Raw genomic sequence first — 50,647 nt, 5'->3', positions numbered from 1 at the left:
AATACCGTGTATTCATTCTGCATGTAGCAGCCTGTGAGGCCGCCTTGCGCTTGTATACATCAGAATCTACTTAATAACAGCTTATCTGTTACGGCTTCACGGACGGAGCCAAGAGAGGAATATGTTTGCTTCATGTGTGAGCAAGAAACCATCTCTCTAATTGTTATAAGGAACATTAGCTTCATTAATGATTGATAAATCAATAATAAACAAATCACTATTTGACATTTTGACCCCTTTTTCTTAAACAATTATTGATGCTGACATTAAGCTGGAAACCTAATGCATAAACTATTTATTTCTGAATGCCTTCATAAACACTATAATAAAGATACCACCAGCACCATTTCCCAAAAACCTGGCAATTTCTTGTTAAATTCTTGATACGGTCTTATCTATACAGCATGACTATTTTATCTCATAACTATAAATCCTTAATCACACCACTAGTTACATCTTATCAGCACTTTATTAGACAATATGCTGTTGTGTGATGATTTTATATCCTGTTGTGTCTGGTGTATCTATCCCCAACACGGCTTGTTGTAGTCACATCGTTACCAATACACTATACAATCTAGGCTGTAAATTTTGTACAAGTGTCAAAATGCTCAGCAGTCATTTTAACCTCAGACAATGAATGTAAAAAGTCTGAGTTTGGATTTGTGTCACACTTTCCTCTGTCAATGACATACTGCCATAAATTCTTTTAACTCGAGGCTCCTGCTCTTATTGTTGCACCTTCTCTGTCACACTGTCATCCTCAGCATTGTGAGATTTAGAAGCACAGTGTAGAGTGGGACATTTTCTGCAGACATCAGATCAGATAATAGTTTTCAAAGCACAAGTTCTGAAAATGGAAAACCTTGAAAAGTAAAGAAATAAAGAAATGGATCCTTGAGCAGCACAGACACTGTCCACAAAAGCTGGATTCTTCTTGTCACACTCAAACTGATTTGTTCAATATGAATATGAGTATACTGTCAGTGTAGCTTTGATTCTGGCCTTGAGGTGTCACCTGTTAATGAGCTGGGATGTGGAACACAGTGAAGCATGTACTTCAGTGACTAACTCCCTGGTTGTAGTTAAGACCACAGACTTTTCCACTGGCACAAGATCCTGCCAAAATAATTGTATGCAGCTGTATATGAACATAATTTACACTTATGTCTATCAACGTACCCACAATGGCTGCATCAGAACGTCAGCTCTGCAGTTGCTCAGAGTCAGTTTTCTTCTACATTTTCTAAGCTCTATATGAGCTCCAGTTAAACAGTGCTCTCCCAGCAGGATCCCACAGGGAAGACACAAGCCCATTGTTTCTAGTAAGTTCCTTCTGTCGGTTATTTGTAGAGGAAAACAGTTTCCCAGTCGTCTGTTGGAGAGCATGTGGGAAAATAGAATAAACAAAGTGCAGGTGTAAAGAACAAAGCTGGATTAGACATATAAATGCATCAGTTCTGATACTGAGCTGAGGGATCGGATTTATTGCTTCAACATTTCCATTGCATAAGACACATTTAAAAAAATATATACGAGACAAATATTCAAACCTTGTTCCGCATTTCTGCAACATGAATTGTTCCCGTAAGATTTCCAAAAATAACCCGTGTGAAGATGTAAACCTGAGGAGGATTGTTTTTGCGTAACTCTCACTTAATTCTTCTTGTGTTCACATGTTTTGCAGAGGATTTCGCTGCTGAGAGCGTAAAAAAGACCCCAGAGTGGCTTCAGGGTCCCGAATGTGTTCGCCGTTTCAAAATAGACAAAGAATTTCATGTTGATTCCATGCATTCCTTCATGCTATTTATGGCAGCCATGTGTCTATTATAATTGTACAATACATCCCAGCTCAGAGTGTTTCATAAACCACTAATTACAGTATTTTGACAGGTCTGTTTTGAAACCATGTTACCGGTGTCTCAGTGTTTAACTGGAGCATTATGGTTTTGCACAAACATGTGCGTGTTCTTACTCATCATCAGACAGCTTACAGTAGAGGCTGTTGCTTCATGTACGTGTGGCCCCACCCTGTGAGTGCACAGCTGCAACTGCCCAGTAATTCATCAGAGTTTCTGTTTATGTGACTTTTCCCAAAGCATAGTGATTTCCTGGACCCTTTAAATATAAGAAATCTGCTAGATGCACACTGATGAAGATACGAAGGGGAAGATAAACAAAGTTAGAGTTCTGTCATTTCTGCTGACAGGAAAAGCAGCAGCGAAGGAAGGAGTGAAAGCAAAGGGAAGTTTCTATTTTGGTCTTGAGAAGTGACGGTGCTGCTAAACAAATGGGGTGAAAATATATGTACTGAAGAGCTTTGTCACATTGATGATTTTGAATTCATCAAATAATCTATTTGTGTAATCTTTGGTGTCAGCATATTTCCTGCTCTCTCAAACATTTCACATTTTCTCAATTGTTTGATTCTAGTGTTTATTGTAAATCCAGCCTATATAAATATATTTACAATGATTTTACATATGGTCGTGTTCTCCCCCATTAACCCAGCTTCACCTTTCTCAAATAACCTTGTTTTTCTTTGTGTATCACATGTGCTTTTAGTGAATGAAAGTCATCAACTACAAACCGTGGGGGTAGAGTTCACAGGCAGACCTTGACGGGCAGGTTATACATGAAACTTATCAAAGTCAAGTTTGAAAACATACTGATGCAGCTCCTGTTTTGTTTTCATACTTGCATTCTAAGCTGTTTCAGTTATAACCGTTTGGTACGGGCATGGAAGCCGTTTTGTGCGCTCTCCAGAAAAACCATCTGTGCTTGTCCAAAATTGAACTCCTCTCTCGTGTTTAGACAAAAACGGGGAGGATGGAATAAACATTGACTGCAGCATCGGGGGTGGGGTTGAGTAGCAAGAACTTCCACAAAGAATGGAGGTAAAATATCCCAACAGTGTGAGCGATGACAGCGAAAGCATTTCGATTATTAAGGGGTTGATCCTTTCGTGATTTACTCGCTTTGTGGTTCTGGGTATGGCGAGGTTTGTGTTGAGAGGTGGAGAGCATCTCATAAGCTGTTCCTGACAAGCAGCAGTGCCAAAAAACTGTTAATGTCATCACAAAGCAGCAGTGAGAAAAGCCAGATAAACATCTCTATCTGAGTGTGTGCAGCAGGTGTTGGGACGCGGCTCCGCTTTTTACTGTGGTATTCATTTTAACTCCTCTTCTAAAAGGTCAGAAATGGTTTTCATACCAACCCTCATTCATCCATTTGAGTTCAAAATTGACCCTCTGCACCAGCTCCCAGACTTTGAAGTGTCAGAGCCATTTAGCAATAAATTCACTTTATGACTTAACAACAAAATATGTTGCTAATAAAGATAAAAAGAAGGGAGATAATTGCAATCATTGGATGAAATAAATATTATATTGCTTGATATTTGAATGCGTTTGCACATTTAATCCAGTAAATATTGAAGAATATTATGAACAAGAAAACTCACTCAAAAAGAAAAAAAAAATCCTCCGATAAAAACAACAATGTAGAACATCTGTAAAACAGACACTGTAGATATTATGACATTCCTTCAATATATAGAAATGACCCTATTCTGTACCTTTTCTATTCAATTGACATTTTGAGAATGTGTGGTCACTCTAGGATCCCTATGTTACTACTTAAGTTTTGTATGTCCTGAGTCTTCTTGTAGAATTTCAAAGTATGCATCAAAGTGCAGTACATAGAACTGCATAAATATCCCAAGGAAGATATAATATATGCTTGTGAAAGTAGCTTTGATAATGTGACGCAAAACATTCCGACACAAACTGTAATAATTTGTACTCATTAGATTCAAATTGATCTTATAAATAGGATCGAATGTATCTGAGAGGTAAGTGTGATGCTTCTGAGTAAATCCATCAAACCTCAGCTCCAGATAACACATTCTTTTCTTTGTCCACAGGCCCTGAATGTTAGCAGAACAATGCCACATTTCAATCATGAATAAAAACAATTAAAAGTGTATTTCATTACTGACAGTGGATTTAACACTGGTTAGACAAAGTGTGGTGCTGTTTTTGTTCTCGTCACAAACAAGTCTGTCTGCCAGTATGACTGCTGACCAGTAATCTGCAGCACTTATCTCCAAGAACAACAGTTGCGTGAGGCCATGCTCTGCTGCCCTGTGCCTAAACATTTATGGCTGTTTTCTGACATCGACATGTGGGATCTTGATGCGAGTTCTGATGCTATCACATTTAAAGTATGCTGTATTTGAAATCTCTGACATTTTTCAAGCTTCACCCATTGACTACTTTAGTGATTGTAGTGCAACATCATCTCAAGGCTTGATTAAAATCATGTTAAAAGACAGAAAAATCAGATTTACAGAGCCTGCAATATCATTTACCTGCTCTTCATTTGATGTGTACAAGCCAAAAGCTCCTGACACTTCATGTATTAACTGAGCACAATAACTATTTACAGCAACCTGTTAAAAAAAGAATCTAGAAGCTGTTAGCAGGGCTTAGCCTGTCCCAACCGTGCTCAACTTGTTTGGCCTGCCTCCGGGCCTCCAGGCCTCATTCGTGCTGGCAAGAGAAAAATATCTGTGTGATGGGATCCCCTTCAGGTGAAGTATGCTTAGATAATATCACTGTTACTGCGTCTCCAGGACCTGTTTGGGTTATTTTCAAATGAGAGAAAAGAAAGAAAAAAAAGGCTCACACTATAGACAACAAAGGCACCTGCGTGCAAATGGGAGGAGGAACTCCCTTTAGGTGAGTGCCTGTAAAACGTCGGCTTTGCACGAAACCAACACAGGTTTACCAGCACACACCTTAGTAACACTGATTCAGACGGGAGTCAATCAGAGGGCAAATACCATCTTGTCAAGAAGATTTAATGCACCGTGGATCCAGGATAAACATCATCTTTATTATCTTGTATCGTTTTTTTAATGTTTAATTGCCACATTATATATTTGTTGCTTTTGTTACTAGGGTGTCTCTTCCTAATTTAATTACCCCCATCTCTGTAAAACACCACAGGGCAAAGTAGCTGTAAAAAACATTTACTCTCAAGTATTTAACTACAGACCAGTAAACCCCCCCAACCCCAACCCCACCACCAACCACCCTACCCCCCACTACCCGATGTGTGTTTGTTCTTGTTTACAACAGCAGGCTTTTGTCTGTGATCACAGCAGAACTTTGTAATCCCCCTTCCCCAACGTCAAAACTCGGTTCTGGATATAAATGAACGAGGCTATTTAGATGTTTTGTGCTTAAAGTGAAATAAAAGCGGCGTCTGTTTCTCGTGGTCTCTGCAGGATACCATAAACACATCTCCCAGGTGGTCCGCGAGTGTGTGCGGATCTGTGCGTGCGCGTGTTTGGGTCTGTTTCTCTGTGAGTGGTGGTTTTTTAGCATGTTAGAATGCATGTGTGCGCGTGTGTTTATGAGGGAAGGAAGAGAAAAAGCCAGCACTCGTGTGGACGGTGGCCAAGCTCTTATGGACGGCGGTGCTCTCAGCGGAGCCAAATGAAATCTGACAGCTGAGTTTGATGATATTTATTTCCAAGCCACACACTTCCAGACCTGCTCTGCATCCGTTCCCTGGGCTGGACCCAAGCTGAGCACAAGGCCTCAAACCTGGTGCGAGTTTACTCCCAACGTCTGTTAATGAAGAATGTTTACAGCGGTTCTGACGAGTGTGCGGATGAAGTGAGCAAGGGTGCACATTCCTCGTACTGTCTCTATAAAGATGTGATTGCACACATGCTGACAGCCGTAATGGATCTTTTATGACAGTTTGGATAGACTCATCTCTCCTGAAGGTGAATTAACCTGCTCCTACCTGCCATCCTGAGAAGATTAACTTTTCTCATAGTTGCAGTTTACACATCTGTGTTTTTTTCCGAGCTCTGTTCAGTGTTGGCTCAAGCTTTCTCGCAGACAGCACCACAACAGGCCCTATAGCTCATATACCGAAGCTGCAACAGCCACCATTTTACTGCCATGAGCGCGATTCAAGGGATTTCAATGCTGTCAGTCGGCCCACGGCAAAATGAATGTTAATCCCATCAGCAATATACATTAGCTGCTGAGCATTATGTTACTTTGAGAATGTTAAGAGTGTTGACAGTAGCATTTAGCTCAAATCACTTCTTTGTCTATGAGTATGAGCGCTCACAGCGTGGCAGTACTCTTTGTAACGTTCACTTACTTTGGATTCAGACTCGGAGTTAGTATTTAATTCCATGAAATTACAAATGTGAAAATACTGGAAAAGTGGTTGTCATTAAATAAACATGAACAAAAAGCAAAGCTGTATTTGATAAGAATATTATTTTTCATTACTTTGGGAGTATAACCATAGTTCCTCAAACAATTCAAAGTTTTTTAGCAAATGCAATTTTATATAACAGAATTTGTTTCGGTTTGAGTAGAAACAGGATTGTAGCATCTCGATTTCCTGTTGGGTTTGAATTAGTAATGTATGTGTGTGTGCGTGTCTGTGTGTGTGTGTGTGTGTGTGTGTGTGTGTGTGTGTGTGTGTGTGTGTGTGTGTGTGTGTGTGTGTGTGTGTGTGTGTGTGTGTGTGTGTGTGTGTGTGTGTGTGTGTGTGTGTGTGTGTGCGTGTCTGTGTGTGTGTGTGTGTGTGTCTGTGTGTGTGTGTGTGTGTGTGTGTGTGTGTGTGTGTGTGTGTGTGTGTGTGTGTGTGTGTGGCTGTGTGTGTGTGTGTGTGTGTGTCTGTGTGTGTGTGTGTGTGTGTGTGTGTGTGTGTGTGTGTGTGTGTGTGTGTGTGTGTGTGCGTGTCTGTGTGTGTGTCATTAGCAGACTTTTATGAGATGACTGACACATGTCTAAATAAACTGGCACAATAACATGTTAACGTCATGATTTTAGAGCCTTTTATGATCTTCATTTCTAAGTACAAGTTAAAACAAACACCCTAGTAAAATATAAATAGAAAAAATTCAATTGTCAAAACAATAATCCTTGGGCGTGTGTGTGTTTTTAAGCAACCTTGTGTTGACGTCAAATGCATTTTATGGCTGTTCTCCTCTGTCTTTTATTCTCACGCTGTCATGTCAATTACAATTTATGCAACGTGGTGTTTTTAAACCTTCAACTGTCGCCGTGTTACATCTGAGACACCCAGAAAAATGTCATGTATATGCTCAGAAATGTCAATAAAATTGAATTTGGTCTAAATCCTGAGTTGTTTACACACACTTACGTTTGTTGAAGAGTCAAGATGAGTTTGATGAGAGCCATCATTTAAATATGAGTATAACAGGAAGAGGGAAGGAGAGAAGTGATCAGTTAATTTGTCTTTTTAGACTTAAGGATTTATTACACTATTTATCAGCTTTTAAAAACAACTGCTCCTTGTTGTTAAGGGAAAAACACCTTCTGCATTTCCTCAAAAATCACGTTAGTCTGTCAGACAGCATCATCATCGCCGATTGAAAGAATGTCACTGGTCCAGACTTCTCACCCATTATGAGTATGAATATCTGTCATTGAATCTGATGGACAGGTTGAGCTCACAAGATATTTTAGAAATGTGTTAGTGCAGCACTTTCACACAGAGAGAGAGAGAGAGAGAGAGAAAGTAGCTTGAGCCAAATGAAAAAATCGAGTGTACGCCTGTCATTCGTTTTCAAAATAAATTCTTTCCGAGCTGTGCACATATTCCCTCCTCAGCCAAGCAAGTATGTGTCTCGGTGTGTGATATGTGTACAATGAGGGGAATGTAAACTGTGCTTGAAATGTGATCCTCTTGTAATCTTCCCAGGTTCCGAGATCAGAGAGAGATTAAGGCGGCATGCATCATGTTTGAAGTCATCAGCAGCGACGGCTCACCTTCTCCTCTAGTAAACCATTCCCCTGATTTGAATTAATACCTGTGGTCATCGTAATGGCCCCTTTTTTGTTTTTCTGCAGTTGTCTACCTGCTGCACTCACAGAATATCTTAGGTCAGGGCACAGTTTGTCTGGAAAGTACGACTCTTAAAGAATTTTGCAGGGACAAGCAATCATCCAATCAGCCCATGCCAGTAAAGTGCGTGAGAGACTGCGCTCCACCCCGTTTCATGAATCATTCCTCATCTATCAAATCTGTATCATCAGATAAAGACACATAAATCAGTTGTCTATATAAACATTCCACACAATGACTTGTGAACATGTGTGATTGAAAAGCAGCCAAGTGTATGAAAAGTATGATTCATGTGGGTAAGGTTCAAACCAGACAGCTAAAACTCGCGCCCAAGATCTGGGCAGTTGGAATCCAACTAGTGTAAACAAAAAGTCAATTGTCTTGTGATCTTGTGCAATCTCCTATGTGCTGGTAGAAGGTTCATATCAACCATCGTCTTAAATTCTGCAATTATCGGGGTTTTTTCTTGACACATTCCCCTAAAATAAGTGTTTTTTCATCTCTTAGAGAGTTTCTTGGTATCAGACATGCAACACTTTTCTTAAAATAACTTGTCTTAAAATAACAATAACTTGGTCATGCTAAACTTACAAGGAAAGTAGAGTCACCAAAGAATCCATAACACGTAACATCATTTTTATTAATCTCTCCAGGGAGGAAGTGCTTTACAAATACGGTTATGAGGCTGCAGTTCAGGGGCGTATAAACAAAGCATATACTCTGCATACTCACGAATAATTGAAAATAAGTAAAGAAAGTGCAAACCCCCATCACAATCCCAGGCTGATCATAAACACACGTTTAGACGATCTTGTCCTTAACCAAATGTCTTTTGGCAGAAATCTACTGTCATGGGGTCAATGCCGTCTCAGGTCAGAATAGAATTTAAGAAAGGTTCTCACAAAATTGTTGTTGTTGTGGATTAAAGAAATCAGCTGTTCTCAGGGGCCCCAGCTTTGCCTTCTCTGTTGCAATGCCCCTGGATACAAAAGACTGTTAGCAAGCTAGCTAGCTCGAATAGCTATTATTGAGTGGCAGGTGTGTTCCCAGTTTACTGTAATGTACCACATTAGCTGCAGTGTCTCCAGTTATCACTATATCACCGTCTATTTTGAAAGGATATGCTGATGAACGTGGTGGTGCCACTTTCTGCTGTAACCATGCCATCAAAAGACATTTAGGACACAAATAAAGGTTTGGAAAGCAACTGCACATTCAAACAAACAGTCACCTCGAGGCAGACTAAACAATAGAGTTGAGGGAAAGTAAATTTGTTTTGTAGAGGCAACCTTACGCTATAAAAAGCAGAGAAACAATATTGTTTGGTCTGTTCCGTAGACCGAGCCTGTTCCCGGTGTGTAATCTTCGGTGCCCACTACGATGACTCACCAGCTGTTGTTGTTAAACAGGGAGGGTCAGGTTCTCGGTAGCAGACTGGGTATATACCTTTCTCAGGAAACTGGCTGTCGGACAACTGGGGAAAGGATGTTTTCTTTACAACACCCCAGTGTTTGTCAGGCCCGAGGAGGGAAGGTGGGTTAGGATGAGGTCGACGAAGAGCTTGGGTGCGATGTGATATCTATTTCGATCTCATTGAAAGACGAGGACGTCCATCCTTTCGGGGGTCTGTGGTCTGTCTCTTACCTTTAACCCAGGCTGTGGCATTAGAGGAGAAGAGCCAACAGGCCTGACAGAGAAGAGAGGAAATCACAAGTTTGTGACGCATGAGTTCATCGTAATAGTTTTGTCTCTGCCCAGTTGAGTAAAATTCATAGTGCTTGAATGTTTTTCTTCTTTAAAGGTATTGCAATTTAAAGGTATTGTTTGTCTGATACTTAGCAGGATCATGCAAAAACTTCTGAACGGATTACCACATCACTTGGTGGATGGATGCAGTTTGCGTCAGATAAGAATCTTGGTGCGGATCAGGGGGCAGAACCAAGACTTTTTGTGGGCCGTTTTTCAACAGTTTCCTTGATTACTAAAAATCTGAAATGTGTCTTGAACTGATATATATATGGGTTCTTGCAATTTGGTGCAGATCCAAATAAAAATTTAGATTTAGTGAATTTCAATGGAGTATTGTATGCAGATTGTTGGGCCTTGGGGGAGGCCTACGCTCAGCCCACAGCAGAGATGTCTCTCAAAGTGACACAGTGCTCGGTACCTGATCTGGGAATGAGCAGCGTGAATGTTGCCCATAAACACAATGGAGGGCCAGAGTCAAAGAGTCAGGCACGATGAAAGCGTTTCCCGTCCATTGACCTCTCGTCATTCCAAGCCCGCTGTGTTGTGGACAGAGATCAAAACAGAGCCTTTGTAATCTGATCCTCGTTCAGCATCAAACAAGCACCACCAACAAAACAACAAACAGTGAGTTAAAAGGCCAGAAAAATAGTGGAGGAAACGGCCACAACACATGACATTAACAGACAATGAGACTGGGGTTCTGTCTGAATGCACTTTTCTGTTTACAGGTTGTGAATTGATGATATATTATCACTCTACTTATGTTTCCAACTAGCTGAACTGCAAATTCCAAAAATGATTCAGAAAAAATTATAAAATGTACAGTTGCCCTGTGACTGCGACTAAAGACAACACATGTGAATCGAGAAATCAATTTGATGTTGTTTGTGACTCATGAAGACGCTCGTTCAAGTTGTTGGAAAATGAGTTAAAGGCTTATTTTATGTATTTTATATTTTGTGGGATTCAGATATTTTTGCAGATAAATGCTGTTAACCTAGCATTTGCCATGTGCTTATAGTTAGTTTGTACACATTACATAAAGTGTGTTCATCCCTTCTTAGTGTCCCCTAGAAACACTTGCTTGTGTTGTAAGAATTTACAGTGAATTTTCTATTTGCCGTACAAGGGCCACCGTACAAATGTCCTCAACAGTAGAAACTTAGATCTCTCAAACACTCGAGGGAACAATTAACACAGTCTATCAGGTTACAAAAGAGCTGCAAAGCGTAAGACTTTTGGAATAGTTGGAATTCCTCGCAGCACAGGTGCAGACTGTGTGACCAGTGCTACAGTGAGGGAAAGCCCAGAGAATGTCGAATGTAATACAAGGGCTGTGATAAACAAGTCAGGTGTGTTTTCTTGGATTTTTGAAGTTCAATTCAGTCCAAAGTAAAGTAGGTGTGATTATATGTGATGAAAGACTAAAATTAGAAAACCCGGTGAGCACCACCTGACTGCAGGAGGCTGCAATGTCCTTTCAGAAGACCATAAAAACGCATGAGTCACCGTGACGCATAAGGTCAGCTTTAGAAAAACATTTTTCTAAATCCTGTGTGGCTTCCCTTTCGTAAGCAAACCATTCAGATATGGGTGTTGTTTTGAGATTCAAGACGAGAGGAACTAAACAAAGGAGAGTGAATAAGAGCTGAATGGAAGTTGTTGTTTGCGATCACATTGCAACAGGTGATATTGTCTGCCTGCACTTTGTGACCTCTGTTGCACCTTAACATTTACTGTCTGTGTCACCACACTGCCAGTACGTCTGGTAAAATAAGCATCAAACATCTGAACATACCAGGGTGTAGCCATCTCCCTTTATTATAGCAGTTGTCTTAAGTTACACTCTGCTGCTTAATCCTGATATTTTCATTACATTATAGCTGTGTGGATATATTTTGCTGCTTAGAAAAACATGTTCAGGTCACATATCAGTTAAACTAAAAAGCTAAGATAAACAAAGCCTCCACTCAATTTTATCTTGGTTCCAATTTTCATAATATAGCTGGTTTTGTGAATAAAAATAACCTATATGCCATAGATTGCATATAAAGATGGACGACTCAACTTTCTCCTACTGTGCAGAAATGAAGCTAAAATATCCCAGATGTCACCATCTTTGCATATTTGGAGCCAGAGTCTGCCCAGCAGCGATCGAGGGGTGGAGCCACAGTACCATTAAGCTGTCAATCACAACGTTTTGCCCTGTTTTAATTGAAACGAGACTGAATGGAAAATTTTGCGCTTGAACAAAAATGTGTGTGATAACAATTACGTAAAATGACACAAACCATCTTTGAGAAAAATCTATTTGATGTGTAATTAGATTTTTTAGTTTGTTCGATGTCCTAACAATTAACACAGAGTAGGCTGAGTTTATAATCTATAGAATGGACTGCACGAATGGTCCAGCAGTCCAATGTGACAGAGTGACACAAGTAGAAAATATCTTTAAAAAGAACGGGGCCGGAAAAGTAAGCAGTTAGATGATAAACCATTTATTAAAGAGACCTCTAGGTTAGTCAGAAGAAAAGAAAAGAAATTAAGGTGAAATTAAACGATGGATGCTGAGATAAAGTAGCTGAAGTTTGACATTTACACTGTTTTCTTCTGCACGAGGGGAACATGCTGACCTTCTGAGCGTGCTCCTTCTCAATTTTGTTTTATTCTACCAAATTAAGTGGCTCAGATCTGATCTTGTTCAATGCCCTTCTGGATTTCACTGCAGTAAAGGCGCTGCATGTGTTCACAGATTGAAATGTGGGCCACAATCATGAAAATGAGTCTCTAATTATAATAAATTGGATTTATTCTTTAAAATACCACAGACACGCTATGGTTCAGTGCTACAGTAAAAATAACTCTATCAACAACTGGTGTTAAATGATAGTTAGAGATTTTCACAAAGGTGACGCCAGACTTTGAATCGTCGCCAAAACATTTACAGTATACAGCAGGTCGGAATTTTTTCCTCCCATAAATATGATGCATATAATTGTACAGCAACGCTGTCAATGTAATAACGGCTCTTAAGAAACTTTAATCACTGCTGAGCATGAGGAGTGAAGGATGTTTTATTACTCTTTTCAACCTGTGTTGTGTAGATACAAAGTTAAACACATGCTGCTAAGCAACCGCTCTTAGATGAACCGAAAAGATATTAAGGTAGTTATGAACACCTCCTTTTTATGATTTTGGCAAAGGATATTGGCATTGAAGGCACCCTTGTAGAATGAATAACTATATTTGTCATTGATACTAGTTTTATCTTCATGTAGCTATGGAAAAGTTAAATAGTTTATTAACATGTTATGTGTATAGATATTTTAACTAAGAAAATGAAGCCTGCAAAGCAGCTGAACACAGACATGTTTTCAGTGGAGCAATTCCACAATAACAGACACATTACTTGAATGAGAGCTGTCAGTTGGGGTGAGGCCCATATCTAAACAACCTGAGGAGAAGAGTGAGACACCCGAACACAAACAGCCATGAAATGCCTCTGTATTATTCTGCAGGGGATTTTAAAGCTTATTTAATAAGCCAACTGATGAGTAAGACACAAAGTAATGACACAAACATGGCCCATAGTAAACAGTAATGACTAATGTTTCTATGGAAGGGAACTCTCTGCCTCAGGGTTGGTGTTGACATGGGTGACTCCCGTCTGGCACGCGATGTGGGCTTAAGGACGTAAACAAACCTGCGTCTGTTTTTTTTCGACGCTCATATGCCAAGTTTTCCAGATACAGGATTGTCCTGTCAGGTCCAGATAGACTGGTCCAATGCACGGCCCACCTGAATCCATGGACTATTGACTCAGTTCCACCGCATAGCTCAGATTTTCAAACATAGGAATCTAACCTTGTCTATCAACTGACACAGTTTCCATGATTTCATTGACTTCTGCAAAAGAAAAAGGAACTGAAAGAGAGATGGCTCATTTTCTCCACTGTTCCTGCTAAGACTTCATTTCATTGTGAAATATGTGACTTTTTACCACAACACTTGGTGGATGGATGCAGTTTGTGTCAGATAAGAATCCACAAAATGTTGGTGCGGATCAGGGGGCAGAACCAAGACTTTTTGTGGGCGTTTTTTTTTAAAACACCTAGTTTGATGACATCATGACGCAGCATGGCATCATGGGAGTTGTTGTCTTTAGCACCGTTATCGATTAAAATCTACCTGATGTGACTCAGATGCAAATCATGTTCACAAATCAGGTAATGTGTGTAGTAGTAGTTTTATGCTGAAAACGGCAATGAATAATTGTTGATCCATTACAAACCAATACAACCAGTGACCAATACAAACAGTAGAAGGAATAAACAGCTAACTGGCTAACTGGCTAGCTGCATGTTTGTCCTTCACCATATGTCATTTACCCTGTAAAGTTATAACTGAGACGGACAAAGCCACAGGCGAAGTGGATATGACTCAGTTAAAGGCGGCAAAAAATAAACGTTAAATTTGTGGATTTCTCTGGATTTGTTGGAAACATTTTCGATAATGTCAGTACCAAGCCAACAAAGTATAGGTTAAATCGTCTTTATACATTTTAATGAAGAATTGCTTAATTTTTTAAGTTAACATGTAAAGAAATTGCGATTTCTGTATAGTCCACAAAGTCTGCTGATGATATCACACTCTAATCAGCTGGTTTTGTAGCTATTAAGTTTGTGGCAAGCACCAAACTTCAGTCAGAAAACGTTAGCAACCAGCCAGTGATCATGGAGGAGCCTTTAGCAGCCAAAGGGCCAGATAATATCCTGAGGAGTAGATGGAGACCAAAGCAGAGGTAAGAGGAAAGTGAATATCTCTGTCAGGTGTTTAGAATCTTGACCCTAAATGAATGGTGATGTTGCTTCTGCGTGCTGCATGTATACGGCTCATATGCAAAAAGTCATACGGATTTATCCTGCTTAAAAAATATATAAAGATAAATTAAAAATATGTTTATCTTCATTGTGCATCCAGAGGATCAAGATGCTGTATAAGGATTTCAAGACAAAAGCCCATCAAGTAAAGTTTACATTATGGGTTTTACTGAGAACACCTGAGATAAGATGACAGGTTAATGATACATTATAGTTTTTTTTTCTTTCTCTCCCTTTCTCTTTATGATAATGTCAGGAAGCCTCACCAATCTGTTCCAAACTCTTGACTTATGAGCCGGGCCTTGGTTAAACTTTAAGCTTGTTTATTTGATACCGAGTAGTAATGAAGGAGCCATTTTACTCTTTGGAACAATGAAGAGTGTCAAAGCCTCTATAACCCATATGACAGAATTTTAACAAGGGAAATGCCCTAGTTTGACTCCGGTTATTATGACATGTCACCCACTCCCTTAAAGACTGGAGTTTAACCCTGAATCAGTAACAAACCTAACCCTAAAAGCATATATGTACATTACACACAAAGTGCCTTTAGCTATTTTACAACATCCAATCATACCACAATTTTATTTTATCTTATTCATTGCACATATATCTACTCTATTTTAATTTGTTGTACATATTTTATCCTTTTTATTTCCACATATATATATATATACATAGTTTGATTTTTGCATATTTGCAGTACCGCGCCCAGCTTTGAGTAATTTATCTATCATTTACTGTATCATGCTATAAATGTGATTCCCGGCCTTATAAGCAAATTTGATAAGCTGCATGTTATCAGATGCAAAGGGAAGAGCTCTCTGAATTAGTTCTGTAGAAAATGAAGTGTTTTATTGTGATCTATGCTGTATAATATTATCTAATATCTGATAACAAACACTTGGCTAAAGATGCACTGACTAAATAAATGACACAACATCAAAGAACTGATGCTATTAATAAAATAATCTACGACATAACCGGGATTTCAGCAGATCAAATTCTCTGGGAATAGGCTGTAAATCAATAAATCCTTCTCTCCGTGTGTGTGCGTGCGTGCGTGCGTGTGTGTGTGTGTGTGTGTGTGTGTGTGTGTGTGTGTGTGTGTGTTCTTGTCAACTGTTTTCACAGCTGAAGAGCAGCAGAGAGGCCTGTCCACACCTCTTGACAGCTGTGTTCTGCTCAGTCACGCTATAGCGGCAGCACAGCCGTGGTCCTCACCTCTGATTACAGAGCCCTCTAGAGTTGAAGTTCCAAATACATTCCTTCATCCGAGAGTCTCGCTCACGATGCACATGCAGCGAGAACAAGTGACACCAAGTTGGGAAATAAAAATCTTTCAGGTGTAAATGTAAATCTCAAGAAAAATATATGAGGATTAAAGTAAAATAATTGTTTTAACTTTCCATATAAATGGCTTGATAGAACTCACTGGGTAATAAGGCCTACATTATATTGTAATTTTGATTTCAACTCTAAATTAACCCTGTTACAATCATATCAAAGCCTTCAGTGCAAAACTGACGCTGCTTGTCACACAGTGCATTCGATAATGTGATTAATATGATCCATGCTTCCTGGTTTCACCCAGGGTTCCTTACATTAGCGACATGATTGATAAATGGTGATTGATAATCAGCAATCAATCATTCTGTTAAGCAAGCTGTTGTTTATTTTATCACGTAAGGAAAAGTAGCAGAGAGAGAATGAAGAGAGTGGCAGGGAGCGAGGGGGAGAGGAGAGAGAGTGGGTGCAGATTGTATTAAAAATGTAAAATAGAAAATTAGACATAAAAAACATAAAACAAAGTTGTGGTACTATTTTCTCTATTCTTTTCTCAGCTCAAAGACAGTAAAAAAACGAAATATCCTTGGCATCTTTGATGGAAATGGCAAGATACAAATCTGGCTCCACAGTTTCATCATGAAGTTTTCAGACTCGATATTTACTAAAAATGAAACAAAAAAAACGATTGAACCATCAAGAAACTGTCAATGAAGTTATCAGTCACTTTTAATCTGATAAACTGAAATAGTCTAAATCAAGTTTTCTGCTGATGAAGAAAAAGAGGACATGGATTTAGTTTTGTGTTTGTGTACAACTGTTTCTGTTTAAAATGAGGGTGTGGATTATTTACACATTTACATATGCATATACATAATACAGATAATATGCTCTAAGTGTAGTTATATCAGTTATATTATATTATATCATATTATATTATATTAAATGTTAAGTAGTCATGAACATAGTGTAAAATAATGACTTTAGTATAAAGTAGTGCTACCACATAAAGTATGTGGTAGCAATTCATACTAGTCAATTAATAACTGTTTTTGCAATTACCTTTGCTCTGCAATCATCATGGTCGGTGAATTAGCTCAGTAAATTTAAAAATATACTTTTTCAGAAATGCACAATCATGACATAATGTTTACAGTAAGTGCTGAAGGAAACAGGCTGGAGCCAGCCAAGCACTCCTGAACTGTAAAGATTCATATTTCAAAGTATTTAACTTTCTAAACAAAAAGTTTTCTTTAACTCATTGTGAACCATGATGTATTAAGGGGTAGATTCACTGACCCCATGGTGAGTCTAACTAACAGTTTATTAACCATGGTTATAAATGACAAATGCAACTTTGCACCGCCCACAACACTGAAAAGATACACGTACACAATCGACAGCAGCATCTCTGTTCGTATCTTGAACTCAATAACTGTATTGCTTTGCTCATTTTCTTGTTTTGTGTTGGGTGTTTATCGAATCATGTTGTGTCAGCCACAATTTGACCTTTTGTTATTTCATCTGCATAAAGTGAGTGGGGTCAAGCCTGTTGGCAGACATTTGAAAAACATGAGTTAGATGCAGTGCAAATAATTTGTCAGTCCAAAATCTCACATAGGTGTTCAATTGGGTTTGAGTTCCACATCATTTCATCATTTTCATACTCATGACCTCCTGTGGCCTTTGGATCAGGGCATCATCAACCTGAAGAGACGAAGAGACGATAAAAAAGAAAGATGGACACAGGCACCAGCGAAGACATGGGCACGGTGAAGGAAAACAGCGAATCACCCAGTTAATCTTAGAATACGTCTCAGAAGAAAACACTCTCTTACTCATCGCCTCGTAAATTATCCGGAGCTGAACCTCCGCTGAAAAATCTTCTGCTAATGAGGAGGTGTTGATGACCATCGCCGTCACGAGGATTACAGCTGAGAAGCAGATGACTTATATTCAGAGCTGCAAACACACACACACACACACACACACACACACACACACACACACACACACACACACACACACACACACACACACACACACACACACACACACACACACACACACACACACACACACACACACACACACACACACACACACACAGTCTCTTCTGACCAAATGGTGTGTTCAAACCCGCCCCCTGCTGGGCACAATCATAAATGGTTTTGGTGAAAGCCTGACAATTTGTAAGCAAAAACAAAAGTTGTGGTTTGTATGAATATGTGTTTACACAAATTATCCAAAATGTCTGTTGAAAATCACTTTGCTTTTCCTTAATAATAAACTTATAAGAACCTATTCAGGAGATTTGTTGTTGGAAACTTTTCTCTGTATAATAAGCAAACCTGGACATTGTGAACCAGATAATGTAACATTGAATATTCATTCAAATGTTCGTTGTCAAACTGTAATTTTTTTTTTTAGATTTGCTAATGCAAACAGAAATAATATTATTATCCTAAGACTGTGGAGACTGTGGAAATAAATAGGCTATAGTGGGAAGGTTTTAAGATTAATTTGCGAGTGGGCTACATAAATTGACATTTAAAAACCGGGGTCTCCCTGGTTGAAAAAGTTGTCATACTGTAAATCTGCAATATGATTTAAATTAATTATCTTCCTTTTGAAATTAAACCTGCAATTGAGCCCATATCGAGATATTTAGTGTGAATTATTTTTGCATTCTGCAAAGTTTTATGTTTTTTCATTCATGTCACTAAAGACAAGAAAACTATATTTATGTGAACCTTTTAAAAATCAAAATCCAAAATAAATATCGAAACGTGCTGAGGCAATCTGTTTTAAATATTCTGAAATGTTTTGCTCAGTTAACACATTAATTGAGATGATTGGAGGAAATACACCTCAAAGTACATGCCACTTGTCCTCTCTCTCTGAATAAATGCCATAAAATAACATTATTACATCCAAATATAAATTATTAAACAACTATGAAAATAGCATTCACAGTGGTAATGCCTCTAATTTCAATTCTTTTCTATTTAGAAAGAAAGAAACAGACAGAGAGCAAATCTTAGCAGTAGACTTCATAATTGGTTAACACAATATTATTGCCTTCTATGGTCACAACACGAGTACACCCATGTTTTCAAATCCCCCCCCAAATTCAGCTGTAAGAACCCATGTCTAGACAACCTGTTGCATGAGACAAAATCACAACTTGGACTAGATTCACTGAAATACTATTCAAACTACGGCCTAGCACACAAGAGCTCCATTCATATTCTATTGACAGAGCAGCTCGTGGCTAATCTTTATTATCACACGGCAAATGAATATTCTCTGGGCAAATACACCTTGATGTTGTTGCCACTGATGTTCTCCAGGCCATTTAATCCGACGCCGAGGTGTTTCCCTGCCGTAGCATGTTGTTCTAACCGAGGTTGTTAAAACCACGCTGCTGTTAAAAATACATTCCCCAGAGGGCTTGCGGGAGACTTAACATTTAAGCAGGACAGAAAGCTTTAAGTCTCATTTAATGGAAGGTCAATATTAATGTAGAGTTCCCAGTGTGTCCTTTTCATTTTTACACCTTGAAGAATGTACTCGCGCTGGTGCACTTAAGAATTAATGCCGCCTTATTGTGTTTTCCCATATACTCTGAATCCAGTCTGGTCGTCTGGATCCTGAACTGAACATATAGAGAGTGAGAGGCCTAAAAGACTTTACCTGTTCCATTAGGTCTGGAACTTTACTTTGTGCATTCAGAGATAAGTCGATATTTTCTTATGTGAGCATCCTCATCCAATTTAGCTGTGTAGCTATGCTCATCTCATGTCTTTGTTTATTTGATGGGGACAGTGCTCATTAATCAACAGACTGAATCTCTACTTTACTTCCGTAGATTTATTTTCAGGTACTTTTAACTTAAAATATCTGTACTTTCTACTCCACTGTATTTTTTACAATTAATTGAGTTACCTGTCAATGAAATCAATGAAAATGTTGAAAAACGTAAAGAGCCTTACAATGTTAAAGAAAGTGAAATGGTCCTGATCCAGATCCGCGCCACAGTTCTGCCTCGGGCCACCTCCCACCCCTCTACAACATTTCATGGAAATCAGCTGCTAACTACAACACAAACAACCAAACAGATGCAGATGAAGACACAGCCTCCTTGGCAGAGGTAATGATGTAGTTCACCGTTGTATTAAGGTTACTTTTAATACTTTAGGTAGATTTAAAGGAAAGTGCTTACTTTTACTCAAGTAGAAAAATGAATGTGGTACTTTTTACTTTGACTTGAGTATATTTTGTCCATTTATTTTGTGCTTATACTTGTATAAATGTTTGAGTTCTTCCTCCGGCTGGTTGTGTGGCACCAGTGACTGCAGTCGAACTGAGTGACGAACATGGCTGCAGGCCCTCAGGCCTGCTCTGACTCACTGTACGTGATATCAGATAATGAGTATAAAACATTCTCAAAATGAGAAGCCAGTCTCTCTTAGGGTTGTTTAGATTGAGGTTCTGCAGCTCAGAGTCGAGGCAAGAGAGGATCTCCTGATCCCTGTGTTTACACTCGGGCGGTTTCCTGTGTGGCTGCTGAGGGAAGAGACGCTGCAGTCAGAGACCGATCAAACATAAACACTGAACAATGGTGGATTGGGCAGAGCAGGATTTGCTCCGCGGACTGAGTTTTTGAGGGTATCGCTGTTGGTGCCATCCAAGGACAAGGCAACTCATGTCGAGGCTGACGAGCTGCTCATAACATCAATACACAAACAGGGAGGATAAACCATTACATCAGGCTTAATCTGAACGAGCACTGCCCCATCTGGGTGGTTTAAAGTCAACAAGGAAGTTGGTGAAAATTCTATTTTATCACCAAATTTGCTGCTGATGGGGAACAATTCTCATGCCTCCTATCGGCCTCATATCCTTACCAACATATTAGAAATTTGTGTCATTACCAAACCATTAGGACAAAGAAATGTTGTTAAGGCTTGATATTTTACAGTTTAACCATGAACTTTATTGTGAAAAGAAAACACAAATTCAACCAAATGCATAGAACCATTACCTCAGACCCTTTCTTTAGACTTTATCTTGATGGGCACTGGCCTTTCTGAGTTGTTTATAGTCATAAAGAAATCTAGTGATATGCCTGACAGTCACATCTGTAGTGAAAGTGAGTCTCAGCTCTTTGAATCTCCGGGTAATTATGCTAAGTTGTGTGTTTATGTTGATGAACAGGCCCCATGACGTTTGCTGACTGACCACAGCAGAAGCAGTGACCATCGTGCACATGTGCTCGGCCTAGAGCGCCACAGGAGAGTCTCTCAGACTCATCAGGTGAACCATGTTACACTATCAAAGCACCATCTCCCCTTTGAGAAGGCTGGTCTTACTTATCACAACCATAGGACCCTGCCTCTGCCTCGCACAACTGGACCCCGCAGTTCCTGGGTGGTCTCGGGGCTTAGCTGCATAATAACGGTGCCTCGCTGTTCCAAGAAGACGTTGGAATACAGTGAGAACGCCTCATTTCAGCCAGGGAGGAATTGCCTGATAACCTCGATGGGACTGATAAGGCGAGCTGCAGTGAGGCTCGGTGTGTCAAAGTGAAATGAAATGTTTGCGAGGTGGAGACGTAAACCCAAAAGACAACTTATCTGAGATTACAGTGATTTCATAGGTATGAGTATCAAATCCCATGTATTCGTTTCTTGTCCATATCTGTATTTTGTAGAGGTCTCGTCCATGAGTGGTAACAAGAGGAGGAGCAGAGTGGAGGGGGATGTGCAAAACTGGGGCACTGAATATTTGCTCTCCACTGCATCTGCACTGCCACTGTCCCATGTCCCTGGACCTGGACCTGGACCTGGACCTGGACCTGGACCGGGACCTGGGCCGCGCACTCTTTACAGGAGTAGAGGATTGGGAAGGGGGTGTGGTCTCCTCTTGTCTCCCCCATTTCCTTCCCTCCACACCAGCTCTAATTGGAAATTTGGGTGGCCCTGTTTATTTACATGGTTGAAATGCGGCGAGGTTGTATTTATATTTTCATGGCGTGTTCTCAGCAGTGCTGCATTACATAGCCTTCCCCTGAGATCACTGTGGGAGTGGGAGAGCCCAATGGTTGAGTGTGTGTGTGTGTGTGTGTGTGTGTGTGTGTGTGTGTGTGTGTGTGTGTGTGTGTGTGTGTGTGTGTGTGTGTGTGTGTGTGTGTGTGTGTGTGTGTGTGTGTGTGTGTGTGTGTCTGAAGGTTGTATGAGGTCTAATCCTCTTCACTCTGAATCTGCACTTAATTGTCTTGTGGTTAAACAATTACATTTTCTCGGTTAACTTTGTCCACCAAAATAATAAAATAAAATACATTTTTGATAGCTTTTCTTCATAAGCATATACACAAAACAAGGAGAAACAGGAGAAGAAAAACAAATAATAAAATCCAGATTCATTAAATAAATATTATGGGACAAAGATTTCAAATTTCAAATCTCAGCTGGCTGAGATCAAGCAGCTAACATACACAATGTCTTAAATATAAAGGAAGAGCATTAATGAAAGGCAAATTTAAAGGTTTATTTGACAAATATGGTTTAGTGAAATGCAATTGGAAAAGGACAGAAATTTAAGATAAAAAATATATGTATGTAAAAAATGTATAATGTACAAATGCCTCAAATCCAAATATGGAACTAAAACTATCAAACTGCCCTCAAGCTAAGAATGTTCAGGGTGAAAGTATGAATTGTGTCAAATTTGAATCCACTTCTGTTCAAAAAGCAGTAAAATAATAAATCCATACACGTCTGTAGTTGCCGGGGTTACACACGAGCCAAGGAGCCTCTTACTGTCTCAAAGGTCCTGTAAGTGTATACATGGATAAAATGTATCCTCAGATGAGCCATGTCAGAGTGGTGGCAATGTGTTTATCTTTCAGACCAGGGCTGCTGAGTGGCGGAAGGCAGAGCTTTCTAGTCAAGCCGTGTCTACAGAGAGCCTGGACCTGACACCGGATAAAGTAAACACACACATGAACACACACGCACACACACACACACATGAACACACACATAAACTCACAGGGCCGTCAGCTGGAGACCACACACCCAGACCACACAGAGTCTGAGAGCAGCCTGAGCAACTCTCACGCAACGCGGCCCTTGAGCTGTCACTCTGACCACCTCCGTCTCTCTGTCAGCACTCGGCCCGTGTGTCACTTGACACAAAAAACCACAGACAAGGTCTCTGTGTCTAGAAAGACAGAAAAATGGAAGGAGACAGGGAAACCAAAGCTGTTGCTTTTTATAGAAAGATTGTTTGCAGGAATCCAAAAAGCAGAAATGGATAATGTTGAGGAATCATGAATTAAGGAAGTCTATTATAAAATTGCGTGTGTGTGTGTGTGTGTGTGTGTGTGTGTGTGTGTGTGTGTGTGTGTGTGTGTGTGTGTGTGTGTGCACTCATGTGTGTATGTATGTTTGTGTTAGAGGCAGGGGTGTTACAGGGAGTCCGGCCCCTGGGCCATTAACAGTGAGCAAACGCTTTGAGGCTGCAGTGATTGCTGAACTCCGGTCATGCAAATATCGGTTCATATTATAGTTCATATCTCCATACCCTGTAGAGTAGGCCACCAACCAATGACACATCAACCCCTGCTGGTCATTCACTTTCCTGCACCTACATCCGTGTGGAGAGACAGAACCATTGGTTTAAGCTTGAAACTTGCCTTATATGTCCCTGGAGGATATTGAGTATATACGGTTTGGAAATAAATCTGTATTTCCCACTTTCCTTTATCTGGTAAGTTGCCGGCCAGACTAAACAGACAGCCAAGCCCTTGCTCTTGTGCCAGGGAGCCCAACACATTGTTCCACTTATCAACCCGTATCTGTTTATAGTCATCGCAGAAGTCATCTGATTGTTTTTCATTACTTTGCTGCTCCTCATCCGACAACTGTTTGTGCTTTTCCTGCCATCATAACGTATCGGGTCAAGTACATTGTTATCTGGAGAGTCTCAGATAAACACAGACGTCTGGAAACAATCCAGGCTGATTCATTGAGATGATTCACATTTTATGTGCTGCTGACTTGGAGCAATTCTCGTGCCTCCTGACGGTCATATCGAGAGAAGATAATTCATTAAAAACAATAATAATAATAATCATAATAATAATGATGATTAGGGCAAAACATATGGATTTTTGTTAACCGATGCTGAAAACCATTATTACCATTAAAATATTGGCAGATAAAAACAATACTCAGTAAATTCATAGTTATTTATGATAAGTATTATTTAAAATACATATAGTTAAATTGTGAAGTGAATGTCATAGAAATAATTTAATTTTGAAAATATATGTTCATTATAGCTATATGTATATACAGTTGTTTTACAGCTTCAACTTTATTAACATAGCATTTTAAAGACAACATTGTTGATCCAAAGTGCTTTCCAACACAAAAATAGCAGTGAAATTAAAAACAACACAAAAATATTGTCATTATTATTATTATCACTACCATCACCAATACCAGTAATAACAAAAATAACGATAACAACATACAACAACACATTGAAAGGTCGATGAATACAAATGTGCTTTCAGCTGACTTTTTAATATTTCTATTGAGGGGGCGAATCGAATGATGGGAGGGAGAGAGTTCCAGAGAATTTACCATATATATATATATATATATATATGTGTGTTTATAGATAATTTACAGCAGTAGCAGAGTATTAACAGTTCAACCATATATGTTTAATTAAATATAAATAAAAACAAAACACAAATACAACCAAATGTATAAAATTTGATGTTTTTTTCAAATAAAACGTAAAAATGAATGCACATCTTTTCTGCATTGTATATTTTGTCAAATTAAAATGATCCTTTCACAAACATCAATGATGATACATAATGTTTGTAAAAGGCTCATATCAGTCGATTTTATCAGCTCACTAATGCATCTGTCAAGCTCTAATAATAATCATAATAATGTCACATGGGTAGTAGGGATTCACCGATACACATGTCAGTTATATCATGTTCTGCCAATGCAAACGTCTTCATATAATCTGTTAGAATTCATGTCGGTCATTGTTTAGGTTCATGTATCAGCAGGGGGCCGCTGACGGATGATTGGTTCAAATGTCAGTTTGATGGGGTCAGAAGTTTTTAGAAGGAAAATGAGGTCAACACTGATCAGCCCGAGTCGACAAGGGTTAAACAGCACTGTCATCACATCCTGGGCAGGGGTCTCAGGGGCCTCAGGGGTCCCTGACCCTAAACACACAGGGGCCACTGACTTCGAGTCTGATGTTTTTGTCTTGTTTTTATTTTTAAAGGCTTTGAGAAGTAAGGGAGTCTATCCAGGTCACAATGTACATGCTGAGTTGTCAATGCATGATGTAGCTTGTAGAAACCTTTGCGTCAGATGTACAGTGTGCACAGAGCTGAAAAGTACGACCCCTTCAGGCCAACAATAAATCTTCAGAATAAACGTGCTGTAACAACTCCTCGTTAGTATAGTGGTGAGTATCCCCGCCTGTCACGCGGGAGACCGGGGTTCAATTCCCCGACGGGGAGGAAAACTTTTTTAAATTTTCCTGTTGTGGGACAAATAAACATCTATTTTATCGTAAAGGATCAGGTGAATATAAGCTCCCACTTCCGCAGCACGTCAAACCAGAAGAAACACAGACGTTTAATCACAGGACAATAAATACATCATTACACACTGACCCTTTACATTTTAAAGTTTAAAACAACATTAAGTCAACTTCCTTCATACACCTCTATCAAAGGAGGGATCATTTGATTTAAACTCATGTTAAGAGCAACAAAGAGGTGGAAATATCAAAGCCAACAAAAAGGCACAAATAGAAAACGTTAAGAATTTTGTATTTGTCGCTCAACCAGCAGATGTCAGCAAAACATTGACTATTTTTTTCCTGTGACGCAACCGTATTTTTTTCTGGTCTCAGGTCTTTGCTGTTCAATCACAAATAAAACATATATGGATAAATATATCTGTGCTGGTTTTTTACACAAAACTGGATTTTGACTATGTGGCTCAAACGATGAATAACAGAATTATGATGAAATGAACAACTGAAGAGTTCAATGTAAAACTATAAACAAAGTTAGAACAAGATAAAGGTTTAAATTAAGAGTCCTCACTACTGTAAGTGACGGGAATCAACAAAAAGAGAACATGATCCATCAGTGAGGATAATTAAAGTGGGATAAAAGATGTTTTTACAACAAATTGAATGTTGCAGTGTTATTAATAACACATATTGTTCATTCTTTTTGAGGTGGAAAACATTTGAACTGTTAAATAGCATCATGTGTCAGTCCCCGCCCAAAAATTCATGATGAAGTTGTCCAATAAGTTCATCACTGAGTCATAATGGAACCAACAGAATCTATTACTTTCGGAGAAAGTGAAGCAGTTCATATTCTGATGGTGGTTTCATTTCTCTCTAAAAACCTTTTTTTGCGATGTTTGGGGGATTAGTTGACTAAACAGTTTGTTCCGAAGCTTCGAGTGAAGGGCTCAGACGATGTCGCTTGGAGTAACGGCTCTTATTCGGGCGGATAAGCTGAAGCCTGACTACAAATGATGTGGCTTCCTGCAGAGGGGGAAACACCATGGCAAAATGAGTGTTTTTTTGGTTCTTTTTCTAACCAAATATGAGTCTCAGACTTGCAGCTTCTTTTTTTTTGCGAATCAGAGGAGCTCAAAGAAAAAACAACACAGTACACATGTGTAGCAATTGATTGATTTGTTTATTTAAAAAATAAATCATCTATATTCATGTTCGAGTTTTATATTAATCAATCTCTGATTATTGCTACTGTTGTTAAAAAAACAAAAACAAATCAGTATGCATACAATCTTCTTTTGCGATTTCCTCTGAAGCGTGTGTTTGTGTGTTCCTGTACTTATATCTTTGTGAGGACCATTTAAGGCATAGACCCTTCAGAGTGAGGACATTTCTGGAAAGTGAGGACATTTTGACCGGTCCTCACTTCTTCAAAGGGAAGTTTGAGGGTTAAGACTTAGTTTTAGTATCAGGGTTAGAATTAGGTTTAGGGTTCGGCATTTAGTTTGGATGGTAAAGGTTAGGTTAAGGGGTAGGGAAAGCACTATGCCAATGAGTGTCCTCACTAAGATAGAAGTGTGTGTTTGTATACTTGAGTCACTGCCATTGTAGGTGGGGGAGTCACATGTTTTATCTTGAGTCCATAGATGTCACTTTCTGATAAGAGAAACTGTGCGACGAAACACACATACCTCCCTACACGCACGACCACATATAACTCTTTACTACACATACACACAAACCATAACAGCACACTGAATATGAATCTGGTATTATTTCACAATTAGATTCTGACGTCAAAATGTCAAATGTCTGACTGTGAGGTAATAAACAAAAATATCACCCCGTGGAAAAAAAGATTTATGGTTCGTTCACATGCACACACACGCACACATGCACACGCACAAACATTCCCGCCTGTGATTTGGGTCATACTTTTCAAGCCATTGTGAAAGTGATGTGGTTTAAGTGTGAAGGAAGTAAATGAGATCGAAACTCTGGACCACAGAAGTAAGCATAACACAACCTGTGTCCCTCCTAATGCTGCATCATTCTTTAGGACTTCGACACAATGACAGACTCCACAACCAGCTGTTGCATTGTGTGTCTCCCTATGTCCCTAATTAGGAAACAGACGTATTGTGGAGGTCTTGGAATGGCTTTTTTTTTGTGATTGGCACATCCAGTGGATCTCAGGCATGAGAACCAGAGAGGTACTCCCTCCTGAACCTGCACACACACACACCACAGCGCTAGTTTTCCTTCCCATTTGAGAGGCCGCTAGTTTCAGGTGAAGAGGAACAGGTACGGGTACCTCGCGAGTTACGAGATGAGTGTGACTTTTTCCAGTCAACTTCCTACAGTGAGGTCAAGTTCACTCATCATGGCCAGAGGTTTCTGGTGACACAGGCCTGCTCCCTGATAATCAGTTATCGGCCACAGGTCCCTACTCATTTTGCTTGTGCGAAGTTAATGCACAGCCATGTTTCATGTCTGTATGTTGATGTTGTGAGTAGTTTAAATGGGAACTAGGGTTTCAAATAATTAGAGCTAAGTCCAGTTAACAGAAAAGATATGTTTCAGTATTAAAAATTAATTATTATCTCTTAAATATTCTGGTGACCTCTAACCCAAAGTTCTAGAAAATCCTTTGCTTTGCTTTTGTGTGTCTAAAGACAGGAATAGTCTTCATGAGTTCTCTGCAACTTTTTTTAAATATAGATTTAATAGCTGTCTGCACTGATACCTAAATTCACAGGTTTAATTTCCTTTGCTAACAACTATCAGACAAATGTGTAAACAAACCCTCGCGTGACATTAAAGCTTGAAAATATAATACAGCGGTACATTCAATTGCAATGTACATAAAGCAGGCATATGGGCTTTATCCACCACAATCAAAACAGTCCCGTTTAAATCAATCAGATTCAGTAGAAATCGATTTTCATAAATATACGTCCTGCTCCACATGCTGCAGCCAAGAGGGAAACGATTTGCGATATGAACTTCCTCTACTAAACAACCAGACAAGTCTTTCTCTCACGTCACAGTCCAAGCATTTTTGTGTTTTATGCCATACGCCAATCTGCGTATGGCATAGATCACGACAATGGCACTATCAGCCGCCACCTCTGAAAACACATTGAGTACTCATTCATGCTCTGGGTTTACCACTTCGTCGCACCAGTTTTCGTCTCGGGGGGCCACTCTTCCTGTGCACCTGTACGAGCACTTCCTGTCTGAGTCGACCTCTGCCCCACCCCTCCATCCCCCCTCAAACCGCATCCTTCAAGCTGTCACAATAATACTTTTAGTGGAAAGAAACAAAAAACAAGACATTACCAAGACTGCAACACAAAGGTGTGCAAAAGAAAGCAACAGGGTCTTCCCCGTGCACTTCTGCCATTTACAGTAAGACTACAGACACAAGAAGTGATACACGACCAGTGGTTTACCGTCACCTCCATGGCCTACACTGTGTGTGTGTGTCTGTGTGTGTGTGTGTGTGTGTATCAGTCCTGAATGTGCTGTAGAGGTCTTTGCGAAGGATAGTCGATTGTTAGAGATGTGGCATGTTCCTGGACGTGATCGTAGCCTCGCAGGAAGTGGCCGTTGTTCTGCTGGTAATAGTAAACCAGTTTTCTGGCAAACACTGGCTCCACCTGAAATGAAAGTACCCATGGGTGAAATATGTCTGTTTGCTGAATCACATCATATTATTTTGCCCTTATTTAGGCAGAGAGCAGTAAAGAAGGAGGGAACTTAATTTGTTCTGTTTTTCAGGTTAATTCTTTTTTATTACAAACTTATAATATACAGATTCTGTACGTATTTCACATTCTGTCCGTTTTAAGACTGAACTTTCAGTTTCAGTAAATATGAATTTATCTCTAATCCTTCAGTTTTATTCAAAACAATTAATTAATAAATTAGTAAGAGCTTTTGCTGGTGCAGCAGTTTTTGTAAAGCTTGGGTCACAGTTTTCTGTCCAAACCCAACCAAGCCTCAGAGAAACTTTGCCATGCCTCAAGCCGACTTGGGTCTGAGGTTTAATGCGTTCATCATAAAACATCTAGATAGCCGAGCCAAGGCAACAGAACCCAACCTGCATTGAATATCTTTTCTACTATTTTGTCCGAACCCGGCCCAACTCCAGCCCATTGGGACCAGACAGGCTTGAGTGACACTCTGCTGTGGTCTGGCTGTATTTGAGGCCTTTTGTACTTAGTGCAGATCTTGAATTCTTTTTTTAAAGAAATTACATATTTCTGTGGTATGATATTTTTTTTCATACTGTCAAAACTCTGTCTTAACCCCTTCAACCAAATATTTAGTTATTGCATTTTTTGTTTGACAGTATAGCTGAACACTAAAAAGAAATATTACTTCAGCCAAAATGTATATTTGTTTCGAGATAACCATGGGAACGTAATAATTCATATATGATTTAAAAACAGCTGAGTTTATCTGGCGAGTTTTGAATTTCACTGCTGGACTGTTTGCCTTTTCAATTTCTTTTCATTGTTTGAAAAAAGAAGATGTCTGGACAGATCCTGAAATTACATCTGCAATTGTAATTCTTATGATTGCAATAGTATAACTGTTGTTTCTTTGTAAAAATAAACATAAAAAATATATAAATATATATAAATAAGAATATCTCAGTTACTTTATGTTTTGTAGCGTATTAGTACCTGTGCTCTGATCATCTTTCTTGGCCGATGTGGGTCAGGATACTCGTCCCCAAAACATAGCACAACCTGGTGTCTCGGTAGATGTCGGCCATTAAGGGCAAAATCTTGAAGCTCTGTGAGAACAGGAGGAAGAAGAGAGAGGGTACATAAAAAGAAACACCCATGATGTGCTACCCCATTTAAAAGATACAGTAAATAAAACCAGATTGACATTTTCTTGAATTGTAACAGCTTTACTGAAAACCACTGGTGTTGACGATGGAAATTTTGGCGAGAACTGGCACAGAAAACACCCTCTAGTCGTACTGTGTGGTGGCCCACAGGAGGTGGGTGGGGACTCCACACTCTACAGCTCCTTGCTCAGAATGTGACAAGCTTCTCAGTGCAACCTCAGGAAGGGACTTACCCCGCTGAAGTAACTGCAGCATCTCCATCAATGACATTGACATCATCATAGAGCCATTATCGACATCCACCATCATACTGTAAATCACCAAAGCACCATGGTTGCTCTAGTTATTATACAGCACAGGATAATAAATATGTGGGGACGGAGATCTACTCTCTCAAATGGACACAAAGCAGAGCTCTATGAATAATTAATATTTTATAAAATATTAGATTTTTGCTGTTGTCATGTTAAAATCCATCCTCCTGTACAGTCATTGATGGACCAGACACTGTGAATACTACTTATATTATAGTTCAATGCAATAATAACATCAAGTCACAATAAGGTTGAATTAAATCATCTGTGGCCAGTGCAGTACAATAACTGCATTTACTCTCAGAGTAAAGTTGTAGTTTATGCTTCTGCTTTTTCACACCTTGGGGAGAGATGTTTTAATTTTCACTCAACTACGTTTATCATACAGACGAACTAGTTACTTTGCAGATTCAGGTTTTATTATTGCTTTATAAAACACGAACCTATAGATTACAAGCCAAACTCTTTAAATTCAGCAGTACACACTGGCTCTAACCAATTAACTACTTACAGTTAAACTGGTTAGTTCAGCATTTATAAGCAGTATATAACCATTTTATAAATGCTTTATAACACACTACAATTAAGTTAATGCAGATATAAGTGTATATTCATTCAGTTTTCAACTCCTTCACCCAAAAGTGGAGGCTTATGAGATATTGTAAAACATATAGTGAATTATTTAAAATTTGTCTTTATGCTTTTGGATATTTTCTCAGAAAAACATTTGTTGACAGACTCATACTTGTAAAGGAGCATTACTTTATGATGATGTCAATGAGAGTTAGAAGATGCTGTATAGACTGTGAAGCCACAAAGCAAATTTGTCATTTTGGGCGGTAGGAATAAAAACTGACTTGACTCAAGCAACATGTTTCAATACTTCCTTTTTTGTATTGCTAAAAAGTGTCCATCTGTCCAAAGGTGCAGGTGTGAACAGATCACTACAAGTCACATATTTCAACTTACCAATAAGGAATTGCTGGGTGTCAAACAGTTTGCATGGCTGCTCCTTCTCCAGCTTGTTGGGTTTATCCAGATATGGAGCCAGGGGTCCCTCCCAATACACTCGTCCCTGACACAGGCGCTTTGCGTACAACCCATCGGGCATCATCCACAGCAGCACCCCCCTCTCCAGTACGTTAGGAAGCATCTCAGCACCCTGCCTCTGGGACTCGGGGTATGGGAACGGGAAAAGGATGATTTCGGCCCCGCTGTGAATCTTGTCCTCGGGGCATGGAGAAGAGGGGGAGGAAGAGGATGAAGAGGAGGAGGAGGAAGAGGAGGAAGAAGAGGTGATCCGACAACCGTCCAGGCTGGTGGTGGTAACTTCCTTCACCAGAGACTCTCTGTAGAACAGGGACACATGCAGGCTGAAATCTGGAAGAAAGAGATGAGCTTTTTAGGAGATATGTCTTTGAAGGGCAACATTGTCAGCATCATAATTAGAGCTTCACTTCTTGGTCGGACGCAGAACCCGACATGTCGAGGCTTAGACAAAATATAAAAATCCGTCATCTTTCTATGGAGAATATTACTCACTTCTCTTTTATTATTCAAATTTTTTAAACATCCTTTATCAATCTATCATGCCAAGGGCCAAAAAAATAAAACAACTGACTGTCATGTTTTCAATAGTTTATAATAATAAAACTGTATTTCTATGTTACTTATCTAAACAAGGTTACAACTTTCTTTGGTGTGAGTTTCCTATCTGGAAACACATCAAAAATAGTGAAAATGTAAAAACAAGAAAATGATGTGTATCTATTCATATGTGTATTAGTGTACCTGTATTGACATGTTACCTGCTATTGCGTTGTTGTGGTCCATTGTATACATGGGGGGTTGCGACTCTGCAAAGTGCGTGTGGAACGAGAGCTGAAAACCTGTGCAGATTTAATTAAATAAATACTGGTCATAATTAGAGTACTGAAAGTAAACAGGCCACTGTGGTGCAGGATTGAGGAAGTTTTCTTTCGCTTTACTGTAGCCTGAAAAAAAGCAAGTCTTGAGGATGCATAGGACAAAATCTATTGGAGCCCTGCTGTGTATTTGACAGGCACAGCAGCCACATGTTTCACACATGTCACAGTCGCATGCAACACAAACCTAACAGCTAACATGAACTAATATGGCTCCATGTTGTTTCTGCACACATCAGTGATCACCAGTAGCTGCTGGAGCAACCACCGCCTGTGTCTCAGTTCAGTTGCATCCTGCTACATCTCCAGCTTGTATACATGTATACGTATATTAGCAAATACACTTATTTGCCCATTTAATATAAATTCAAGGTATTTAAACTCTTTTTTTTTGCTAAACATAGTCATTAAAAGTCTGCAGCATTTATTACTGTGCTCTCTAATGACAGGGCAGGAAAATATACTACACTAAATCTTACACAGTACAAAGCACGGGATAAAGTGTTTTCTTGTTTAAATAATCACTTATATGTGTGAAGTGCGATGCTAATGGTGAAGTTCAAGTGACTATATTTTTAATCTTAAAGGAAGGAGTTATGTGCAGCTGCAGATTCATATTGTTCAAACATATACTAGTTGTTTTCGATGCATCACAAGTTAGTGGTAAAAGAGACTTGGACCTTGTCAGTGGGGATTTTTTCAGATCAAACTTGGATTTGCCCGTGAATTGCGTGTGAAGCATTGTGATGTGTGGCGACCTTTTAAATGACCAAGTGACATATAAGATCAATGATGCCAACATATTACCTGTCAAAGCCTCAGTTCATATAGAAGGTTAAACCATTACACATAGAAAAGAAAGAACATGATTATAACTGGTCTTTATATTTAGTATCAGGAAGGTGTAAACTCGATTCCATCTCAGGCCTGTTGGAGACTGATGCTTTCATTTGGATATTTATACAATTTAAAAAAAGCTCATCTTTTATATATCAAAATAATTTAAATGCTACGTGTCCACTTATTTGACCACATTTGATATTTGAATCACTTCTTGAGTGCGAATATGCTCTAAATACGAGTCCATGGTCATCTTACCATTTTCTGCGTGTGACCCGGGCCAAGCGCGGCTGACGGGTGACGGGTAGTGGCCGTACTGCAGCTCTGCATGTGGCCCGTGGTGATGTGGAGGAGCGAGGGCTTGTTGTTCGGCTGGCGAGTAATCCCTCCAATCCCTCCTCTCCTGAGAGACCATGTAGCCAGGCACCTGAACATGCAGCAGAGGAACAGTCACTCAAGAGAATCAAAGTGTCATCAAACCAAAACACGTTGTTTCTCTATTCATGAGTTAGGCCTGGTTTACAATCACTGCTGACCTGGTTATGCAGGGAGCCATACTGAGGAATGTAGCCAAGGGCATTCACATGTGATGGTGTCTCCTCCATACTGTTCATCTTCATTCCTGTACATGTAGGAAACCAAAAGTAAATTTGTCAACAACATTGGGCATGCTTTGCTATTAAGACGGCACTTTCCTTCAAACACCTTTCAAAAACAAAGAACTCACATCTTTAAGAGAATAATAAAGTTCTATTGTACAGATTAAATGTAAACTTATGTGAGATGCAATATTGCATGCACATTACTATTCTGCTTCATTTTGGCAGGTTCAAACTGTGCACGTGTGGGGTTTTGCTTTTATAGGTTTAGTGACATGGGGATTTGCAGTAGTGTTATGTACACCCTGTTCTTAGTAACCGAAGCCCTCTAAAAAAAGCACTCTGGCCTGTTTGGTACATGCTTCGGCTTCCTTTGTGCTTCCTGCCTCAATAGAATCAAGTGCGGTGGTGCATATATGAAAAAAAAAAAACGTGCCAGTAGTCTATAAACAATGTAAGTTGCTTGGTGAAATGCAGCAGTACTAGTTTGAAGACTCATCTTGGTGGTGCCACTGTACATGTGGGTTTCTACTGCCTCTTGCATGGTAAATATCTGAGTACAAACCTTTTTTGGCTTCCTCTGGGATGATTCTGTAGACTTTGTAGGGCTCTGAGATGTCCAGTTGGCTTCTTCCTACTAACTCATCGAAGTCGTTGCTCTTATTGAGCGCACAGCGTAGCCTAGTTTTCCACGTGGGGGGATCTGGCTTGTCCACACCCTCCTTAAATTTTCCTTTGAACAGTGCCCATGCCTGAAACAATCATGGTATATATTTATTTAAACTTTTAAACTTTACACTTTTAAAGAGTTAAAGCTTTGAGGAATGGACTAACGCATAGACACTTATAGTACTTTAGGTAAAAGCCTTTTAAACCCAACATCACATATCTGCAAATTAAAGAACAATATGCATCATAATCAGCTTTTTAAGATAAACACATTTCATTGAGAAAAACAATGTGCAGTAGTGAGTTCACAATGTGTGGGACAGGTGGGATGGTCTGACCTTGAAGAGCGCGGCATCCTCCTCTCTGTTATAATCTTGCTTCCCTGCATGTTTCCACGGAATCCGAAAAATTGTCTTTTCGTCGTTTTCCCAAACCAATCCGATATAACCCCTGCTGTCGATCTGGTCGATCAGCCACTGTCTCAGTTTGCCGTTGCCACAGCTGACGGTCAGGCCGCTGTCCTCATCCAGGTTCATCTTTGCAAAATAAAAGAGTAAAGTAAAAAAACTGCACAGCACAGTGATACAGTTCTGGTTTGGTTATAGGTCTTTGTTTTTGTTTTTAATTTATAGTACCTGTATCCCTTAACTTGAGAAAAAATAAATTATCTATTTAATCAGCCGATACCAGGTTCAGTTTAAAACATGCATCATTAATTGCGGTTTAAGTAATGAATATATCGCCGGAGTTACTTAGCTGGGATCAACACTCTACAACACTAGCAATCACTTTTAATAGATTTTAACAAGTTTCTAGAGATGTTTGACACTGTTGGTCATATTCAAATAAAGGAAGGGGGTCGAGGTTAAAGCGGGCAAAAATAAATTCGACTTTTTTAATATATATGCATTAATAAAGACATAAGCCAAGTATCTACGACTAAATTATAAGAATGAACAACTAAAATAGATGCAAGCACACATAGAATTGAAACATTTTATCATCAAGTTTCTTAAACTTAATAGAATCCATTTTGCAGGACATGAATTCAACTTTAAAACAATTTAAACTCATGCTTACAAGTTGCATGATTAACAGAAATGACAATTTTAAAGATAAACTTAGTTAATTTTGTCTTAAAATTCTACCTTCCAAATTTTGATATTAATCTGAATGATTGTGATCAGGTGTTTTCTCCTGACAGACACCCTTTGGGTTAACAGATTAAAACCTTTCATTAATAATACTGCTGAGAAGTTTTCTCTTACCTTTGATCGTGTGAGCTCCCCTGCTGAAATCTGTTTAGAAGTTCTCTGTGTCGTATTTTTAAACGTTATCACATCTTGATTTGTGGCAGGGAGGAGCCTCTCCGGCTCTGAGGAGTTCAAGAGGAGATGCGCAGGCTTCAGTCGTTCATTTCTGTGAAACTCAGCGCCCACGTACCGCTGCAGTGGGGAACCCCTCTATAGTCACACCCTGAGCATATGGAACAATTACCTGCATGTATCACCGTCAGAAACATATCCTCCCACATATTTTGTATTTTTCTAAAAGTCTGCAAATTCAACCTAGTTTCCACTGCTGAGAGGAAATAATAAAGTCTTTCACTTGACGTTGGGGGAAGATTTGATTTGAATGGTTTGATGACTGATGAGGAACTAATGCCAAGAGAGGTTGATAATGATTGAGTTTAGAACATACTGTACATTATTTTGTTGGAATTACTGCCCTCCAGTGGCTGTCTATGCACAAACCCAGTGAACTATAGTGTTCATAAGGCCATTGTATATAATATCTAACCATGGTGAGATTAAATGTTATTGCTTTATAGTTTCCAAAGACAGTTGAACAGAAGGAGTGAGAAAGGAACATGGTCTCTGTGTTTTTGTTGCCACCATGCATGACCTCTCTTGCACATCAGACAAACAGGAAGAGAACCAGGAAACAGAGACGTAAACATAGCACAGAAGGTGTCTTATCACCTTTCATATGACAGCCCACTAACTGAGAAACTCACACAACACCTTCCTTTACTCGTTTTATTTCACTGTTCACAAAACACAGTTAACATTTATAAATTAGAAAAAACAGCAACAAAAACTTAAACTAGTGCAAGAATTTTTTTTTTAATATATATGCTCTGCTTAATAAAGGTCCAGATATGGTTTCAGTGTTTATGTCCATTGAGAGGATTGTTCCAGCAGCATTAAACATCCTGACAGTAGTCCAATCCAAAAGCATGTTAGACTTCCAGACAAGTCCAGAATACTGAAGCATCACACACTGGTGTAACCCTCCAGACTCAGCTACTAAAGATCTCATGAACATTTCTGGTCAGGTACCTCCAGGTGGGGTAGATACCTTTTGGTTCAACCCTTCGCCATTGACTTTGGACACTCTGGCAAGCAAGTCCCGTATCTCCGCCTCATCATTGAAGGGGTTGTCCTTATATTCGTCCCGTAGCCACTCTCTGAACTGCAGGAAAAGAAACAGACAAACAGTTGAGATATTCTCTCCTACTCTGTTTTCCTGTAATCGAACCTCAGCACTGACCTCATCGGCCTGAGTAGCTTCAAACTCCTGGAGCTGCCGCTGAAAACCCAGGTTGGGGCCGGCACATGGTCGGACCACCTTCACGGCAGCCAGCGCCTCCTGCCAGCCCAGGCCTGTCACTGTCATGATGTAAGCAATCACCAGGGTGACACTGCGGGACACACCTGCCAAACTTCACCAAGAGGGATGAAAAGTGAAATGCAGGAAAGGAAACATGCTTTTCCAACAAAGATTTTAGACATGACTAAAGTGTTTTTCATTTAAACAGACAATATGAATTTTCGGCCTCTGGGGGTCTCTCAATAATTTCAAGTAAAGTCAGTAAAGCAGCGTGGGAACATGGAAGTTGTTCCCTTCAATACAATTGCTGATGAAAATCTGCTCAATGCCATTCAGGCGCAAATTATGTTCGAGGATGAGTTAATGTATTTAAGTTTTACAGCAAATAAACAATCGTGATCCATGACGAAAAACAGTCGGCTGGAAAAACAGCCGACTGGCTAGCAGAGCGTTTGCTCTCGGTTTTTCTGAGAAGAGCCTCAGGTGTCACTGTACTGTGTTTTGGGAAGTTCAAGAATAGGCCTTCGGTTATCGTTTAATCTCTTCTGTGCAGCAGTTCCACATGGGTTCACTCGTATACTTGGTTGATCTCAGTTGTTTTCAGCTCTAGATAAACACTGTACGTACCTAAATATTCAACATGACTATGATTAAACCATAAGATAGATGGAGGAAATCTGGAGGAAGTCTCAGCTCTTGTTTCAATAGCCTGTGTGAGTGAAACGTGATTCTAACTTCCAGGTGAAGACACAACAGGCGACCTTGCACTCACCAGTGAACGAGGCAGCCCTCTCCTTTGAGGCGAGACTCGTGCATGAAAATTATACTTTTTTTAAAGTGCTGAGTCCTGTGGAGCATAAGAAAACACTTGTTATAGTCATTCATGAACACATTTTAAACCATTTGCAGAGCAGGAACTGTAAGAAAACCTTGTGTTAAGAACTGAAACTGTCATCAGGGTTACATATTGTAGTTGGGTTAGTTATTTTCTATCTAAATTTGTTTAGCCTTATTTTTATCTGTATATTTAGGTTGAGTATATTTCAAATTGTTAAGGTATTGTGTTAAATTCCAAATTGCAAACATTCCTATCGTCAACCATCATTTTGTGCGATTGTTTAATTTTTTAAACAGATCAATTTAAAAAGTATAGATTTAGCACCGGTATTGGGAGAAAAAACAAACAATACCCAACCCTAATGGTGTGTGTATGCTTTTGCACCTGACTTGTCAGACTGTCATTTGTCATCCTGGATGGATCAGGATGAGGGTTTGTTGCGTTCAAGTTTCAGAGAGGTGTCATATTTCACATAGCATAAACACCACCAACTCTGAACATATGTATGAGGCAACCGGGGCTGTGTGTCTGTGTGTGAGTGAGTATACAGACTTGTGTGTTAATATGTAAGAGAGTGACTGTGTGAAGGGGTTGTGTCGATAAATAGAAGCACAGCACAAACCAGTGTGCCAAAACTACGGAACTAAGTTGTTAAACTTCCTGCAAAAATGTAAATTTGTGTGTGTGTGTGTGTGTGTGTGTGTGTGTGTGTGTTACGCACATGTGTCTAACCAGGCAGCCAATGACCCTTTATTCATCATCCCTCCTTTTTCATGTTAAACACCAGGGGAACAGTGTGTTCATGTAATGAGTCACATCACAAAAGAACCACAGAGCTTAATCCAGTGGTGTTGCTGTGGTCTACTCAGAGAATAATTTCACATTAAAATGTTGAGCCTGTGAAAGCATATCATTTACACGTTAGCTTGAAGAAAGTGAACCTCAGACGCCCACGCAGTGCAGCGTCGAATGAATGCCGTACTCTCTCTCTCTCTCTCTCTGCCTCAGCGTTGCATTGTTCTCTGGCTGTAGCTGCTGTGCTGCACATTTTGGTACTTACAGGTTTTGTGTGGGCAGGTCAGCTGCTGAAATGCAGAGATAGGTCATCTCCTAAGGGACAAAGCATATTAGAGACCTGTTAGCAGCCACTTGCATTGAACAAATCAAATCAATAAAAAATTTTAAAAAAGCAGGAAACAAATGGTTTCATAACAATGCTCTTAAGGTTTCAGGCAATTTTAAAGTGACCTGAAGACACGTTTCCACATCTCCTCTTATTTTTAACCACAAAACCAAGAACAGGAGCTGTGGTGAAACTTCACATCAAAATCAATAACCTAGAAAAATAATAATAATGAAGAGAGACAGAACAGTCCAACCTGGCTGAGGAAAGAAAAGAAAAAAAAAAACGCCTACTCTCAAACCCACACACAACTCAGCTCACTGTCCAAACCAACTGGTGTTGACTGGCATCTTTCATGATAGTCCCCAGGATCACACAAGGAAGAAACGCCCCTGCTCATTGTTTGCTCACTCGGGACTGACACAGTGCTCACGAAGCAGCACTATCAGTGAGCACCAACGCGCCTCTACCGGAACAACCTGACAGACCGGTCCATGGAACTGTGTCTGTGCTCAAATCATGTGCATTGGACTAATACAATCAGGAGGGTCCCTGCCAATCATATCAAACATTGGCCAAATTAGCTTACTGCTAAAAAAAAATGTATGAGAAACTGAAGGGGAGGGAGCAGAGAGGAGAGGGAGAGGGAGAGCTTCTCACCTGGAGGATTGGAGCTGCACTGTCATGGATGGACAGGATGCGTGTGATGTTGTTCCTGGCTAACTGTTCTCGGTCTCTTGCATCTGCAACGCCACAAACAAAGAGCATGAGAGCGGGCGACCGTAAATATAGATGCAAACCAAAATGGCATGAAATGCACAAACACACACCTTTGAAATTGCCCAAGTATAAGTCAGACAGCACCTGTAAGGATAGAGAAGAGCACACACACACACACATCAAGTTCAAACATGCTGACTGAAATGACATCCTGAAAATAAGTGACAACAAGAAACAACAGCCTCAACTAAGAGCTTGAGATTATGTGACTGTAAAAAAAAACATTCAGATAAAAATATAATTAATCATGCTAAATATTTAGTAAGAAAATCCAAGTTGAGGGTTTATTCTTTTGAATCAAACAAATGACAAGACAACTTCTTTTTTTATAAAGCTCTAAAAGACTAACGAAGAGGATGACATGCCTGTCCTCTCCATATTTACGCACAAGGAACATTGGAGCACTCGTGCGTAAATTCCTGCGCGTGCAACAGATGGATCTCATACCTTGTTGATGCCATTACCCATCCTGACAGACCCAGTGTGGAGAGACCCCACGCTGACCCTCCTCGTCCTTTTAAACCTGCTTCAATCCGGCAGATTGTCGGTTTCCCAGACCCGCCGCTGCTGGGGCGCAAAAAGCTGCAGCTCCGCGTCCGAGCCAAGCAGAGCACTGCTGCATATGCAGGCTCCCAGTGGTGAATGCTGGGAGTTGTAGTTCTCTGGTATAAGGACAGAAGCGCGGCTTTTAATAGCGTGGATACAGTGGATTACGGCACAGGTGTGGTCAAAACCCCAACCTTGGATTTGTAGTTAGATATGATCCTGGAATATTAATACACTGCCCCATGGCCCAGTGACACCAAATACTAAACCCTAAACTGCAACTGGCTACATAACAGAGCAAAAATAGACAAGCCCCTGTGGGAAAGCTTGGTATAAGACAGTATGTGCACACGTGTCAGGGAGTTAGTTCAGCTTTAGGTCCACAAATAGAAAAGAAAATAGAATAAATCAACAACAGAATATAGAAGAAAAGTATAAATGAAATCACCACAGGATTAAAAATGTACATATATTTGTTCCAGTATTTCCAAAAACAAGATATGTATTAGTGTAATCTCAGTTCAGGCCTGTATGATCACATCTTTTGAGTGAGTTAATTGAAACTTAAATCTATACATAAAAGAGCATAAAAAGACATTTTGGGACATTAGAGTCACAAACATGTGGCTTGCACTGACATAATTTTACTCCGCCTGAGGCTTTTTGTGCGCGCCACACGTATATAACAGTGGGTTACTAATAAGTGCGTTCATCTGTACACACAGAAGTTGTGTTGTTCTTGTGCATGACACAAATCGCTCCTAATGATGTGCAGTATATGTGCAGTATAAAGTTAATGAAGAATACCAGGCCTATATGAAGTGAGCCTGGGTGGCTTTCTTGTTTTAGATAGAAATTGATGCAACATATTGAAATCTTGTCTCACAAATAAGTATTAAAAACAACAGCTTGTTTGTGCAGCAAGTAGGAGTAAGTAATGGCAGCTGCTCAACAATGGTGGCGGTGGGGAGTCGAGTAGTGCGTCTTATACCGACCTTGTAATCGTCACAACCCTGTACAAAATAAAGTGGGACTTCACCCCAGGTTTGAGCCCAACGTGATCTGCAAGTGGTTTTCACATGAAACGGTGCTTTAAGGGTTTAGTTACTCTTTGAGATGAATACTTTCTCAGAGGCAGAGGAACTGATGCAGTGGCAGTGACAGGATGAGGAGGAGAAGCTTCCCTGCAGCGTAGATGACTAACAGTTCCAATTTACTTGACACCATTGAGGAAAAAAAAGTGTTTTCTCTGCACCACCCTTGCTTGCAAGTCACTGCACCAACAGACAGAAGCATGGGGACGGCAACCTCCACCGAAGCTCAAGGCTCAGGGAGAGAAATGGACACTGGTGCCACCGAAAAAAAACCCCACCTGGACCGTGATTTAAACATCTACAGGAGAAGAGGGCGGCATAATAAAGGGAAATCTTCTGAATGGTTCTGTGGAGGAAAAGTAAATAAACAGTGAGGAAGACTGGACATCAACTTCCTCTTAGAAATGGTAACGGATAATAGCATGGGCTTCTACACTGGTAGTATTGCTGGGGAAGCAATGGCACCTGGCAGTTTTTGCACTGATAATCTGACATTGACAACATCAACAGGAAGTACTGCTATACCCACTGCACCACACAGATAGGCTACACATTTCAACCCATGTGCCAGTTGCTTTCACTTCCTAGTGATCTGTTGTTGCTCTATAGGTGGGGGCAGCATGGGACGACCAGACTAGAGATTGAATGAAAATTGTGAGGTGGCCTGTCCTCTACTGTACAGTGTAGGGAACTGGAAAACAATGTAGTGAGCTGGTTTTCAGTCTGATACCCGGTTCATTCAGGAATACTCATTACATTCTCACTTCAATCTTCAAAATTTCTGATTTTTCAGGGAGATAAATTAGTTTGGTGATTCAATTCTCTTATTAAAAAGTGGGACTGTGCTGTATTTCATTTACGACTGAAGGAAATATGACTTATAAAGCACCATCAATGAAAATAGGGGTGAATACTTAATCTAGGTTATATCTCAAAAATCCTTCACAGCATTTAATTTGTGGATGGGAAGTAGTCTACATGTACATTTCTCATTGTATTATACGGTAAACATGTCATGGCTGGAAAGTTTTCTGAGCAACCTGAAATTTACTGCCGATAAATGTGACTAATAGTAAAAGAAGAAAAGAAAAACAAACAATGTGAACCGGACTACAGAGACAATCCATTACAGGTTAATAGGCTACTAGTGCTTTCTTGTGGCTTTAGTGAGGAATTCACAGATGGCTGCTCAAAATGTCGGCCTATGTGTCAGTCATCGCCCACACTGTCAGAAAATACGATCCGGGTGGTTTCCCGCTCTAGTTTCACATAAACCATATTTTATCAATGAACTTTTTTTTCTTTGAAATGAGGCTAAGGAATGAGTTTGGCTGTATGAACAGACCTTTTTCTTGAAAAATAAGATTGAGGACCTGAGAGAGCGCTCGCCAAACCCACCAAACTCCATTCAAAAAAAGTTGTGATTAAATAAGTGTACAACCGACATCATTCTAACACTGAGTGAAGGGTGTATTGTTGCTGTTTAATGTTGAAGCAGTGGAAACATGAGCGAGGATGGTTTGGGTGAGTTTTAGTACCTCTGCCAGGGAGGTTATGTTTTCATTGGCGTGAGGTTGTTTGTCTGTTAGTTAGCAGGATTACACGAAAACCACCGGACCGATAACCATAAAACTTAGTGGAAGGATGTGGGATGTCTGAGGGAAGAACCCATTACATTTTGGTGTGGGTGCTGATCAGGGGAAGGATACGGGATTTTTTTTTTTCACATTCAACATATTTGTTGATTTCTCAGAGAATAATTCATGGGGTCTTGATGAAAAAAGCTGGCGTGTTTAAGGGGACTGACATTAATGAGTGTGTGAAATGTGGAGCAAATACAGATACAAATCAAGATGTAGTGAATATAAATGTCTTTTACCTGTTCATAAATCATTGGTTACAACTTTTGTTTTTGTAGAGAACGCCTTTTAATGCCTAATTTTGAACAGGTTCTAATGGAAGTTTTTTTGTATATTGTTATTTAAATTTTATGTTATGTTATGTTATCTTTCGTCTTGTTTTGTTCTGTGTTGTTTTGATCATGTTTTGTCGTGGTGTTTTTCTTTTTTTGTTGTGACTTGCCAGTGTGATTCCTCATGTGTCGTTGTCATTTGCCCTTCAGGGCCTCCATACATGCATTTTGAAAAACACTGTCTGACCTTATTTAGATTAGTGCCATAGAAACAAAGTTTTACCATCATAGTATTGGATTATTCTAGTTTTATCCTGCTCTGTGATGTAATGTGATTTAATCTGTGATAACTAACTTCACCAGTGGGTGGCAGCAAAACCAGAAGACAAGATAGTTCCATTCAGAGTAAATCTGAGTCAAATTCCCGTTTACAAATGATCCAAACAGAAATAAAACAACTCGACATTAAATAATTTCAACAATCAAATGGGTTTTTACGCCTTTTCAGCCACAACAGCGTAAATCTACTACTCATCCTGATCCCTCTGTGATCGACTTGTTGGGCTGTTTGTAGTTTCTATGTCGCCTGTGTAGTTTCAGACTTCCGTGGGAGGACTACGAGGAATTCCCGGAACTAAAGTGTCTGTGTTTGATTCCACAGCCTCTCGGGTAAGTGTTTATATAATGGTCTCTAGTAAGACTGAAAACTAACTGTGTTTATGATGTTGTGACTGTCACAGCTCAACTGGTTAGTCACAGTTTAAGTTTGTGTTGTCGCTTAAAGTTTCTTAACATGACGCGTTAGCTTAAAGCTCAAGCGTTTCGACTGTGATGCTGCGTCGCGGCTTCATCCCCTCGCTCGGGTCTCTAACATTGTGTGTGTGTGTGTGTCCGTGTGTTCCCCGCCGTTTGTGTGAGTTTATAAGAGTTGAGTTTGTTTGTGTGTCCCCGTTGTGTTACTGCGACTCCTCACCAGAGATGGCCTCCGCACCTCAGTCCTCGTTTCAAATGACCTCGGCGGATCTGATCCGGAAGGAGCCGCTGGAGTACGGGGGCTTCGGGGACGTGTACCTGTGCTACCACGTGACCCTGGGCCAGGTGGTGCTGAAGACCCTGTTCACGGGCATCCTGCGCAACGAGTGAGTCCTCGGTGCATGCTGGGTATTCCCCCGTGTCCCAGTGCTAACTGGAATCATGTGTCCACCACACACACTGGTTTACAGTAGATGACAGGATGTAGAGTAACACTTCATTATCAATATTATTATTATTGTTATTATAGATGGAAGAATGCGGATTTTGATAGAACTGGTATGGTTTTAATTGCAGCGAGTGTCCATAGGATAGATAGATAGACAGACAGACGGACGGATGGAAGGACGCATAGATAGATAGATGGATAGACAGACAGATAGATGGATAGACAGACAGATAGATGGATAGACAGACAGACAGATAGATTGATAGACAGACAGACAGACAGACAGACAGACAGACAGATGGATAGACAGACAGATAGATAGACAGACAGACAGACAGATAGATGGATAGACAGACAGATAGATAGATAGACAGACAGACAGATAGATGGATAGACAGACAGATAGATAGATAGACGGACGGACGGACGGACAGACAGATAGATGTACTTTATTGATCCCAAACTGGGAAATCATTGTGTTACAGCAGCATGTCAAGGGAATTGCACACACACAGTGAAGAACAAGAGATTAAACACAAAAGATGACAAAATCCTGTCTCCCTAAAACCACTCTGAGACTCAACATGATGCAAGTTATGTCCGGCAGATCATCTGGTTATCCCTTTATTTGCTGTGCTTTCCAGGGACAGCAAGAGGTCACTGCTTGAGGAGGGGCGCATCATGGCAAGTCTGAACCACGAGCGGGTGGTCAAGTTGCTGGGTGTGATCATGGAGGATAGAGACTGCTCACTAGTCATGGAACTCATCCCCAGAGGCAACCTACTAGTCATGCTTCAAACGGTCAGCAGGTTTAAAATCTCTAGTCACGATGATACATTTGATCATGTATGTAACATCTGTAGTTTGCATCTATAAATAACTCAACATATTTTTATATGAATTGAAGGTTTACCGGAGTAAATTGTGCTCTGTCCCTAGGTCTCTGTACCAGTATCCATCAAAGGAAGAATCATTTTAGAGATTTTGGAAGGGATGGTGTACCTGACAGACAAACGTGTCATACACAAGGACATCAAGCCAGATAACATTTTAGTGGACAAGGATTTTCACATTAAGGTATATTTTCACACACATAGGCCAATGACACTTTTATAATTTTTACAGCGGGAAATCTACAGTTGTGGTAATCCAAGTATTCTCTGTTTTCTAGATCGCGGACATGGGCCTGGCCACCTGCCAGACATGGAGCAAACTCACAAAGGAGGAGATTCGCAAGAGGAGTCGTGTCAGCCAAATGGCTGGGACAAGAGGTGCCGGCACCCTGACCTACATGGCTCCTGAGCACCTGGAGAGTATACACACTGCATCCTCCGAGAAATCTGATGTCTACAGCTTTGCCATCGTGGTTTGGGTCATTCTCACAGGGGAAGAGCCATATGCAAGTGAGTTAGGACCCCAAGACAGACTCACGTCCGAATGACAGAACACATGAGTCTTTTTCTCCCTTGTTCACCGTCTGATTTACTGCTTTCACAGTAAAACAGCCGTTTTCATAACCCCTAACTACATTGATTAAACATCATGTCGACAATCAAAGTGTCTTTTTTTATGTCCAGATGCCAGGAGCGAAGAGCACATCATCCAGTGTGTTCGTAAAGGTGACCGACCAGCAGGGGAACTTATTCCAGAAGACACGCCTGCAGAAATAATTCAGTTCATGAAGGATTGCTGGAATCACAATCCATTGCAGCGACCAACATTTAAAGGTAGTTGTGTGTGTGTGTACTTGTACTTAAATCTTTGTGAGGACCATTTTGAGCATTGACGGTCCTCACTTTTTTAAAGGGTTTATGATAGGGTTAGGGTTAGGCAAGGGGCTAGGAAAGGCAATATGCCAATGAGTGTCCTCACAAAGATAGAAGTACAAGGGTGTATGTGTGTGTTTTGTACTCATTTTTGTTACTGCTGTAGGACCTTTTAGAGCATAAACACTGACCTTATTAGGACCAGTAGACCTCATGGGGACCAAATCCTGATCCTAATGAGGCAAAATCTCATTTGTGAAGTCCTGGTTGCGGTGTGGGCATGATGTGGTCCTCGTTAAGGCAAGTAAGGTTTTGGTTTGTTTGTCCACAATGAATGGACGTCAATGCAATATCCAAATAAGGACAGGGCTGTGCAATGTAACCAAAATGTCCTGATAGAGGTCATTTCATATCCAGATAACCTTACAAAGCCTCTTACTTTGTCTCAGTTGGTCGGATTCTTCTTTTCTTTTCTTTTAAATCCATACAAATTAAAGTTATCGGATTTTCACAGGACGCCAACATTTTTTAAAATTTCTTTTTACAGTATGTCAACTTTCCTTCTTGAATGTCAGGCTTGATAATTTGACCCCTGCAGTTTTCGCGTGTAGATTTCTTTGTCATCCTTTTGCTCCTTTTTTCCTGTTCCTGCAGAGGGCTACAGCTACTTCCTTCCTTTCTACGAGGAAAAACTGGAACCACATACAGAGGAAGATCTACTTCAGCTGAGGGTAAATATATTCGTATATGTAGGATTTGATGGGGTGATCATATCTATAATGCACATTGAATAAAATACACAGTGAATTGAAAGTGGAAACATACGCCATACTATTTATTTTATATCACGCTTCTCCATGTGATTTCCTTCATACAGACATTATACGAAGGCCCAGATGATCTTGTTGAGAAGATGAATTCGTTATCACTGAACACTGAATATTTTTCAGCAGGTGAGCCATGTTGGTAATCTTAAATATAATGTACACACCCTGGCCTACTGTGTTACATTTAATGTTCTAAATGATGAGAAAAGCTTGTTCATCTGTATTGCTTTACTTCTCTCCTCACCTGACAGACTGCCCTGCTCCTTTGGTGAGTTCAGACAAAAGTGTATCTGTGCCAGTTGAAGCCAGCATTGAAGACCTGCGTGACATCCAGAGCGAGCCATCGGTGGGATCTTTTCACACAGACGCCAGGGGAAATAACACACCTTCAGCGTTGGATGACAAACTGCATCGGGAGCTTCTGTACCACAAACACGGCAGCTACAACTGTGAAAACCAGCTGGACCCTGGGAACTCCTTCCACCGCAACAGCTTCAATCCCTTCCTGCCACACAACCACAGCACTTCAGATCGCGAGGCAATGCAACCAGAAGAAGACAAGCAGCCTGGGTCCTCTGTCCATTCCTGGACGAAAGCTGAGCCAGAGCAGAGCACCAGCCAGCAGACGTGGTGTCGCCCCACATCCGGTCTCTACCAGTCCATGAACTCAACTGAATCTGCTGCAACCTCATTTCCAATGTCCGCAAGCTCTCCCTCACTGGATCAGCTCAACCAGCAACAGCCACATTCCAACTTTAACCGCCAGAAGTCTTGCCCCGTTTACCCAGTGGCTGATACAGCTGCTCCAGGGCGTCCCTTGCCACCAGAGCAAGGTACAAAATGAGGCGTTTCCTCTTCTCACGTGTTCACAGCTAGTACTGTCCCCTTTGACATTTGAAGTGTTTGCTTTGTGCTCATTCTAGGGTATATTTCCATTAATAATGCCAGAGGGATTCAGATTGGAAACAGCAACGTGATGATGATCAGAGGTTACGAGCCCGATAGTTCATTACCTGCATCGACTAGCAGCTCGGCCTACTCTCTCATCAAAGAAGGCCTTCAGAAATATGGTAAAGTATGGTAAAGGCTTTTTTTTTTTATATAGCAGATGTTTTCCCTGTTTGCAAACAAACAAATATTCATCCTTTGGAAGGTTGTTGTGATTATTGAGCACTTTACAGGTAAATTCAATGTTTTTTTTCTATAAATTGACAAAAAATGCTCATTGATATTTTCAAAAAACAAAACCTTTAATTTGCATGATTGAAAAAAGGCATAGATCCTCACATTCAAGAAGCTGAAATGTTTGTTATGCGATTATCAAATAATTTATGAATCATTATTATTATTTTGTATCTGCTAATTGTTGTTATTGATAAACAGGATAGGCTAATAATAGAGTATGCCGTTTTGGAGGCAGGTCAGCGGAGCAGTGCAGATAATGTTAACAACAACAGTGTTTTCTGGTTCAACAAATACTTGCACTTGAAATCATTTTGTGCCGTTGCTTGTAGTATTACTACTTACAGATTTATTTGACTGTTATTTAGAGGACCATGCCGTGACTGAGGAGCACCTGGATCTGCTGCGGAGACACATCGGGTCCAAATGGAAGAATTTCGCGCGGCAACTGTCTTTGACCAATGTGGAAATTGAGACCATAGAGCACGACTACTCCCGCGACGGCCTGCCAGAGATTGTGCACCAAATGCTGGAGAGCTGGAGAATGAAGGAGGGAAGTCCCGGCTGCACAATTGGGAGGCTTTTTCAGGCTATGTCAGGGAACGTAACGCCGGATGTCATGCAGAAAATGCTGGACATCTGCGGTTCGTCTTAGTCAATCTCATAGAGGGTTTTTTTCACCTGACAGATTTGGCTCACGCCTTCAAAACGCTGGTCACCGTATTGTCTGAACAAGCTCTCTTCAAAAACAAAAAAGTTGATTTGTTTTTATGCACCAAGTTGTTTGAGATATCCTGACAACCACAGAGCTCACTGAAACTCTCTTAAGATTAATTACCACTGTATGGTAGTCACTCACTTTGATGAAATGATCTTTGGACCTGATTATTGTTGCATTTTAAAAGCTCAAATTCTCTTTTCAAATCATCACAATACTTTTTCTACCAAGCTTTATCTTTAAGAGATCAACATAGGAAAGTATTTTTTCCAATCATGGAATCTCAAAATCACTGTTCATTTAGTAATTTGCTATGAAGTTAAAAGTTAAAATACTATACCCAATTGTTTTTTAGTTTTTTTCTCATTCAAATGTCAGTTACATGACATGTATTAAACCAAAGCAAGAATTTTTACTATAAATACTGATATTTTTTATTTTCAGTTGTTTGAAGTTGTTATGGAATAAACAATGACTGTTGCCTTAACAGAACATTGAATCTATATCCAGGGACAATCAGTGTAATAAACTCCATCTGTATTCCATCTAATCCCAAACATAATGACTCAATCACTGAACAGGTTAGGTCACTGAATGTGAGGAAAGCTGAAAACATTAGTTGTTATTGAATAAGCTGATGCAAATTGTAAAAAAGGATAAAAATGTCTCAGTGCAGTGTTCCAGAAATCCATGTGTATTATTGTTGTAATGCTTGCCTACAGTAGGGGGCAGTCCTGCTGTAGATTATGTGCTGCCATGAATGTATTTCCCCAGATTGTCAGCTGGTCAGCTACTTGTTTTCAGTGTCATTAGCGAGTTGCTACACTTACGAGATACTTTCCTCACCAACCTTTCATTTTATAATGGATTTGTGATCATGTCTTGTCCTTTGTTTTTACTGGTCCTCGGTGTTGATGTAGCCCGCTACACAATACTAGACAAAAAAAAATAAACACACTATTTTCCCATCCATATCGTCACAGATTTAACCAAACCTGGATTCACTGGAAAAAAAAATATTTTAAATAAACTGTGTACATATGTTCCTAAACTTCAAATGTGTATTTCTTGTATTTTGAACAGAACCTAATTGATTGGTGCTGAATATAATTTAAAGTTGAGCATTTCCTCTCAATCATATTGTTAATCTCTTGCAATTAGTTGCTGGATATTAATATGTTGTATTTTTTTAAATCATGTAAATAGTTAGAGCCATCACTTTCAAGTCATCAGCTGAATTAGTAGAATATAAATGAGATCGATTTACACTTCATGTCACTTCACAGCACATTGACCTTCCAAGCCACAAGATTGGGCCGGTTACAAGTTACTGGGTGTTCAACAGTAAAATACAGCTGACTTATATCTTGTTTTAATAATTGTTGCAAAAGGGATGAATAAAATATGATGTATTT

The 50,647-nt window shown here is 39.9% G+C and overlaps 3 protein-coding genes and 1 non-coding gene across 7 annotated transcripts; 2 read left to right on the top strand and 2 right to left on the bottom strand.

Moving 5' to 3' along the window:
* Positions 1-25,323: 25,323 nt before the first annotated feature.
* Positions 25,324-25,395, top strand: trnad-guc. Its single transcript has one exon. It is a non-coding gene; the product is annotated as a tRNA-Asp (tRNA).
* Positions 25,396-26,881: 1,486 nt separating this feature from the next.
* On the bottom strand, positions 26,882-36,027 carry irf4a (interferon regulatory factor 4a). The gene is made up of 9 exons (XM_035171456.2): positions 35,901-36,027; positions 34,971-35,168; positions 34,529-34,715; positions 33,901-33,986; positions 33,623-33,791; positions 32,408-32,488; positions 31,569-31,979; positions 30,113-30,225; positions 26,882-29,080 (listed from the first exon to the last, which is right to left on the bottom strand). Exons 2-9 carry the CDS (start codon positions 35,166-35,168, stop codon positions 28,931-28,933), a joined length of 1,395 nt encoding a protein of 464 aa, XP_035027347.1. The 5' UTR covers positions 35,901-36,027; the 3' UTR covers positions 26,882-28,930.
* A 630-nt stretch (positions 36,028-36,657) lies between these two features.
* On the bottom strand, positions 36,658-44,648 carry dusp22b (dual specificity phosphatase 22b). The gene is made up of 8 exons (XM_035170687.1): positions 44,512-44,648; positions 40,434-40,648; positions 40,037-40,070; positions 39,867-39,949; positions 39,144-39,193; positions 38,018-38,092; positions 37,186-37,357; positions 36,658-37,107 (listed from the first exon to the last, which is right to left on the bottom strand). Exons 2-8 carry the CDS (start codon positions 40,452-40,454, stop codon positions 36,967-36,969), a joined length of 576 nt encoding a protein of 191 aa, XP_035026578.1. The 5' UTR covers positions 40,455-40,648; positions 44,512-44,648; the 3' UTR covers positions 36,658-36,966.
* On the top strand, positions 44,108-50,283 carry ripk1l (receptor (TNFRSF)-interacting serine-threonine kinase 1, like). 4 transcript variants are annotated; one of them, XM_035170684.2, is made up of 11 exons: positions 44,108-44,207; positions 44,515-44,677; positions 45,384-45,540; positions 45,679-45,816; positions 45,911-46,142; positions 46,317-46,466; positions 47,160-47,236; positions 47,383-47,458; positions 47,584-48,165; positions 48,256-48,402; positions 48,883-50,283. In XM_035170684.2, exons 2-11 carry the CDS (start codon positions 44,517-44,519, stop codon positions 49,167-49,169), a joined length of 2,007 nt encoding a protein of 668 aa, XP_035026575.1. In that variant the 5' UTR covers positions 44,108-44,207; positions 44,515-44,516; the 3' UTR covers positions 49,170-50,283. The 4 variants fall into 4 exon arrangements, with proteins under 4 accessions (XP_035026575.1, XP_035026576.1, XP_035026574.1 ...); XM_035170685.2 differs by having other exon boundaries at positions 44,144-44,207; positions 44,465-44,677; XM_035170683.2 differs by lacking the exon at positions 44,108-44,207 and having other exon boundaries at positions 44,214-44,677.
* Positions 50,284-50,647: the final 364 nt, after the last annotated feature.

Source organism: Hippoglossus stenolepis, chromosome 11 (genome assembly GCF_022539355.2).
Source record: "Hippoglossus stenolepis isolate QCI-W04-F060 chromosome 11, HSTE1.2, whole genome shotgun sequence".
NCBI classification, from domain to species: Eukaryota; Metazoa; Chordata; class Actinopteri; order Pleuronectiformes; family Pleuronectidae; genus Hippoglossus; species Hippoglossus stenolepis.
The sequence above is the reverse complement of the archived record's forward strand: the minus strand, read 5'-3'. Positions and strand labels throughout refer to the sequence as shown.

Excerpts from the sequence above, each read along its gene's own strand:
- irf4a (XM_035171456.2), bottom strand. The coding sequence starts at position 35,168 with ATGAACCTGGATGAGGACAGCGGCCTGACCGTCAGCTGTGGCAACGGC. Across the intron at positions 33,792-33,900 it reads ATGGCTCCCTGCATAACCAG|GTGCCTGGCTACATGGTCTC; the intron begins GTCAGCAGTGAT and ends CTGCATGTTCAG. Across the intron at positions 32,489-33,622 it reads CGGGTCACACGCAGAAAATG|GTTTTCAGCTCTCGTTCCAC; the intron begins GTAAGATGACCA and ends AAATCTGCACAG.
- ripk1l (XM_035170683.2), top strand. The coding sequence starts at position 44,370 with ATGCTGCGTCGCGGCTTCATCCCCTCGCTCGGGTCTCTAACATTGTGT. Across the intron at positions 46,143-46,316 it reads AGGGGAAGAGCCATATGCAA|ATGCCAGGAGCGAAGAGCAC; the intron begins GTGAGTTAGGAC and ends TTTTATGTCCAG. Across the intron at positions 48,166-48,255 it reads TCCCTTGCCACCAGAGCAAG|GGTATATTTCCATTAATAAT; the intron begins GTACAAAATGAG and ends TGCTCATTCTAG.
- dusp22b (XM_035170687.1), bottom strand. The coding sequence starts at position 40,454 with ATGGGTAATGGCATCAACAAG. Across the intron at positions 39,194-39,866 it reads GTGCAGCTCCAATCCTCCAG|GAGATGACCTATCTCTGCAT; the intron begins GTGAGAAGCTCT and ends TTTGTCCCTTAG. Across the intron at positions 37,108-37,185 it reads AAGCTACTCAGGCCGATGAG|TTCAGAGAGTGGCTACGGGA; the intron begins GTCAGTGCTGAG and ends CTTTTCCTGCAG.